The 70,633-nt window shown below is 28.3% G+C and overlaps 5 protein-coding genes across 8 annotated transcripts; 2 read left to right on the top strand and 3 right to left on the bottom strand.

Annotated features, from left to right (window-relative positions):
- Window positions 1-15,381: 15,381 nt before the first annotated feature.
- LOC107440063 (pre-mRNA-splicing factor CWC25 homolog) lies at window positions 15,382-42,779 on the top strand. 4 transcript variants are annotated; one of them, XM_043047391.2, is made up of 11 exons: window positions 15,382-15,492; window positions 19,111-19,213; window positions 20,901-20,968; window positions 21,981-22,153; window positions 27,801-27,943; window positions 30,489-30,591; window positions 31,398-31,467; window positions 33,408-33,881; window positions 35,835-36,154; window positions 38,517-38,672; window positions 42,512-42,779. In XM_043047391.2, exons 3-11 carry the CDS (start codon window positions 20,951-20,953, stop codon window positions 42,627-42,629), a joined length of 1,575 nt encoding a protein of 524 aa, XP_042903325.1. In that variant the 5' UTR covers window positions 15,382-15,492; window positions 19,111-19,213; window positions 20,901-20,950; the 3' UTR covers window positions 42,630-42,779. The 4 variants fall into 4 exon arrangements, with proteins under 4 accessions (XP_042903325.1, XP_042903324.1, XP_071033406.1 ...); XM_043047390.2 differs by lacking the exon at window positions 21,981-22,153 and adding an exon at window positions 24,229-24,401 and having other exon boundaries at window positions 15,386-15,492; XM_071177305.1 differs by lacking the exons at window positions 15,382-15,492; window positions 21,981-22,153 and adding exons at window positions 18,478-18,842; window positions 24,229-24,401.
- On the top strand, window positions 15,677-18,478 carry LOC107440065 (protein-cysteine N-palmitoyltransferase Rasp). The gene has a single exon (XM_016052844.4). The coding sequence runs from the start codon at window positions 15,677-15,679 to the stop codon at window positions 17,111-17,113; it is 1,437 nt and encodes a 478-aa protein (XP_015908330.2). The 3' UTR covers window positions 17,114-18,478.
- A 1,969-nt stretch (window positions 42,780-44,748) lies between the features above and the next one.
- On the bottom strand, window positions 44,749-46,759 carry LOC139424958 (TD and POZ domain-containing protein 3-like). The gene has a single exon (XM_071177304.1). It carries the CDS (start codon window positions 46,552-46,554, stop codon window positions 45,106-45,108), a length of 1,449 nt encoding a protein of 482 aa, XP_071033405.1. The 5' UTR covers window positions 46,555-46,759; the 3' UTR covers window positions 44,749-45,105.
- A 7,719-nt stretch (window positions 46,760-54,478) lies between these two features.
- Window positions 54,479-56,372, bottom strand: LOC139424957 (speckle-type POZ protein B-like). The gene has a single exon (XM_071177303.1). The coding sequence runs from the start codon at window positions 56,194-56,196 to the stop codon at window positions 54,742-54,744; it is 1,455 nt and encodes a 484-aa protein (XP_071033404.1). The 5' UTR covers window positions 56,197-56,372; the 3' UTR covers window positions 54,479-54,741.
- Window positions 56,373-57,162: 790 nt separating this feature from the next.
- LOC107440068 (speckle-type POZ protein-like B) lies at window positions 57,163-59,185 on the bottom strand. Its single transcript, XM_016052848.3, has one exon. It carries the CDS (start codon window positions 59,120-59,122, stop codon window positions 57,482-57,484), a length of 1,641 nt encoding a protein of 546 aa, XP_015908334.3. The 5' UTR covers window positions 59,123-59,185; the 3' UTR covers window positions 57,163-57,481.
- Between the last annotated feature and the right edge of the window lie 11,448 nt (window positions 59,186-70,633).

The following is a 70,633-nucleotide window of genomic DNA, read 5'->3' as shown; positions in this document are numbered from 1 at the left end:
ACATTGACATCACCTTTAAAAGTAAGACAACTGATCCCTTTAAAAGAAATTTCATGAGATGGGCAAAAAGCTGCCATCGCAAATGCAGAGTTGTACGATCGAACATTCTGTTTAAAGTTAATTGCATCAGAATGGCTGCCAAGTAAAAGATCTTTTAATACTTCTGGATATTCCAGATTGGCGAGCTCAACTTTGCCATGATGACAGCAATTAAATTTTGTTCTCCCATGCACTGCTGGAAACGAAAGAGCACCACAGATTATACATTGATCACTAAATATTCCAACGAAAAAAGGGGATATAATGTCTGATAAAGACTTACCAAGGTATTCGTTTTCATTTAAGCATCTTGACTCTCCAACGTTTCTTTGCCGCACATTCCGCCGTCACGTATTGATAGCACTACGATTATTTTCCATGTTATTTTGTGCTGCTAAATTATGTTCAGCTGTATGTCGCTGCTGATATCGCCTTAGATATTCACAGCGATCCATTTTCTATAAAAGATATAAGTATTTTAAAATAAATTCTGTTCAATATATTTTGATAATTTGGAATATAAATAGTTTTTTGAGATAGTGTTGATTCGTGCTTCCAATAACTCTACCAGATTTATCAGAGCTATTAAAATATATTGGAATTCTAAAATAAATAACTGAGTTCCATCAAAACATACATTTTATTATAAAACTTTAGAACAACTATGTTTTTACATTGCCACTCAAAATTATTAATAAAAACTGGATAATATTGCGTCATAAACAATCGTTTGCATAAAGTTTATTTCATAATAATCACATATAATCGTTTGCATAAATAATCGTTCAGTCTTTTTATAGCCTTACGTAACAAGTGTGAGAATTGTTTTTTTTTTGTTTTGTTTTTTGGAATGGCGATGTTATAATTTTGTTGTTGAGTTAATAAATCTTCCTTTTTATAAACGAGAAAACGTATTTTTAAAACGTAGAGTTTTCTTAATTATTTGATTCGAAGTCCTCCTCCATAAAAATTTAAAATTCGCTTTATTCCCAAATGCAACACGATCAAAATTGGAGAATCTTTGACGAAAATTTTAAAAACCACCTTTCATTAAGTTACATAATTAGTAATAAAAATCGCTCTAATTAAATCTAACACAATCCTGTAATTAAAAAAAAACTAAGGTAAGATATATTATTATTAAAAAAATTAAATAACGATACGAGTTTTTTATTAAGCTTTCAGGATTTCATAAATGAATTTCACCGAAAAAACAGAAAAAACGAAAACTTAAAAATTTTATAATTTCAAAACCATTTTGTCGTTTAATAAGTCCTAATGATTCTTAGACATATACGTGGTGGTTAAACTTCATAATATTATGGTAAAGAAATTTTCATAACAGGAAAGCCATAAAACAAGAAATAAAAAAGAGCTGAAAATTTTGGAAAATTAAATAGCAATAAAATTAATTAAAATATTTTTTAAGAGAATAAGCTACGTCATTCAGACTGGCTGAAAAAAAAAAAGTATATTTCTTCTCTTAATAGTTTTTACTAATCAGCCTTGACACTAATCGTGTCACAAATAAATAGAAAACTCTTATTTTGACAAAAATAAATCGAATTATTATTTTTTATTTTTAACAAGAATACCCGTTTTTCGCATGGGGTGGGGGGAAAAGGATCAATAAATCGGGGCTGAACTATACTACAAAATCATGCTGAAGGAAGCTGAAGACAAATAGCGACACAATTAATAAAGTTAAGATAATTACAGTGTTTTTTATTTATTTCATTTTTTCCACTTCCCGGTGAATTTACATTATTAGATTTTATTATATTTCATAACCGTCACTGAACATCCAACCCGATCATGCGTTTACGACTATCAATGAGCAACTCCGTATCCTTGTAATTTTGAACTCAATCCAGAAGACAAAGGAACTCCTGTATCAAGTATAGGGAGAAATTTGTATTCGTGTAGGCCTTTTGAGGTAACTAACCAGTATTTGTGTTACTTAGAGAGGAAAATCACGTGAACCTCCCCAGGGTTAGCCTGATGGTAAGGGGACTCTAACCCATGATCCGTCTACCACTGAGGATATTTTACGTCAGCACTGTGATTGGTGCAAACCGGATGGGATATTCGTATCGAACAGCAGTCACTGTGATTCGAACCCGGGTCACCTCACTGGAAGGTGAACGCTCTATGCCCTGAGCCATCACGACTCTCAAAATGATATTGTTACGTGATACGTTGCATTTAATTATTTACAAGTAATAAATCATCTACAAGTAGAAGCAATGAGAAAGTTATAAATCGACGTTAAAATTTTTTTAGAATTTATATTATTGCATATTATTTTTATTAATTTTATTTATTTTATTTATTTTTGAATTTTATAGGGGAATTTTGTATTGTGTGAATAAAATTTTGAATGACAACAAATGAATGAAAAATACTTTAAACAAAATCAATTCAATTCATACATTTTTCTACATGGAGTTTCAAAATTTGCATTAAAATCATGGCACATCTTCCCGATGGGACAGAGTAAAATTTAGATGAATCGATGATCTAATCTAAGATTAGATGAATCGATCTTCGATGGGAAAAATTTAGTTGCCCTGATTTTTTGTTGAAATTCCACATTTCCATGACCCTTTCTTCGAATAACAAACTAAAAGTTGAAGTGCTTAAGGCTGTAGTTTTAAACGAAACTTTATTCATGTAACTTCAGATTAAACCGTTCCTTAGTATAGTTTCCCAGTAGGTATTTAACAGGTTAACTAAATTTCTACTCGATAATAACATAATTCATAGAAATATATTAATGGAAATTGTGGTGATTTTCACTTAAAACTTAAAAAATGCTCTTCTGAAAAGTATGAAAAAGTGGCTTGTTATTATACTGACCCAGTTTTTTTCTTCAGTATTATTTTATGTCGTTTTATTCTTGTCTTTATTTCCAATTAATTTTTTTAGTTTTATCATTAGTTTTTTTAATACGAACCTTTGATCTGAATTGATTTTGTCACTGATGATTCCAATATTAAAAATATCTAAAACAATGAAAATGACGAAGTTATAAATTGTTGTTTATTCCAATACCTGATTTTTTTTCTTCATATTTCATCAAAATATTTTCAGAACTAATGAATAATATGAATGGAATGTTGTGTAATAGTAAGAGAGACGCAAATATTTAATTCGATAAATGCAGATATATTTCATTGGAATTCCTAAATAATGACCGATTGTAAGTTTCTTTTGAGGTTGAATTTTTTAATAGGTATGCAAATAGTGTCATTAGAACTGGAATTTAACATTTAAGAATATTTTGCGCATTTCGAATAACTTGCAAAAGATATTTTTTTAAATGTGTAAATTTTTTTGTTACTAAGTGCTATTCTAGATAAACTTGTTTAAAAATAATAATAATTCTCGATAATTAATTATCAGCTTAAACTATTTTACTCAATGTTTTAAGATGCTATGATTTCATTAATCATTCCATTCAATTTTTAACGTTTTATTTACATTGATTCAAGTTTTGAAACAAGATTCTTTACATTTTTATTTTCGATTGTTTTGCTTAAAACCTGATGTTACTATTTCCATTTTCGAAGGTCTCGAGAAGAAGGGGGGGTGGAAGCCACAGTTTGGTGCCTTTAATTTCAAGCATAGTTTTAGTTTTAGACTATAAGATCTTGTGGAAAAGAATTGATTGGGCTTTACGAAGGACTAATGTTTTGAATATTTAAATAAATGTTTACTTTTTTCAATCGAAAAGAAAAAAGAAAGAATATAGGCCACAGTTTTAAGAGCCTAACATTAGGGACACGCAGAGCCTGAAGAGGGACACGATGCAGCACTATATAGGCATCCAGCCAAAGGGGTCATCTGTTTGTTGATCGCATAAAACTCTTAAAATCTATTACAATTATTTCAATTATAAAATTTGAAAAATTATCACATGAACAAGTAGCTCCAGCAACCTGTCTTTGAAATTCAAAGAAGTTTACCTTGAGCAAAAATAACAGCGATCTTATTTATTCAGTAATTAGTTTGCAATAATTAAAAAAAATAGTTTTTAAAACATTTTAGTAAGAAATAAAAACCATTTTAGATGCATTATTGTTTTTAAATAGTATTAGGAATTGTTAATATATTTTATCAGATAGTTTGGCTGATAAATTAAAAAGAAAATCTTTTATATATCTAATCCGATATTTTCGATTTTTTTTTAAAAAAAAAATCATGAATTTCGCCTAATTAGTTTAGTTAACGATTACCAATGTTTAACTCCACAGCTTTTGAGTTTTGACCCCGATCCAGAAGACAAGGGAACTCATGGATAACTATCAGGAGAAATTTGCTCTCTTGGAGGACTTTTCGATTGAACTCAAACGCATTAATCCCGCGGTTAGCCTGACAGCAACCGTTGGCAAAATTACCAAAAATTCAGAAAGCTATCAAATATTTTACAAATCTACCAAATATTTTACAAAAACTGCAGTAATTTGCAGACCTGAATGGTTTTGCTCGCAATAAATTATTTTACATCATGACTATTAGGTCTTATATATTTGTTAAATTATATTGCAAATAAAATTTATTTAATTGAAAAGAAAATGTAAAATTCACAAAATTTACTACCACTTTTAACAGTCAAGAAAAAACTCAGTTGAGAAGTAAAGAAGTATGCAATTACCTCAATTTTCCTCCACTGCTTGCCACAGAGGGTGTCCATTTCATGATGCTTTATCTTACCTTAATATTAAACTGAAATATTTTTAAAATATTACTTAGCCGATTTCCAATTGAGGGAAGTTATGTAAACAGCAAACCAGCTTGTTGAATGAAGTTTTATAGTTAGAATTAAAAGTATGACGGTTAAAAAAGATTATTTTCTAAGACGAAAAATAAAAAAAATGGTACACTAGATTCCCGAAGATGGTAGCTAGTAATTTAACTAACACACTAATCACCATATGTTTCATAATTGTTGAATTCTGAACAACTTACACCAATTAAAATGTTTTTAATTGAATTTTTTGTGCTTTGTAATGTTGGCTTTAAATATATATATTTAGAATCCTTGTCAAATAATTAAAGTTTTGTATCAAATTAATATTTAATCGAGGAAGAATAAAAGAAGCCTAATCGAAATCTGCCGAATCCTAAAGGAAGACGAAGTGTAAAATATCAAAACCAGTTTGTTTGCCTGGAGAAACAAAGAGGTGTTTCTACCTATCATCTTCCATCTCTCTTCTATTTTTCAGAAAGAAGAAGAAAAAAAAACAGGTCTTGATATTTTTAGCCTCGCTTTCCTCAGTAGTGATTTGTTTTATTTCAATAACGTTTTTGCTTCTTTCTTGCTTAAATGTTAATCCGTCATCTTTAATTTTTACTGAGTGTGGTAATCACTGCCCTGAATATATGCATTTAAAATCTTTGGCTTGGATCAAACATTAGGGTTGAAGACCAACATTCAAGCTCGGAAAAAACAGAGAAAAAACATTACCGAAAATATGTCAAATTACTAGTACTTAAAATGGGGAAAGTATAAGTTTTAAAGATTCTAGGAAAAAAAGGTATCGGAGAAAAAGGTACGGAAAAAAAGGTCCTGGAAAAAAAAGTACCTGGAAAAAAAGGTCCCGGTAAAAAAGGTACCTGTGTAGGGAAAATATTTGAAATACCAATACTTTCACCTCCAATCACGAATAAACATCCAACACATAAATCCTCCCAATCCACATAAATCCTCACATTAGCAACTTCTTCACAAAATATAATTTAAAATAGAAAATAACACATTTTTCACTTAAAAAAATTACAAAAAAAAGTAAAACATTCTTGAAAAATTTAAATAGTATCTTCCCGCTTTAAAAAATAATCAAAGAAGAATAAATAAATGAAATAAAATTTTAAAAAAAAGCGTAATACAACCAGCTTATAAGTCCCCCCCCCCTTACCCTTCTCCTTACCTCAATGATCTAATCTGAATTATTACAGATAAAAAGAAAACAGCTAGAAGCATTCATGCTGCTCAGAAAGCGAGAGGGGAAATATCCCTACAGATTTTCCCTATGGAGGTACCTTTTTTACCGGGACCTTTTTTTCCGGGGACCCTTTTTTCCGTACCTTTTTTTCCGTACCTTTTTTTCCGGGACCTTTTTTTTCCGTCTACCAGTTTTAAAACCTGCTTGATAGCCGGGGGAAAAACGAGAGCAATTAAAAAGTTTTTAAAAGAGCCTATATACTTTCTCCAACAACTGAATGAGTTTTTACGTTTTTCATTTCCCCTTCCTTACTACCGATTTAAAAAATCTAGGAAGAGCTGGAATATTTATTTGCTTTGCCTATTAATTTACTATTACTTTGCTCCTATTTTTTCGGCTTCCTTTTTGATAATGATTTAAACGAATGTATAGCGGATGGCCATATTTATTTTTGTAATAAACAAATTTAATAATAATAATAAATACAAATGAAATTCAATGAATGAATATAGTGCAAGAATCAAAAGTCTCAAAGGAAAGCGTTGACCCATCATTTCAAATTTTATTTTTAACGAACTTAAAATAATGGATTTTTTGATAGAATTACCCTTCAATTAGATTCGAAAAGAGATTGAAAAATACTTTTACTGTGCCTCATAGAACATATAACTATATTATCAAAAAATATCTGAAAGCTTTTCGGATTGTACTTGGGAAGCTATGCTATTGAAACTAGTCTATGCGAGGGTGTTTTTATTTATTTTAAATTATAGTTCATGCTTTATTTCAAAAGAGTTATTAAAGTTATATTCTTGAAAGTTCTTTGAACTTTCTAATGAATACTTAAAACTTTCACAATTTTGAATTATGTGTAATTTTAAAAAGAAAAAATAATATCTGCATTATATATATTTTTCAAGCATTTAAAATATTTCATCAGTTTTCGGCTGATTACGCGGGAACGCTGGCAAAAATGCTCTAAATGTACTATATACTAAATACCAACCAAATAAATAAACAAATAAGAAACGCTTGTTCAAGCTGTACTTAAAAAAATATTTTTCGTTTAAATTTTTGTGTGTTTGTAAATGGTGCTTTTCAAGTTTATGGAGAAATATAGACAGGGATGAAACATCTCCGTTGTAAGCTGTTTCATTTTACACTTAAGCAAGAATTGCGCGTATAAGAGTACAGACATGGCTTGATAAATAAAAGTTTGAAAAAAAACGGACATCTGTCATTATGCATAAAAGAGAATGGGCATCTTGATATGCGAGTTTGAAAAAAAAAACGTTCATAATTCATAACGCATTTTAGAAAATAGACATAGTTAGATATGCGAGTTTGAAAAAAACGTTCATAGTTCATAATACATTTCAGAAAATAGACATTGTTTGATATGTTAGTTTGAAAAAAACAAACATTCATATCTCATAGAGCATTTCAGAAAATAGACATTGTTTGATATGCGATTTTTAAAAAAGAACATTCATAGTTCATATAGCATTTCAGAAAATAGACATTGTTTGATATGCGAGTTTGAAAAAAACATTAGTATTTTATAACGCATTTCAGAAAATAAACATAGCTTAACTTGTGCGTTTGAAACAAGGGACATTACTGGAAATGCTTCTTCAAGGAACTGGACATAGCTGTTAAAGAAAATGGATCTACTTCTTTGCTTAAACTATTGTTATGATTATTGTACCTAATAAAAAAAAATTAGTGCATAGTGCTTAAAAACATTGGTTAATTTTATCATCGATTGTGTACGCATATCTTTAAAAGAAACATAACTGCTAAAAATTTGGGATCATTCTCTAAAATAAAAATTTCAGCCTACGTATAATTAATCATACGTGCGTAATTATACGTACGCGTATAATTAAAACCCGCGAATAATTAATTATACGCGTGTAATTATTATATGTCCACTATCCACTTTTAACAAACACGCTTTCAATGTTCATTTTTCACCCGCGTCTTTTAAGCTATGTCCAAAGATCAGTAGTTGCAGACTGTTATGAATTTAAGCCCCAAAAAAATACTTAACAACACAAAAAAATACACGTCTATGTATAATTATAATGCAATATTTTGAAATGAATAATTACTTTTAAAGCTTAAAATACGGGAATCAGCGGAGAGATTATTACCATCGTAATGTTAGACAATTTCTTTTAATTTAAAACCTTTTTGAAAATAGGTAAATGAAATGAAAACTTAACAAGAGATATGAGTATGCATTTTAGCATGGAGATTATCAACAATAAAGTGTTCATATTTAGAGTAAAACGGGAATTTTTTAAGAAGATTTGCTAACAAATTGCTAATGAATGTTTCCATGCACTTTATTATTGAGAGACAAATATTTTACGTATTTCATAAGGAAAAAAAAAACATTATTCACTAAAAATATCCATTTCCCTTAAAATTAATTGCTAAATTCTTGATGTTTTTATATGAAATATTTGCTTAAAAATTACATATTTCACATGAAAAGATCTAGAGTGTAAACATTTCTTAAATCTTCCATGCACTAAAAAGAACTTCTTTTTTTACATATTTCATAAAAGAACAGCAAACGATAATAAATAAATCTCCTAAAACTCAATTTACTTAATTTGAGAAAGTTGGAAATCGGAAACATTTACGCGCTTAGCCAAAATTGACTTAAGGAATCTAATCTCGGTTTTTCTAATGAAAGGTTTTGTATTCAGCGAAGATTCTGAATGTAATTTCACTGGTCAACTAGGCTTAGGAGGGATGATTAAGGTAGGGGGGATAAAGAAAAATAAGGGGGCAGACAGGTAGAAGAAACGGCATGCATTCAAAATACGTTCTTGGGGCTTTTACCGCGGTCCTGGAAGGTCGTAGAACAGGTTCTTGGGCATCACCAGCGGGCAATCTGTCAGGAAAAGACAAATGCTCATTCTTGGATCAAAATAAAACAAAAAAATAAAAGAGCAACCTGTAGACTTGCAAGAGCAACAGGGTCAATCTCTAAGATGAGAGTACCGCGGGATTCCACGCGTCTACAACCTATCTTTCTTTTCTTTTTTTTCTTTCTTTTTCTTCTTATTTTCCTAGGACGCATAATTTATAAATATAGCCTCTGGAGCTTTATCCAAAGCTGTCTGTGGAATTTTTTTTCTTGTTGCAGTCTTCGTGCTCATTTTATTGGTGCAAACGATTTTAAAAGCCCTAACAATTTTTTTTCTTCTTTTTTATCGTTTTCAAAAAGTCGTGAAGATAACGACTGGGAATGGGTCGTAGTACTCGTCTAAAAGCAGTAAAAAACTGGTTGATATATTTCTCTCAATCATGAAGATAATGATAATAAAAATAAAAAGAATATATGTATACACATTTATCTTAACGTGACGTATTTAATAGGGCTTATTGAGCTAAATGTATGCATAGGTTACCACTTTTCGCTACGTTACCCTCCAAAATTTACGCCAACAAAGAATAGAATTTAGAGCAAATGTTTCTTATTTATTTATAATTGATATAACATATTAACTGCTCGTCTAACGGTTTATCTTACATAAAGATTTGTTAACTCTTAAATAGTGCCAGATTTTTCCTAAGATATTACCTAGTCTAAAATAAAATTTCGAATTTAGTAATGCTAAAATCTATATCTACGTTAATGTTATTTAACTACTGAATATTTTGATGATTCCTAAATCAATATCTTGCGTCGACCATGAAAAAAAGTAGACCATAATAATTTACAGTAAAATAGAAATTCGGACCAGTGAAATATTTTTTGCTACATTAATTTATACTTTAGTAGTGAATAGGTTAAAGATGTATCCAATTAAAGTTAAACTGGATCCCTGTACTCGGTAAAAATTTTATTAAAACATAGCCAGTTCCTTAAATTCTAAATAAAATTGAATTTATTTCAAACCCGTTGTTATGGGATTTATGCAAAATAATATAATAAACATATTAATATCTACCAAAAAAGTTTTTATAAGACAATTATTCCCTACCTTTTACCTCTTGCAGTTTCTCGTTGGATACTGATGTATTGTAATTTGACTTAGTAGGAATTATAACTAGTACTCTTTTTAAAAAGCAGTTTTAAACGTAAAGATCTCTCGAGAACCTTGGTTTGCATGAATTTATATTCATTACTATATGATATAAACATATTTCAATATTACTTGGAAAGTATGTTTGGAACAAATAATTCATACAAATATAAATTTGAGAATTTGGAGACACGACAGTCAGCGGGAACTTTCAACACGAATTAAAGAAAAATAGGTAGGAAAAGGAAAGAAAATATAAATAAAGTAACAAAGTAGGTAAAAAATAAAGGCAGTATAATAATTTAGTTTTAATTCAGGAACAGCGTTATTAAACATAAGTAGAAAGTCGATTTAACTTCCCTTGATTTTGTTCTGCCTTATCACTAACAAAATCCTCTCTTCGCATCTTGCGTAAATTATGCAACATCAACATCAATAAATCTAAAATATAGCTCTAAATTACTATGTAGCCAGCCTTGAGGATAATTTATAAGCATAATTCAAACAAAAATATTGTTAATTTCGTTTGTCATAATGAACAGTTAGCGTTTAGCTTTTCATTTCTGTTAAGCATATTTTCCTATTTTTTTCCCTCTAGTTTTTCATTTTATTACCATCATTATCATCATAGTTGGCTAGACAGCCCAATGTGAGCCAATGCCTTCCTCAGAAGATTTCTCCATGACAACTTCCGATTTATCTTTGATCTCCAATTCTTTTCATTAATTGCGAGAAAATCAGACTCCACTGAGTCAGCCCATCTTAACCGTGGCCTTCCTCGCTCTCTTTTTTCAGTGGGTCTAAAAAGCAGTATCTTTTTTATTGTGCTGTCATCACTCATTCGAATCAAGTGGGCGATCCAATTCATTCTATTTATTTTTATGCATTTTATTACCAATAAAAGAAATTACATCGTTTCCCTAACCACAGATATACTTATTAGCGCATACTTAATATACTATAGAGATGTTATCTAGCATGCAGTTCTATTCAACCAAAAACTTGAAGTTTATTACGTTCCTTAGCTATTATTGGTCTTTAATTCATTATGTCATGCAAGCACAAGTAAAATTATCGAGGACCGTGGGCATTTTGGGGCAACTTCACCAAATTAACGTTTCGTAAGCTACCAACAAACACGTTTATTTTGTTAACATTTACATTTGGGAAGCGTGTATATATATATTAAATGTAGCATAAGAAAATATTAGCCCAAACCATTAAAGAAAGACTCTTTATTTTACGAAGATGACAAAAATACTGTTATGTTTGGTTATTAGTATTTGAATTAAGTTGACATTTTGTTATGTTAGTTAGTTCTAAATTTTTTGTAGTTAGATAAATAAAACCATAATTTTTTATTACAATTTAAAATTGGAAGTTTTTCTATTGCAAATATATGTATATCAAAATGGAAAGCGTATTATTTTCCAAAATAAAGGCTAATAATGTAATAAGAAAAGAGCTGGTTTTTATCTTAAAAATATAAATAGATAAATAAAAAAAATTAAAAATCAGCTGAACGCAGTCAGGTGAATATCGATTCTTGGTTTATCAGCGATGAAAATCTGCCACAAAAAGCCCAAAAGTTGGCAACTGTATCACATCATCGTTGAAATTAAATTATTTTCGTAACCTCCATTTATGAAGAGGTCAAAGAGGAGGAATAACACAAGTAAAAGCAACAGCAGTTATTTGGGTTCATAACTTCTGAATATAAAGGGAGGGAGAGATGCCTCGGCCAAATGTGAGGTTTTTAGCCCACGTACGCCCCAGTACTTTCATTTTACGCCCTTTTACCAAAGCGTGGTTGAATGCACGCCTCTGTATCATTTAACTAGTGGAAAAAGAATACTTCCTTATAAGAAATTCAATGACTCAACTGTGGGAGAATAAAAAGATAATCGATTTTTTTTTCACACCTGATCACAAAAAGCACATTTTTTTGAATTACGAGTTGCTTAATTTAGACCAAGGGTGTTGTTACTCTAAAGTATGAAAGGAATATTTTTTTATGAAAATTCAGTAAAAGTTAAGCAAAAATCCTCTCTCTTTGTTTAGGAACATAAAAGTATAACAAGCTCAAACTGGTCATTTGGAGTATATAAGGAGTACATTTCCTTCTAGGGAAAGTAACCAGTGGGCTTTTTTTCTACTTAAAACCAATTTTGGAAGAAATCTAGCAACTGTATAATACAAAATTAAAATCCTTTTATAAAATACGGGTAAAGAATTTCTGAAAGAAAAAACATATAAATTTTTTTTAAATGTTCGTACCATTTGCATCTCAGCATTTTAAATAGTCAAACTTTCCAATTTTAAGTAAAATTTCACCCAAGCAGTTCACCTATACTTCTTTACGTTAAAAAGAAGAAGAAAATCCCTTAAAGTCCAGACAACGGGTATATACATATATATATATATATATATATATGTATATACCCGTTGTCTGGACTTTAANATATATATATCCAAGGTTTCAGGTTTACTTTTTGGTTATATCCGCTTTTGAAATCAATGAAAGGCCCTTTTCTTTTGGCGTGTTTGACGGTTGAGCTAGGACAAATCTTTGATTGTTCATAAAAGATTGGTTATTTTAATTATCCAAAGAAAGAAAAAAAATTGAAAATCAAAGGTTACTAAGCATCCGCTTTCATAACATCCAAAAATTTTAAGGAAAACAGTTTAAGCTATTCAGACTTTACTCTGCTGTCTCAGAAAGCTCAAAGCATGTTTTAATTTTGCCAATCATGCAACTATTCAAATTTTTGTATTCTGACTCCATGCAAAAAACAATGCATTTGTCTAATTAAATCAAATTGAATACGTGAAATGACTTTCTAATATAAATTGGATAAAAATTCGATCAATCGAACATAGAACATAATTTGAATGATGTTTTGATATATTTCTCTTGAAATTCTTTCTTCGCAGATGATACTTATTCATCAACTCCTATTATATCAAAACCCTTCCACTTCTTTAAAGAGTCAAACTCAAGTCTGCTCTTTTCCTATGACCACTTCTTACTATAGGATATAAATCAAAATCAGCAGCTGTTCTGTAAAGTGTTACTGTTGTCTGATACTGAGAAAATTACTTTCTCGCTTAGGTTAGCTCGTTCGCTTTCCTATTCTATTTTAGCACAACATTAAATTGAATAAATTAAGCCAGTAATTACCATCTTTTTACAAATAAGCTTTTCAATCAGTTCAATTCTGTTACCAGAACAAATTTGGTAAATTTAGTTAGGATATATTAATTTCTTTTTAACAAAACACTTAAGACATAACACTTAGGAAAATAACACTTAAAACGAAAAATATATTACCTTAATGCAAGACTTCATAAATTAAAATATACTATCGCTTTCATCCCACCACTCCCTATGTAGCAGAAAAGTTGGGGGTATTTAGTGCTTTAAAAAGTTCTTTCCGCTCACTTTAATCCTTGCACATAAATTATTTTTTTAAGAAATATCTACTTACATTTTAAGTGAAATTTTACAGCTTTAGTTTTTAGCTCTACTGCCTAAATCAAATTGGCAATTAAATTGATACAATTTTTAAACAAAACAACGCATCACCACCATCGCGAACTTTGTCTTTTGAAAATAATGCTTTACGAAACAGGGAATCTATTTGACGTAGATCAAATATATAGAAATAGCTAAAAGATTGTTGCTTAAATAAACATTTTATATTTATTTTTGTCAATTCCTCAAATGGTGGAGTTTTTTAAAGTTTTGAAAGATGTCCCTATCAGTTTCGCGGCACCCCTGTCCAGAAATGAGTTTTGTCTTGAAAAATCATATCAGTGCATTCAGAATAAAAAGTTGTAACTGGAATTTAAAGAAAATTCTTTTTGTTTTTCTCATATTTAGCTTATACTTTTTCTTTCATTAGACATATAGGATAAACATTTTTCCTAAATACGAGTTTTAGCAGTTTTTGTCATCACGGATACTTGACCTCTCGTAACAACAGGTAAATCATGAAGCCTAAAATTTTAGGAGAGTTCCAATTTGCGGATCAACGAATCGATAAATAAACGAATGAAGGTGTCAGCAAATCAAAGAATGAACTTATCAAATAATTAGTATCTATTATGAATGAGTGACTATAATAATCTGCAGGGCAATGCAATAGTGAAAAAAATAACCAGCATATGAATGAATAGACGAAGGCATGGAATGAATTAAAATAAAAAAAGGAATCAAGCAATGGATGGTTGACGAATATAAACAATAAAAAGTTTCATGAAACCGGAAGAAATTTAGAAAACTTCCGGTGTATCCTTCCGCTTAGGTTATTCGTACAAGGCGATGTACGAACAGGCTTAATTTTCTATCAAGTTTTATGATTCTGATTGGTGTTTAAATTTACTCATAACTTTACCTTTCATAAAAGTTTACTGTCATATATGAATTCTGACAGGTTGCGAGCCTGAAACAAATTTAAGAAAATAAATATCACAACATAAATAAAGTGCAAGATTTTCCATGTTTTGAATATTATCTTTTATTTGGCTATATTTGAGGAAAATATCTCTGTTTGCTAATTTTTGCAGCATCATAGTATTGCTTGCAGAGTCTTCCGAATTCATTTGTTGTTTGTTTCATTGAAATTTAAATTAAAAAAAGGCGATAGATTGTAAACATTACAAGTATAATAATATTGGATAGTGCGCTTTTTAAAGCTTAGAAGTAAAAATTAATCAGAAGTGTTAACCCGGAAGTTTTACGATGAATTTTAACTCCTGCCGCCATCTGTAAAGCTAAACACGTGTTTAGCTTTACGCGGTCAACCATCCAAAGAATGTAACCAACGAATCAATAAGCGGATTAGAAATTTTTCCACATGCTAATGAATAAGTAATTATTCGACTATTCATTAAGTTATTGTTTTATTGATTCGATCACTCATTAATTTATTGTCTCATTGATTCACCCACTCATTAATTTATTGCCTTCTCAAAGGATTCATTAATTCGCTCTTTAGTTTTTCGTTAATTTATCAATTCATTCATCATCATAGATAGCTAGTTTATTCTTCATTTATCATTGGTATTTTGATTCGCTCATCTATTGATATTCTGATTTTACTAATTATTTACTGATTCACCTCTGCTTCACAACATGAGTAGCTTTTGAATTTATTTATCAGAAGAACTTTTGCTGTTATCTTAAATTAATATTCTTCATTTCTATAGAAGGAAAAAAAAGTTCGTAAATTGTTCTTAATGGTATCGTAGGCACGTGCCTTTGTTTCATGCTTTCCCCATGGCCTCTTCTGAATAGTTCAACTAGAGATTGGAAATTGCTTATCTCTCGGCTAACTCAGAGGACAAAATAAAATGTCAAGTGACGAGAAATCGGGAAGAACTGAAAAGATTTCACGAAGATCTTTCATTTCCGGTCCAGAGGTTTGTAAACAAGGCAAGTCAAAAGTTCGTCAACGGTAGCGTCAATTTGACTGTTTTTATGTTATATTCGCGTTGTATTTTCGTTTTATTATTAAATTGTTCTCTAAATCACCATTTTAAATTGCACATTTTTTCATGTTCATAACCTACAATGAATTTAATTTCTTTGTGAAAGATTGCTTTTAATTTTCATTATTCATTTCTCTTATTTGTTTAATAATGAATCTAGAACAATTTTTTTACTGGAAAGTGTGGGTGCTTTCTATATTTTACGCACTTGTACAATTTAATCAGGCTTGCAAAGAGAATTTATACAGTATAAGCCCCGATGATTTCGCTACGGGTTGGCCAATCTTACAGCGTATGAAGGATAATTCTGACTTAGAATGGAACGTTTTGACGCTAGCACTAAAAAAATATTGGCTCATTCTAGCAGTTCAAGTTTTTCTCTCTCAAGCAGTATCCAAAATAAATATACGAGCTTTACCAATTTTTTATACTATCTATTCAATGATATGTTTACCTGCTATGATTGGATTACCTGGTACAGTTTTGTACATATTATATACTTTTCTTATGTATCTAGCGCATAAAACCGGGAAAAAAAGCATCTGCTATATATTGACATTATGCACTTTACCGCTGTTACATAATACCCATTTTTTGAAGTTAAAAGAATCATTTATTAAAGAAGAAACTCAATCATTCTTATTTGATGTGGGACTAGCTTGGCTTCTTGCCAAATGTTTAAGCTTTTCTATTGATAGCATTAATTCTGGAGCATATTTAAAATCAAGTTTTAAAGAAATGCCTAATGTGATATCCTACTGTTTATACTTCCCTACGATATTTACTGGCCCAATTTTATCATTTGAGTTATTTTACAGTGAAATGTACATAAGAGCATCCTCTAAAAACTTCGGCTATAGCTTACGCCGACTGTTATATATTACTTTCTGGTACTTTGTCTATGAATTTTTAATGCACTTTTTTTATTCATCCGCAATTCAATTTTATCCTGATGTCGTTTCGAGTTTCAACGGTTGGGCCTTTTGCGGATTTGGATACGCCCTGCCAATGATGTTTTATTTAAAATATTATGTTATTTATGGTTTTGCTGGAAGTGTTGCCAGTTTAGAAGGATTTAATTTTCCACCTCCTCCTAAATGCATCAGCGCTATTCACACATCATCTTTTTTGTGGAGGTATTTTGACCGTGGACTTTACCTATGGATTTTGAAATACTTGTATTATCCTCTATTGCAGGGGAGGTATACCACCATAAGAAAATTGCTGGCTCTTTGTGTTTGTTTTTTCTTTGTATGTCTTTGGCATGGCATGGATAAGGCTGTCAGTACGTGGTGTGTTATGAATTTCTTTCTCGTATCAACCGAACGCATTCTTAACCGCCTATTCGAGCGAAGTTTTATCAGAGGGTCAAAGTTTTGTATGCAAATTAAAGCATTGCTGTCTACGCCTCATTTTGTCTTGATGTGCTTGTCTTGTACATTTTTTCTTTCAAATTGGGACATAGGTATCTTATTTATGAGAAGAATATTATTTGGTGGATTGCTACCTCTTTTACCATTAGCTTGCATAATGTACTGTGGATGTCATGTATCCATGATATCTAAACGTTGGCAAACAAGGATATAGATTTGGAAAATAATGACTCATTTGTAATAACAAAAAAAACTTTTACAGATTTTAACTGCAATCAAGAAGTGTGAAATTAATTGTGTGCATAAAAGTTAATGTGATATTTTTGTAAATTTTTATGATGAGAAACAATTTATGCATGCAAATATTAGTGTAGATTAATATGTAAACATCATTAATTTACTGTTAATTTCCAGAAATACCTAAAGAGTCATGACAAAAAATCAGTGATAAAAATCATGATAAAAAATCATGACATTGTATCATATATATATGAAAAAATCAATAATAAAAATAAAAGAAAAAAGTATCAATTATTGTGATATAGAATATTTATAGTTGAAAAATTGTATAGAAAATTTTCATATTTCATTCAAAAATTCTAGTGTAAACATTGTCACTGTTGAACAATATTTCCATGTAAAAATACAGTGCAATGACTGCTTATAATTAGTTTTTTGGATGTATTGAAGAATCATGAATAAATGACTATATTATAATGGGACCAACAGCGATTGAAATTAACTATGTATCTTTATGGTGATATTGATACTCTATTAAATATTTCTAAAAGTTGAAAAATTCTTATTTCTCAGAGCTGTACTACTATAATCAGTGTTGCTAATTTTTTTTGGAAAATAGTCATGAGTGATTAGCTACATTATCATTTAGAAAAATATCAACAATGAAAAATAATGGGAATAGTATCAGTGATGGTGATATGGATAATTTACCACAAATATTCCATAAAGTTGGAAAATTTTTATTAAAAAAAATTCTCTTATTTCATGAAAAAGTATTATCATCAGTGTTATCACTGGAAAATATTGTCACATATAAATACAGTAAAATGATTGCTCATAATTAATTTTTCGAATGAGCTGAGGAGCCTTGAATGAATTACTACATGTGACAAAAAAATGTCCCATGATAAAAATGACTTAAAGAAAAGTTTTAATGATGGTGATATGGATAATTTACCAAATATTCCATGAAGTTGAAAAATTTATATAAAAGAAAAGCTTTTATTTCATAAGGAAGTATCATCAGTGTCATCACTGGAAAATATTGTCACATAAAAATACAATAAAATGATTGCTTATAATTAATTTTTTGAATGAGCTAAAGAGCCTTGAATGAATTACTACACGTGACAAAAAAGTGTCCATGATAAAAATTACTTAATGAAAAGTTTCATAATTCACCAAATATCTCAAAAAATTGATTCTTCATTTTTTTTAAAAAAGAAAGCGTTCTTAATAATTGGCAACACTGGAAAGTATTGTTATGTTTACTATAATCTAGTGTTCATACCAATTTTTGTATTTTGAACAAATCATTTTCATCAAAAAAGAAAAGAAATCGAAAATAACACTGAAAATGAACACTTCCATAAAATTTCGACAAAGCATAAAAGTTAAAAACCATAAAAAAGGAGGCGAACATATCAAATCAATTATAATTATATTCCCCTTTGTATACAAGGAATGTAGAATTTATGAAATTATAATTTTTGAAAACTTAAAATTTTACCAAAAATTAAGCACACTGCTTTAATTAAAAGTTTAAATAATTTTTCTGAGCCAAATGGAAGGGTTTTCTTCCAAAACTTTTGTATATGTAGTTGTATCCAGTTCTTTTTTATTCATTTTTTTTATCAAATTTACTTTTGAAGAAACTATAAAATTTGAAACTGTGGAAGCAACTTTTGACCTAAGAGTGACAGGTAACTGATAGAGTTATCTCAAAGTAAAGTTGCATGTATAATAATTATCATGAAATAAATGTATTTCTGTAAATATTATTTTTCAGGAAGTAATATAATTCAATCTTTTTTAAATATGTACAACAATTAATTTTTAATTTTTCTTACTAATGATTGTTAATATCCATTCTTTCTAATTTTAAATGCATCTGTAAATTTTAAGTGCTTTTTTTTACTGTATTATTTTATTAAAGTTTAATTAATTCTTTTTTTTTCTTTTTTCTTGCAGAGTTATATTTATGATTGGTCTCGTCTAATTAAGTCTAGACACTGGCCTGAAGAAGTTTTTATTTTAGAACATTTAAGAAGGTCAGCAACTAAAGTGTCAAAGGGTAAAAATAATTTTTTAAAAAAATATTTTGGTGTTTATTTACTCTGCACACTATTTATGTGAGACTTTTTAATATTGCTTTTTTTTGTTCTATAAGTCTTAGGCTCATTAAAATATCCAAATCTTTGCGAATGTCTCTGGCATTTTTTTTCGCAATGAGCCTAGCTGATTTGAAAGATCTTCAGCATTTTGCACAAGATCTTTTAGGGTCATCATTATCAATATTTAGACTTATTAGAAAATGGGCAAAGAATTATTTAATCAAACTCATTTTTCCTAAGCATATAGCAATAAACCTTTTATAAAGCTAATGAAAATCACCAATCACTATTCTGAGCTTCTTGAAAATTGCCTAAAATAAACAGTTATTTTTTATATTTTGAGTGATGTGAGGAGTGCTATGTTTGATAAGTAGCCTAAACCCTCACTTCGATAAGCCTAAAGAGTGAAGCTAATTTAAACCTTCTGGGAATTATCTCAACATATTGTGAAATTATGCTGGCTGTTAGCAAAGAACATCAAAAATAAATATATTGTAAAATGAATATATTAATTTATAAATTTAATTATAATCAATATGATGTTCATAACTGACCATCATATTGTAAAATGAATATTATGTACTCCCATGATGTAGTATAGATGAATGAAGAGATAAAAATATTTTACAATAAATTAAAAAATAACTGTTAATTTTTTAATTATTGTAAAATATATTTATCAATATTTTAATGAGATTTACCAGTATATTTTTATTACTGTTACTTCATGACTTAAATTATATTTTCTGATAACGATGGATTTACTTTACTGACATCTTCATAATAAAATATTTACTAATAAATAGGGTATTATTATTAGTCTATTATTAAACATGTTGCTAAAATAGTTGGACAGGAGAATTTTCAACAGTTTAATTTTTGAATGCTAGACTAGACTTCTGAAATAAATAGGTATTAATTGATAATTTATTATATGTGCTATATAATACGTATTTAAAATAAACTTGAAGTGACAATTTCACTCTTTTGTTCACTATTTTAAATGTCCTTTTATAAGTTACATTATTAACATTTAAAAGTTGAAGTTATTTGAAAATATATGTATAATAAACTTTGACTATTATTATTCTGATAACATTTGAAAAGTTTTAAATAGTTCAACTAATAAAAATTTTAATTATTTTGGTAAAATAAATTTTAGGAGTTGTGAAGAATTCGATTGGATAAATGTAACATTTTCTAGGGATTAATTTTGTGATAGGGATAATAGTTGAATGAAATTAGAGGGTTGAGAAGTTTCCAGATGAGTTCTAGATGTTTTATTAAAACAATAATGCTTATTATTTTGCATCCTAAAAATTTTCATCATTTTAATAAGTTGAAAGTTTTTTTTTTAGCAACTTATACTTAAATTGATATATACTAAAACATATTACTAAAATTAATTTTCTGAATGAAATGTTTATAACTTTTTTTTGTTGTTACTTAGTATTAAATGGTTTATTTTTTGGTTTGTGGTAAGCTCTTGGTCTCTTCTAAAAGTGCACATTCTCGCACATGTCATCAACTATGCTTTGAATTAAAGCCTTATTTTGATGAAAAAAGTTTAATTTTTCATATTTACTTTCATACAATTTTACTTTCATTTATCCTGTTAATAAAAATAGTCATTACTTTTTTTTATAGAGCAGAGTGGTTCATTGATGTTATCATCCGGTTAATTATTACAAACAACAATGGGAGGTGGAGATTTGGTATGTTTTTTTACTGTTTTTTTTGTTTTGTTTTTTGAAATATAATATATTTTGTGCAATTTTTTTTATGCCTTGTCTTTTTTTATGTACATTTAATTCTTTGAACAGTTCCATTTTGTGTGTTAACTAGCCATTTTATAACCATTTTATATGTAATTTATTTGTTAACTAGCAGATCAGGATCTATTCTTTATAATTAATAGTAAAATAGATAAAATTAGCTTTGGTATTGCTTTATTTAAAGAAAAAAAAATTCCTTTGCATTGATAAATTAACAAAACTTCCAAATAGAATTTTGAGATGTTTTATTTATGTGTGTATGTGTATAAATAAATATGTAAGCAGCATCTATATATAAAAGGTGCTTTTAAATATTTACTACTTAATATTCTTCTCAACTTTTTTTTGTTTTGTTGTGAAAGAGAATATTCAATCAGCTGTTTAAGAATAAATTTGGTAAGAAATGAACTTTTGATATTCCAATACATGCCTGAAATTCTCATATAATTTTAGAGTTTATATATAATGATTTGAAGCATTGCTTGTAAACTGGAGGCTCTGTAGTTATTTATTTTTAGAATAGGAAGTTTCCATTATTATTTAACCGTAATTTTAGCTAGCTTAGGAAACTACTGTAACAATTGGCACTTAATGAATTGGAATGTTTTACAAAATTAATTTTAGTTTTTATCTTGAAGTCTAGCACTATGATTTAAAAAAAGGAGAATGTGTCATAAGATTAGAATATGTACATTAAATATTGTTTAAAGTTTAAAAATCAATTGCTTCCAAATTTTTTAATACTATACAATGGTTTTATTTGTTATAGAAAATTAATTGAAAGATTTGAAATTATTTTAAGATATTTTTTGATTAATTATAATTAATTAAATTTCTATCCTAATATATCTTTTTATTATAATGTCTGAGAAAAAAGATATAATTATCAGATTTTAAGAACAATTTCAGTTTTGGATTGCGAAATCTTATTTTAAATGTTTATTTGTTCTAGAATTTGAAAAAGTCCTGGCATCCTTCTACTTTGAGAAACATTGAACGTGTCTGGAAAGCTGAACAGAAACATGAAGCTGAAAAACAAAAAATTGAACAACTTCAAAAAGAGTTGGCAGCAGAAAGAGCTCGGGAAGAGATTCAGCTATATGCTGAGGATCAAGGTGTTGTCAAGTATGTGAAAATATTATTAATTAATAATAATTTATTTTTATTTTTTAGCTTGATTTAATTGTCTTCCGTTTTCAGAATCTTATGTTTTAACATTTTAAATTTAAAGAGCTGTATAATTACTTTTAAAATTTCAAAACTGTGTGTTTTTTTACTTGTCTTCGAATTGTTATCAATATAAGTGTATGCATTTTTAATCCAATTACTTAACAAATTTCATTCATGTCTTTAAAATGTGTTAGGAACAAAAACTATTTATATTTTATGCCTGTTTTACTTTCCTTATTAAAACAAGGCATAACTTGGTGTTGTATAGATCAATATATGTATAATAATTTGCAACAATATGTTCTCAACTTGATTTACATGTGCTTCCTGAGAAAAATATTTTAGTATTTTGTCATGGGGTTAGTCAAAAGTTATTAATTTTAGGCTATTTGTGTCTACAAAATTTCATAAAAATACATTTACTTCTTCAAAATTATGGTACTTAAAAATTTTTTATGATAAGTTTGTTTCAGATCTGTCACATATTCTCAATAATAAAAAATATTTTGACCTTAAACCTTTTGAACTTTTTCCATTACCTTATTTTTTTTTTTCAATTGTAAATTTATTTATTATTCTATTCATATTTTAAGGATGAGAACCCTCTGCTTTTCCACTTTTCTATAATTTTTTATCTTACTTTCAATTTTTGTTTGTTTATTTTTTCCTGATTTCCACTGTTATATGATCAAGAAATGTGGATATCACAGAAACTAAATTCGGATTCTTGCATTACAGCATGAAAATAATATCATATTTTTTTCTCTTGTCTCACATGAAAAGATTACTGCCGCCGAAAAAATGATGGACTCAGTTTCAGAATGTGCAAAACTCTTGCATTTTAAAAAAAAAAATCACAAATTTGGGATAAAAGCATTACGATTAGAGTGTATCTTAAAACAATTCTTCAAAACTTTGATTTGATATTCATGAATCATAGTAGTATTAGATCAAAAGCGAAAAATCTAAATTTTAAATCTATGTGAAAATCTGTAGCAATAGCTGTTGTAAATTGCTATTGAAGTATCTGAAGCAATAGCGGTTGATAAACAAAACCAGAGGGTCAATAAAATTGTTGCAAATCAAATGTATCAAAAAGTGATTCTTTAGATGAGCCATTTAAAATTTTTTGTACTAAATAATTTATCATTAAAAAATCAAGATTTTAAAAACAATGCAAAAATCCAGGAAAATAACTAACNTATTCTTTATAATTAATAGTAAAATAGATAAAATTAGCTTTGGTATTGCTTTATTTAAAGAAAAAAAAATTCCTTTGCATTGATAAATTAACAAAACTTCCAAATAGAATTTTGAGATGTTTTATTTATGTGTGTATGTGTATAAATAAATATGTAAGCAGCATCTATATATAAAAGGTGCTTTTAAATATTTACTACTTAATATTCTTCTCAACTTTTTTTTGTTTTGTTGTGAAAGAGAATATTCAATCAGCTGTTTAAGAATAAATTTGGTAAGAAATGAACTTTTGATATTCCAATACATGCCTGAAATTCTCATATAATTTTAGAGTTTATATATAATGATTTGAAGCATTGCTTGTAAACTGGAGGCTCTGTAGTTATTTATTTTTAGAATAGGAAGTTTCCATTATTATTTAACCGTAATTTTAGCTAGCTTAGGAAACTACTGTAACAATTGGCACTTAATGAATTGGAATGTTTTACAAAATTAATTTTAGTTTTTATCTTGAAGTCTAGCACTATGATTTAAAAAAAGGAGAATGTGTCATAAGATTAGAATATGTACATTAAATATTGTTTAAAGTTTAAAAATCAATTGCTTCCAAATTTTTTAATACTATACAATGGTTTTATTTGTTATAGAAAATTAATTGAAAGATTTGAAATTATTTTAAGATATTTTTTGATTAATTATAATTAATTAAATTTCTATCCTAATATATCTTTTTATTATAATGTCTGAGAAAAAAGATATAATTATCAGATTTTAAGAACAATTTCAGTTTTGGATTGCGAAATCTTATTTTAAATGTTTATTTGTTCTAGAATTTGAAAAAGTCCTGGCATCCTTCTACTTTGAGAAACATTGAACGTGTCTGGAAAGCAGAACAGAAACATGAAGCTGAAAAACAAAAAATTGAACAACTTCAAAAAGAGTTGGCAGCAGAAAGAGCTCGAGAAGAGATTCAGCTATATGCTGAGGATCAAGGTGTTGTTAAGTATGTAAAAATGTTTTTAATTAGTAATGATTTATTTTTATTTTATAGCTTGGTTTAATTGTCTTCCGTTTATCAAATCATATGTTTTAACATTTGAAATTTGAAGAGCTGTATAATTACTTTTAAAAATGCAAAACTGTGTATTTTTTTACTTGTCTTCGAATTGTCATTAATGCATTTTTAAATCTAATTATTTAACAAATTTCATTCATGTCTTTAAAATGTGTTAGGAACAAAAACTATTTTTACTTTATGCCTGTTTTACTTTATTTAAACAAGGCATAACTTGGTGTTGTATAGATCAATATATGTATAATAATTCACAACAATATATTCTCAACTTGATTTACTTGAGCTCCCTGGGGAAAATATTTCAGTATTTTGTTATGGGGTGGAAAAGTTAGTAATTTTGGACTATGTTCAAAATTTTGTAAAATTACATTTACTTCTTCAAAATTATGGTACTGAAATTTTTTTTTATAAGTTTGTTTCAGATCTGTCACATGTTCTCAATAATAAGAAATATTTTAAGTTTAAACCTATTTAAGCGTATAAATCATGCAAATACCAATCGGCGGATGAGCACCCTTTCGTGGGCAAGAAGTCGAGTGATGATGGTCTAGATTCTTGATATTTTAAGTTTATTGTATATTGCATTGTTTGTACTTGCCCTGATATTTCTGATACAAAATATTCTGTTCCTATTTGTCCTGATTTTTAGTGCTTTGTCCATATGTTTAGTTTATTTCTTAATTCAGAACCCATTATTTTAACAAACATGTAATAAACAAAATCCTTTGTGTTTTTTTTTTTAAAATTCCTTTAACTAGAAAAGAAAAACTAAACCTATTAGTGTCAAAACTAGTAAGTTTTTATTTAAAAAGTGAAATTTGAACTTGTTTTACATGAAAATAAAGTTTGCTTGAAAACTAAACTTTATCTTCCCCTTCTCCAAGCCGGAATTGGAACAAAATTCTTCATGATCAATTGCATCTTTATTACAGAATCTTTTTGTCCTTGAAAATTAGAACTTTACCTTCCCTTTTTCCAAGTCGGAATTGGAACAAAATTCTTCTTAATCAATCGTATCCTTATTACAGAATCGTATAGTCATTTCAGACCTCTTTTTATTGGTAACAAATACTTGACCCCACATTAAGCACGGCAACTGTTTGACAAAATAGGTTACTGAAGAAGAGCAATTTTTTTAAAGATATCAAACCCTTCTTCCACAAAACAACTTCATATTTTGCTAGTAAAAAAATCTAAGTATGCACCTGCTGAATTCAAAAATATGCCTGATGTGCAAATGTGTATTGGTTCTCACTGACCAAGTTACCTTATTCTTTAAAAAGGAAAATTCTTCTGCTATTTTCAGGAAGAAAAAAGAAGAAGAAAAAAAAAACATGCTTCAAAAGAATGTGTTATTTGTTGACCACATAGCTTCCATGCCTCCCTATTTCTTTTCTTAATATTTTATTGTTGAATTCGATGTTCAGTGTTTAAAACTTGTTATTTAATAACCTACTATATAAAGCTATCGAAACCTTTTATTGCTATTTAAGCATTAAAATCATGTATTTGGTAAAAGCAAAGTGGTGACTATAATGATAATTCTGACTTTTGGTGTTGTATTGTAACAAACTTTTTCTGTAGGATTACAATATACTACAATTAAATCTTTCTCTTTTAAATTGAGTAAAAAAGTGTCTCCATAAGCAACAACATTAAAAATATTGGTTGAATAAAATTTTGGTATACTTGTTTTAGAGTGGTGAAGGAATGTAAGACTTCATTTTTTATTTTATATAAATGATGACACTGAATTAAAATTTTTTATAACTTTATTTAACAGCCATGGCTAAAAAAATGGAACTTAATTTAATTAGGACTGTGTAATTTTATCTATGCAGAGAATTTTTTTCTCTCTCTAAACTTAGATAAGCTATATCAAGCTACAATTGTTTCATTACTTGTGCAGTTATGGAAATTCAAATTTGCAAAATGCGCAAAAATTAAACTTTTTCCATTACCTTATTTTTTTTTCAATTGTAAATTTATTTATTATTCTATTCATATTTTAAAGATGAGAATCCTCTGCTTTTCCGCTTTTCTATAATTTTTTTTATCTTACTTTCGATTTTTGTTTGTTTATTTTTTCCTGATTTCCACTATTATATGATCGAGAAATTTGGATATCACAGAAACTAAATTCGGATTCTTGCATTACAGTATGAAAATAATATATTATTTTTTTCTCCTGTCTCACATGTAAAGATTACTGCCGCCAAGAAAATGGTGGACTCAGTTTCAGAACGTGCAATACTCTAGCATTTTGAAAAAAAATCACAAATTTGGGATAAAAGCATTACGATTAGAGTGTATCTTAAAACGATTCTTCAAAAGTTTGATTTGATATTCATGAATCATAGTAGTATTAGATCAAAAGCAAAAAATCTAAATTTTAAATCTATTTGAAAATCTGTAGCAATAGCTGTTGTAAATCGCTATTGAAGTATTTGTAGCAGTTGATAGACAAAACCAGAGGGTCAATAAGATTATTGCAAATTAAATGTATCAAAAAGTGATTCTTTAAATGGGCCATTCGAAATTTTTTATACTAAATAATTTATCATTAAAAAATCAAGATTTTAAAAACAATGCAAAAATCCGTGATAATAACTAACCAAAATTTTATTTGTAAAACCACATGATTTTAAGGATAAATCATTAATAATCGAGTGTGTAACAAAATCATTTTCTAGTGCATGGTTAAAATTTTTCCTTACAAAATAATGTTGCGTTAAAGAAATTACGATTTCAAAAACCAGAAAAATCTATGGTAATAACTGACAAAATTTGGAACCTGTGGCAATAGCTGCCAAAAAAANAAAAAAAAAAAAAAAAAAAAAAAAAAAAAAAAAAAAAAAAAAAAAAAAAACAATTGGCAAACTGTGTGGGTTTGTGATGGAATCTTTGCTAATCAAATGTGTCAAAATAAAACACTGTTACTAAAATACATCATTCTAAATTTGCGATAAGCTATCAAGTCATATTAAATAATTTAGATTTTAAAAACTATGAAAATATGTAGCAATTACTGCCAAAGACTCTATTGTCATTAAAAAAAATGGATAAAATGTAGAATTAATCAGAAAATTGATTTTGCTCAACTTCTTCCATTTAATTAAGTATTATCAGTATATTTTATCTAAAATTTCACAAAATAAAAAATAAAGTTTATTTCAGAACAGTACAAATTTCTTAATAAATGTTTTTCTTGCATCTTAGATTTTCAAAGAGATGTATAACATAAAAATCATGAATTTCTAGTTCCACATTTTTTTTAAAAACTTTATTTTTTGAATTGTGTGTTCTCATGCTTCATATTTCCATTAGAAAAAAAGAGGAAAAACTTGATTGGATGTATCAGGGTCCTGCTGCCATGGTTAATCGAGAAGAGTATTTGTTAGGCCGAAAGATCGACAAGACATTTGAAACTCTACAACAAATCGAAAGTGGGAAAGCACCCGAAGAGGCTGGTATGAAATTTTTCCATGTTTGATTTGATATTTTCGAATTAGCATACAAATTTGCACACTAGTGAATGTTATTTTCATATTAAGATAAATTAAACTTGGTTGCATTATTAGCGAGCAATTCCAAGTTACAAAAAATAATTCACACACTGAACATTCAGCACTTTGTAAATTAAAAGAAAGCTATAAAGTGCTGCATGGCAATCACAAGTTGGCTTTCAGTGAGGACGAGGGGTGGCCACATAGTAGCATCTCAATGATTCTGAGATGGGATAAATATTTCATTTTAAACTATCTAAATACTTATAAATTTATTACACAATTCATTATTTTGTACAGCACACAAAATAAAAAGTTAAATGCAGGAAAAACTTTTGATCTAGAGTTAAGATTTTTTCTCTCTCATAAAAGTACAAATGTTATAGTTCTAGGGATGTTTTTAAATAAGCTTATTAATTTGTACAGATTTATTTTGAGTTACAAAATCTAACACTTCACTGAATTAAACTACCTCTTTTTCAATGAATTTACGTACTTAATCCACAAAATAATATAGGATGTAATCTAAAAGACTGTCACAACTATTTCAACAAAAAAGTAGCTCAACAAAAAGTTTTGAGTACCTTAATTTTAATTGTTTCTTTTTGTTAGTTATTATTATTTCTTTTTTTAGTTATTAAATTTATTATTTAGTCAAATATATTTTGTGCACAAGTATAAACCTGTTATTTCTAAATGTGACTCTATGCAGAAATTGTTTTTAGAAAATATTTTTCTATTCTTTTGACTCATAATAATAAAAAAAATCAGGAAATTATAGATCAGGACTAAAAATGAATTTTATTTTTGTAAAAATAGTCAGACATATTTTCTATATATTTATCAAAAATAAAATTATGAATTTAGATTTTATTAAAAATACAATGAAATTAATTTAATAAGCAAATGTAGAAATTAAATAAAACACGTTAATAAATTTATTGCTAATATTTATGAAGAAAAGTCCCTATTTAGCAGTAAGATTTTAATTTACTTTATTGAGTCAGTTTAATTTTCTAATTTTTATTCAGTATCTTATTGCAAATTCTTTGATAAACAGTTTTCCCAATAAGGGTGTTGAGGTTAAACCATTAGGGCCACTTTTCATTAAGCAATTACTTTAGTATTATTAGCAATTATTACATTATTATTACATAAGCAATTAATTACATTATGAAAGCGACATATTTTTGGTGTATCCCTCTTCAAGAATAGAGACTTTGAAAGGAAATTGGTTGCAAGATGTTTTTTTTTACATAATTGAATATCATTTAAAAGGGAATATTTAAGGGTCTTGATATTGTTCAAAAAGACGATGCCATAGAACTTGAAAGGATTTTCTTAATGACTATTTATTTCCTGGAATGTTTGGAGAAGAATGATTTTCTTTGTTAAAAAATTAATAAGAGGCATTCATTTTAAGCTATGAATTAATATAAAAAGACCTGTTTGAAGCATTTTATATTACACATACACATATCTATATATAAAAAACAATATGCATATTTTAATTCTGTACAAGATGTGTGGAAAAGATGACTTAATAAAAGCCTGTTATGTGAATAGTTTGCTTTGCTAAGTTAAATGCAAAATTTGTGTGAAATACTAAAGTTTAATGTATTTCCTTAAATAATATATTAAACTAGAATTGTTAACCTCTTCAATTTCACTACAACATTCTAATTTCTTAAAATAAATTTAGTGAAGGGTAATTTTGATTTTTCCCCTTCGTTGTTATTATTGTTACAATTATTGTATTGCACAATACAATTATTATGATACAATTTATACAAATTTATGCAGTAATACAAATATACAAATTATAATACAATTACAATTATTGTGTTACAATTTTTGTAACAATACATAGTTACAATTATCTGTTTTAATATTTTTTCCTTTCTATTTTTGCATGCAATATAATCTTTATATTTTTGTCTTCATGCAGTCAAAACCAAAATTAAAATGATAAATGTCAGCAATTTGAAAGTAATTTTTATTCAGTAGCTTTAGTGTAGGTTACAAGGAAGCACACACAGACAAAATACAATTATTGAAACATATTTTTTTTTTAAAATTCCATTATTCATATTGCATTTTTGAGTGGCAGATTAATGAAATATGTTCATATAAATCTATATTAAAATAAAATACTCTATGTTTAATGAAAATGATTTGTAATGTTTCATGATTCAAGTATGAGTTTCATTGTTCCCTGGTATATATGTCATTGTTTCCCCCACTCAGGATTCAGAGAAGCATTGTTGGACCTTTATTTTGTTATTCTTAAAGCTTATTATAATTTTGTTTTGAAGCTATTAAAAATGTAATTAGGGGGGGGGGGGGGAATATGAGACTAAAAGCATAGAAAATTGTGTATAAATGGACAAAAAATAATTTGTGAATTTTATTTCATTGTATTACATATGCTCCTTTTAATAGTGTTTTAGATATTTTTTATATATTTGTTGTTTTTTTAAATTTTTTTAAGAGTTATTATTTTTTTCAGATAATGATGTTGGCTCTTCCATGTTCAGCTCTCAAAATCTTTCAGGGACAGCTACGGTTGATTTGGCTACTAAAATCAGAGAAGATCCTTTGTTCAATATAATGTGAGGCTAATGACATTTTTATTTCAATACTTTTGCTAATTAAGTATTAACTATTAATAAGCTTCTTTAATGTTTTGAAATTTCTTTTAGTGTTTTATGTCAATAAAACTGCATTACGGTGTTCTCACTTCCTTAAATTTAATATGATTAAATCTAATATGATTAAAATGAAGAGGACTTATTTTTCATTCAAGGCCTTTAAAAGGTATAATTTTGATCCTAAACACTTAAATTGCATTTAATTGTGTTCTACTTATTATTATAAGTGCAATTAAATTTCGTAATAATTAAAAAATTCATATGCATTCAATCATAAACTAAGCAATTAACAGGGTTGCCACTCCACAGGGAAAACCTGGAAAATATAAGGAACTTAAAAATCAACTAAATTAAAAGGGAAAATGCAGGGAATTTTGACTTTTTCTTTACAAACTGGAAAAATACAGGGAATTTTGTTTCTTATTTTTGTCTTTTAAAAAATGGTGACCACTCAAAGCGTAATCTATGGGATATTTAACCATGATATTTTAGCTATACTAAACTATTTCATTACTATAGCATTATTTAAGTATGTTCGGTTGTTTTTCCTGCAATTAAAACTAATAAATATAATTAGCCCTATATAGCTCACATGAGAGCACCTGTAATTGTTGTTTCCTCTTAATATATTGGGTATAATATGTACAGGGAAAACACACTGAATTTTTTTTCTAGATTTGAGTGGCAACTCTGATTAAGGAGCTTAGTTAAAAAAATTTTTTTATCATGTAGCCAATCAAATTTTGTAATATTGTGTTTCTTTACAGGAAAAAAGAAAAAGAGCAAAAGAAAAATCTATTAAGCAATCCGGTGAAAATGAAACAATTGCAACAGCTGGTAAATCTTTTTTTATTTCAAGTTTTACCTTAAAAAATTATATGATTTTTTAAAAGTAATTCAACTTAATCTACTCAAATTTTTATTTTAATCTTGTATGCTTGTTAAAGCAGAAAGTGACCGATTTTAAAAGTTTTTCCGATGAATTTAATTACTGCAAATTAGTATAATTATCAGGTATAAAATTCTTCCTAAAATCTGCTATTTTTAAATTTTTTCTAAAATATTTTAAATTACTTCTGAATTTTTGATATATTGTTGAGGATTTTGAAAAATAACCACTTTGTCAAAAATTTTGAATCATGTACTCTTCAAAATCTATATAACTTATCAAAATTAACTTAAAATTCATAGATTGATGAAGATTGATGTCAAATTAGGATAATTTTTTCCCCACTGTTGCTGATTAGATCATAAATTATTAAATCATTTCCACCCAACCGCATCAGCTCATCTTGATACCTTGGAATCTTGGTTTATTCATTTGAATGCTGATTCCCTTGTTAACCACCTGAATTCCTTTCCACCTCCCCATTTCCCCCTGATTTGCCTCTCAACCACTGCTTTTTTCTTCCTTGTTCTATTTTTCACCCTTCTTCTCTCTTGGCTTTTCTAGTTTTTTTCCTTCCACTTTTTGTTGGTAACTTTACGTTTATTTCAAATCATCTTTCTTTTGTTACATTCATGCCTGTCAAATCTTGAAAAATGAGTGCCTATTTTTGATGTGCTTGAAACATGTCGACTGTTGTTTCATTTTTGTATATTATTGAAGCGTATGACGTTTTCAATCAAGCAACATTCACTGATTAGTTTTTACAAAGTTATGAGTTGTTTCCAATTAAACTGATACTTCTATGACCAATTTTGCTGTCTCCTTCCCTCATATTTACATTCATTAATAGTTTTAGCAATTATTTAATACTTGTTCAAGTCTTGTTGCTAGTATTCTATTGTTCAATAATAATTTAAACATCTTTTCAAGTACTTTATTTTATGACCTGTTCATCTGTCATAGTTAAAGAGATCCTCATTGTTTAAAATTTAAAAAGCTTGCTAAAATTTGGTATTTTTCATTCCCAGGAAGCACAATATTTAAACAAAAATATCTATATTTAAATAATTTTATTATGCGCAAAATGTTCTTAATTTTTGTTCAAATACATTTTTCACTTTTTTTCATTATTTCATGATTTTTATCTTATTTTCTTTCTTTTTTTTCAATGTTCAACTTCACTTGTTCAATATTGTTTTAAAATTTCAGCCATAGTGCTTGACATGTATCATTCGCTGAATTGAAATACTCAGCAAGAACACTTATAAAAAAACATATAACAAGTTGGAATATATGCCAACTTTTATTATTAATTAAATACAAAAGAAAACAAAAGCCTGTAAATTTGTAAGGACTAATTTTTCTATTGTAATCTGTCGTAATTATCACAAAAAACAGCCGGACATGCTCCAAGAGGCTCAGCATCCGCGACACAATCACTATGGCATAAAATATTCTGTATATAATATTATATCTGCATGCATAATAATATTCTTCTTGTTGAATGTATCGACAAAAGTTGATAACATTAAACTTTTTAAATTGATCAATTGTGATTTATTTGTCAGCAGCACTTAAAGATCAAAGGGAAAAATAATCAAAATTTCTATGAAACTTGATATTTATTCATCACTTTTAGATAAAATAGTATGTTTATACTGTTGTAAAATTCAGTTTAATTATAAACTATTTTAATTGCCTCCCCATTAACTCTTCCTACAAATTACCTTATTTTCTTTCTATGAATAAATTTCTGTTTATGTTTACGAATTCTTGCATTTTTATTTTTCAATTTTATTATGTTACATTATGGTTTTTTTTAATTAAATTTATAATAATGTTTATCCTATGCAATTTCATGGGACTGATTCTGTAATGTTTTGTTTAGTTACAAGCATCTCTTAAAACAAAAAGCAAGAAAAGCAAAAAGAGTAAAAAGAAGAAGCACCAGGATGATGGCTCTGATGATGAGGTTGTTCAAAAGAGAAAGAAGCATCAATATAATGACTCTGATGATGAGGCTGTGCAAAAAAGAAAGAAGCATCAATATAATGACTCTGATGATGAGGTTGTTCAAAAAAGAAAGAAACATCAGTATATTGATTCTGAGCATGAGGTTGTTCAAAAAAGAAGAAAGCATCAGTATAATGACTCTGATGAGGAGGTTGTTCAAAAAAGAGGGAAACATCAGTATAATGACTCTGAAGAGGAGGTTGTTCAAAAAAGAAGGAAACATCAGTATAATGACTCTGAAGAAGAGGTTGTTCTAAAAAGAAGGAAACATCAGTATAATGACTCTGAAGAGGAGGTTGTTCAAAAAAGAAACAAAAATAAAGATCCAAAAAAGTTTTCTGATTATAAGGTGAGTTTTTTCTTAACTAAATTGATGCAAAACTAAACATCGTTGTTGTTAGAAACAAATATTTACTTTTTTAAAAAAGTAAATGTGTCAATTTTTTGAATGCCTTCCTTTCACTTAGAATTCAAATTGTTTTGGGTTTCCTATTTATTTATTTATTTAATATATGGTATTTTTGTGGGTGCAAATATATTGTTAGTTTATTTTAATAAGATATATAACTTATATTTTCCATTTTTTTTCTTATTACAGTAGAGCGCCGATTATCCGAACCCTTATTATCCGAACGTCCAATTATCCGAACGTCCAATTATCCGAACGTCCAATTATCCGAACTATGTCCGAATTCGCTTTTTTTTTCTTTCAAGTTTAGAATACTTTTTATCTTATCAACAATTTTTCTAAATTTGGAAGAGTAAATAATGTCCACTAGATTTGGTGACCATATTTAATTTGCAACCTTCTTTAGCAGTTTTATTATGGTAGCAATACATACATGTATTGTTATACAGTTAAACCCATCCTACCCCTTTAGCCCTCTTCAACAGAAAATTATCTTCCAAGAATGCAAACTTCATTTTGACAGCCTAGAACGTCAAAATGATGTTGATCCAGTTCGGTTGATTTATTTAAAAAGAATAAGGGATATGGCTGCTAAAAAACGAGTATCTTCTTTGAAACAAAAGTATTTGCTGGATTTCTTTTGTAATGGAAAATTAAGAAAAATGTGATAAAATCAGTAATTGACAAAAAAAAAAATTATAAAAAGCTGAAATATGATTAAAAAAATTCAAAATGAATAAAAGTAAATAGATAAATAAAAAATATTTAAAAATTGAAAAAAAAAAATACTTTTAATCCCGCCAGAGCTGTTTTAGATAGTACTGCCAGCTCTAAGCCTGGAAAAAGTGAGAAGGGTAGTTGGTGCATAGATAATAATAATTTAAACTAGATTTTGAAAAACTTTCCAATTATCCGAAATTTTCATTATCCGAACTACGTTCGGTCCCGAGCAGTTCGGATAATCGGCGCTCTACTGTATAATGTTCATTAACCCACTGGCAGTTTAGCAAATGGGCAAATTTGGGAGAATGTTTCTCCCCTATACACTATTTCCCTATCTAGTAACATGGGAAAACCGGTTTCGCGATGCGGAGAAGACTGCAGGTTAAATTACGATTTTCTACGTGCAGGACCGTCAGTGGGTTAAATGCTTGTAATATTCTTTATTTTTTATTTCTTTTAAGAAATTGTCTTTCAAATGATTTTTAAGTTTAATATTTGTAGTTTACTTCATTGCTTTTTTAAGTTGTAACTAATTTATTTTAAAATCACTATTTTTATAATCTTAAATTGTGGTATCATATAAACCGAGATTTTAAAAAAAAGTGTCATATTAAGTCTATGTAAGTAGTTTTTTTAATAAAGAAAATTGTTTATTTTAATAAAATGTATTTATTTTTTGAATCAATGTTTTCTAAAGTGAGATACGTAGCATTTGCACAAAGGATTCAAATGTATGTAAGATGTCATTAATCTATTTTTAGATATTGAATTATGGAATAGTTTCAGATTCTTAGAAAATTTCAGATTTATCAATGCATATATACTATTTCTGAATTAGGTTCTAATTATGGTGTTCCAATTATATAACATGCCAATTTTTATAATTATATAGGCTTCTGTGGTTTGGAAATTTAATAATGATATTTGTAGTTTAATAATTTGTACAAAATGTCTTACTCTCCAAAAGAAGTTGAATTTAATTTATTATGGTTTACATAGACCTAAATTTAAAAATAAATATAGTTATTAAATTTACCTAAACAATAGGAGTGTAAAACTGTATTTAACCTTACTTTTGTTTGTTAGAATTTTTAGTTTAAAATTTTAACAGAGTTTTCTGAAATTATTTAATCTTATTATAGAAAGCTATTTATTTATATATTTTTTCAGCATCATGGCAGATCTCCTGATTACAAAGCATCTAAGTATGATGATGAGGAAGGCGATAATAGACAATATTCATCTTCTTCATATAATAGGAGAGAACTCAGCCATAGAACACACAATACTTCAAATGATAAGCAAGCTTACCCTGTAAGCAATTACAGAGATGATAACAAAAGAAGTAAAAGTCGTAGTGAATATTCTAGTTCTCAAGAGTATCATCATCACAGAGACTCTGATCGCTATCAGCGAGATGATTCTCAGAAGAGTAGAGATTATCATAACAAATCTAATCAGCTGGAATCTTCAGGTTCAGCTCCCAAAAAGTAATTAGTTTTAAAGATGAATTTCTATCTTTACTAAAATTAAAATTTTCAATATTGATTTTCTTTGTTGATTATATTGCAGTCATTTACCATCTTTAAAATTATGTTTTTTTGATTTAATGCAGCTTTTCAACTTTATAAAAATAAGTTATAGATTTAAGGCATTTTTTTAAAAAAAATAAAGCTTTATTTATATATTGGAATGTTTGTTTCTTAAAAAGGGCTTTGTTGCAAGGAGAATTTTTTATTAGAATGTTTTGAACTACAAAATATTAAATTTTCAACCATTTGACGAAGAATCAATTTCCATAACATTTATGAGGGAATTCCATAACATTTATTTGAAGCAATGAATGTTGCACTGTACAATGATTCTGTAAATTCTTTTTTCCAGTTTTTACATATTTATTTCACCATTAAATTATCTTCAACTTTAATTTATTTTTGTCTTACCAGTCTAGATTATTTTTTCTTAACCTAACAAGCCTTATTCATTAGTGGGAAATATTTAGATGAAACCTGCATTTATCACAAAATAAATTTGTACAAATTAATACAATCACTCAAACAACTCCAACAGAAATCTTTCCGATCTGTTTTTCTTTGAGCAAAGTGATTCTGCACTTTCCATTGTGGATTGTAATAAATATGTCTACTTGTGGAGTTTATGTGCAGTTTCTTTTTTACTTGTTTTCTCCTCAGCAGTTTTCTTGTGCATGATCTTAACTGCACTTTTCTGAATTCTTCCTAGGCTATAGCAATTTTTAGGATTTTCTATAAAGGATTGACCAATCCTTTAAGCTGACACAAAAGCATACATGAGCATAGTATTGAGCATATTTTCCGAATATTCACAGGCACAACAAATGGCTAATGCTCATAATTCTGTTATTTATTGTTTCCTCCTTGTTGTTTATGATTGAAAAACATATGACTGCTTCGAGTTATTCAAATTTTAAGATTAAGAGGATTTTTTGATATTGTTTTGAGTTCTTTAAAACTTTTATATCTTTCTGGATATCTGAAGAAATGTAATTTTCTAGCAAATTCTATAGAATTTTAGTCTGCAATTAGTACTTTTGAATGTTTACCCTCACTGACGTTTTGTTCAATGATTTTGAACATTGAGATACGCTTGAAATGATTCGATAAACTAAGTGAAGCTTTCTAAAGTTCCATTAAATTTCTCAAAACACGCAGAAACTTTTTCATTTTTTTTTTTTTAAAGTTTCTGTTTTTTTATTTGATGTCTTAATGTTTTGTTCAATGATTTTAAGCATTTAGATACGCTTGAAATCATTCTATAAACAAATTGAAGCTTTCTAAAGTTCCATTAAATTTCTCAAAACACGCAGAAACTTTTTCATTTATTTTTTATTTATTTTTAAGTTTCTGTTTTTTCATTTGATGTCTTAATGTTTTGTTCAATGATTTTGAACATTGAGATACGCTTGAAACCTTCTATAAACAAATTGAAGCTTTCTAAAATTCCATCAAATTTCTCAAAACATGCAGAAACTTTTAATTTTTTTTTTTTTTTTTTTTTAGTATTGGTTTTTTCATTGGATGTCTTAATAAGGGTTTCATTTTTTCTGCTAAATTTTTTATTCGAAAATCACACAGAAAATTTAACTGTTACCTTAGCTATCTTCGTCAAATTTCCTAATCTGATAGAAGCTCCTCTAATTTTATTTTATATTTCTAGATGCTGTGATCTTCATTACTTGATGCTAGTGTTATACTCTCTTCATTGCTTGGAGTAGTGGGGGGGGATTGTATTTCAGATATTTAATGTGTGCCATTAATTAGCTATTTAAACAAAATCTTTCTTCCCATATAAACACATAATACAATTTGTTGAGAATGACTGGTTGGTCAGCTGTTTTAATTCAATCCCATACAATCTCTGCCGTTACTTACATCACATCATATCCAATGTGATTAAACCTAACTGGCCATCTATTGCTATAAAATGCTATTACTTACTTTTTCATAGATGACAGAAACACTCTTCAATTTTTATCAATATGTAGATAAGTGATAAAATGTTAATATGCAATGTTCGAAGATATTGAAGGTTTATATCGAAGTCAGAAGATATTGAAGGCTTAAATCAAAGTCAGAAGATATTGAAGGCTTATATCAAAAGTCTGGATCTATTTCAGAAATGTTTGGTGTCTTTGGTTAAAATATTTTTTTATATCTCAAAATTTGTTAATTTAAAATAATGTATGGTTTTCTAATATTTAACAAAAATTTTTCCAAGGCATTTTATTTTTCATTGTCTTTTTCATATGATACTATTAGTACCATATAGTAGAAATATTTTATAAGTAGATTTATTTATTACTTTTTTCTTTAGAAAACTTGATGAGAAAGAAAGAGAGCGTTTACTCAGAGAAATGCAAGAAAATGCAAAATGGAGAGAAGATCAAAGAAAGAAGAATGCAACTCGATACAAAGAAGAAGAGGAAAGAGAAAATAAAATGAAGAAAGTAGACTCATCTGATTTCATGAAGTAAGTTTGTTTATTTATTTTTATTTTGTTCTATATTTCTTTGTAATGACTTTTTAAAGTAGAGAAAATGAGAAGTTATACTCATGGTTAAACATTATCAATTTTTTGACAGCATCTTAAATCATATTTTAGTGATTTTACCAAATGGCAGTCTTTTTTGCTAAATTTGGCAATTACTTTTATATTTAAAACCATTTTATGTTGAATTTTATGAAAATTCATTTTATGTATTTTTAATTATATTTTAAACTCTTTAAATAAATGCAAAATATAAATCAATATTCACTACTTACATTTATTCTGATATATCAAAAGAATCATTTGTAGTGATTTTTTTTTTCTATAGTTTCTCCATAATATTATCAAATTCCTTCAATTTTTTTCTTCTTTGATTGCATGCCTGTTTTTAACTGTATCGCGATTTATGACTCCCATTGTTGTATTAAAAGATGATGTGTTCTTCATTAATCAATAAAGTTTGATAAATTTCATTTTGATAAATTTCAGGGTTGCCACAGGCGACTAAAATGCAACTATTTGCAACTATGGCTACTTTTTTTTGCCTGAAACGGCTGAAAAAGCAACTATTTTCAGGAAATGTAGACTATTGGGAAACTTTACTTTACTTCCTTTGTTGTCATAGCGTTGTTTTTTTTAGCATGACTTGGGTTGAAAATCTGCAGCCTGCAATAGTTTCTGAACACTTAGAGCTTTTTTTTTCTTAAAAAAAAATAATAAATTTGAAAATTTTGAATTGCAAATTTGAGTCTTCACTTTTAAATTCGTTCAAACTGCACAGATTCCATTGTAAGCCTATTTCGTTTCTCGATCGCCTTTTCGATGATTCTATTTCAGTGGCTACGAAATTCCGCATGATTAAAAAAATTTTTTAAGCGATATTATGATGCATGAATTTTCAATTGACTAATCACTTTTCAATGTATATTTATATATATATTTCCTAGATCAATTATTGATAAAAAGGAAAATAGTGCTAGAACAATAACGTTTATATAAAAATTAAAATTATCATATTTGCCACCAACTTGACTAAATGGATCATGGTATTAAGTCATTAATCAATTAAGTCATTAACAAAATTTTAGTCATATTTTTGATGAATTTTTGTTCTTATGTAGGCAACTATTTTCATAGTTTTCAGTTACTATTTTCATGCTTTAGGCTACTAAAAGCAACTATTTTGTTCATTTTTTTTCTGTGGCAACCCTGAAATTTAAATGCAAGAATGGAAAGTTTCATTCTAAGAACATGTATTCAATAACTTAAATTACACACCATTATATTCAAAACATGTAACAATAATAATGAATTACTTAATTTTTTCCATTTGGACCTTCCTTTTACAATTTTAATAATCATTCATATAAAGTTTAATCAAATTATAGTATTAAATACAAACATCCTAATTGTTAAACCTATTGTATTTTTAAATTCATTCAAACATAAAACCCTTAAATATCTCACGATAGAAAGAATAGACATATTCTACTTTAAAAAATAATGGCACATATCGGCTCTATCTTTAATTAATATAAATATTAAAATACATTATGAGCTTAAAAATTTAAGAAAAATTATTAAATAGGTCATATTGGCATGTATAACTTTTGGATATTTTATATAAGTTTCACACTGGTTTTTCTTTTTACTAGCGGCAATTTTTTTATAACAGTACGTTATAACTGATTTTTTTACCTTCATAATCGAAACTTGAAAGTGAGAGTAAAAATACTGAAATATTAAGTTTGCAATGTTAAAAATTTACATAGAAAAAAAATGTGCTAATAAAAATATGCAGCTTTATTTTTATGATGGAATTAAATACAAAAAAAAAGTTTTAAAATTAAGTAAATATTATTGTGAAAAAAGTTTTTAAAAAGAAAACACTAAACTGTATGTACAGTTAAAAAAAAGGTATTTTCTCTGGAACTATTTAATTAATTTTGCCTAAATTTTGTATTTTTCTTAATAATAAATTACTTTGTTTAAATTGATGTAAAAATTTTTATATGTTACAATTGTATATATTTTTGACTATTATTAAATATAATATATAATTAATATTTACTTGAAATTATTTTTTGTATAGAATTATCTTTGGANACTTAGTATTTACTAAAAGGATGTAATTTTTTTTTAAAAAAAAGTTTTTATATAGATTTGAATGATTGTTTTGAATTCTTAGAATTTTGTGCATTTGCAGCATAGCTAAATTAGTAGCAAGCGAAGCGAGCTTGGTTTGCTAAACAAACCATATAAGATTGCTTAGCAATTTTTGGGGGTTGGCGAGCGTTAGCGAGCAGGGGGAGCAGCCCACTAGTTTTTAATAAGGAATTTGTGTGAATTAATTTTTAATCATTTTACTTAAATATTTTTGTACATTATTTTTTTTCCAAAAAGGTCTATATAATATATCTGTATTGAATTGAAAAATTAATTAAGACTTCAGTCAAAATTAAAATGTACAGAAAAAAAATTTGACTTTTAAGGAATTCAGCAAAAATGCATGGAAATAATAACCTGAAGCTGTTTATGAGACTTCTTATCCCATTGAATATTGTTTTATTAAAAAACTCAGAATTTTTTTTTAATATTTATAACTCATTATAACATTAAAATTTCATAACAGAAATATTAAATAAAATCATACTAATCAAAAAATTTTTTTATTTAAAATTATTTTGAATTAATAGTTTGTGAGTATGTAATGCTTAATATAATTCTTGTGCATTCTAGTTTGTCGTGTATGTTAAAAAATATTCTATAAAATTTACTTAAGTTATTTTAATTAATAGTACATAATTTTTAATTTTATAATTTTCAAAATTCTTTGTAACTAAATTTTGCTGCAAAGCTGATTTATTTTTATTTATGATAATTATTTTAAACATTAAAGATGCTGTTTATTTGTACAATTAATAAAAATTCTTTAAAAGTGCTTATATTTTTAGAGAGAATTTTTATTTTTCTTAGGATTTAAGGTTTTAATTTTTTTTAATTGACATTAGAGAATAGTTCTGAAAATAACCATTCACCATGTCATAAGTAAATTAAATAAACTTAAATTAAATAAACAACCCAATCACTTTTTCCCATTATCTTTTTTGATATTCCCTTAACAATAAAAGTATATCAATGCACAAAGAAATCAGAATCTGGAAAGCAGAATTTTCATTAAAATGGCTAATGTCACCATTTTAGTTTTTGATCTATTAAAATCCATCTATTTGTGATAAAAAAAAATTCATGAGGAATGAGAGTTCTTTAATGATTCACACATTTTAAAGGTGTAATGTATGCATTAAATGTATTTTGAATCTCCAAATCTTTTTAAATTGAGTTCTTTAAAGTTAGTATGTTTAAATAAATTTTGTCACATATTTGTATTATTTTTATTGTTGAATTTACAATTTATTGCCAAAGATTATTTCTAAAATAATTTTTTTTTTAAAATTTTATCCAAGAAAAGAAAAGTTTACAAAAAGTGTTTAATTATTAATATAAGAATAATAATGAAAAAAATTAAATTATTAAAAATAAATGAAAAGGACATATTGATGAATAAAATGAAAATTTATATTGACCTATTAATTATACTGACTTATTAATTGATATTGATCTATTAATTATATTGACTTATTAATTGATATTAACGTATGACAAAGGCCTATTGATATTAGTCACCGACTTATTAGGTTTGAGGAGAAAGTTGCTACTAATTAGCCACTGGCTTCTAACTGAAAATTTAGATTTTCAGATCTAATATGTAAACTAGTTTTTGTTTGTTTGTTATGTAATGTTATAATTTGTATTTTCAGGCCTATGTTAGCAAAAGTTGCTGGTAAAGGCAGTGTTGAAAGCAGGGTGAAACAAAAGATCTTTACAATACAACGAAGCAGTGCTGCCATGGACAGAAATTTTGCCAGAAGAGACTGATTGTAACTTGTCACATATAGTTTGATTTATTCTTTTAATTGAACACACAACATTTTATTCACAAAAAAATTTGATACTGTTATCAACTGTTAGTTGATGATCATCAACTTTCATTTTCTGTAAATAAATAATTTGTTTGACTTTGTTTAATCATTGAGTGATATATTCTTCAAGTCTTGCTTCTTTTTTATGCCTTTTTGAATTTATGCTTTTAGTCATGTAAATATATTTCTTTTCAGACAAGATACAGTACAGTCCTGATTATCCGAGTTTCCGCTTTAACCAAGCTATCAAATATTTCAAGAATTTTTTTTGTTCTACTTTCTTTTTTTATTTTTAAAACTACCACCAAAAAAAATCTCAATTTTATTTTCTAAACACTCTGGAAAACGAAATCCGTCAACTTGATCCGATAAAATGATTGTTAATATCATCAATATTGAAAATGAATCTAGCAAAGATTGTGAGGATGAAAATCAATATATAAAAATTTCTCATACAGATGGACTAAAAGATATCGAAAGTGCTATTAAATATATATAGAACAATTAGAAGAGGCGACAATAGCTTTATTCATGTTATCCCAAAAAAAAAAATGGCGAAACATTGCTGCAGAAAAGTGCCAAAGTAAAGTAAAATAAAAAACGATTAAGGACTTTTTTAAGAAAAACCTCTTTATTTCTAGTAAAGTGTGCTCTTTAAGTGTTTTTGAGTAAACTTTTTAATTATACTATGAATTGTATGTGGTGTACTTGTATTAATTTTGTATTTGTTAAATATATTACATTTATACCTACTCTTTTTCTTTCCTTTTCTACACTCTTCTCTTTGACCGAATTTTTCAGCTATCCGAGTTAGTTGTGATCCACATTAACTCGGATAATTGAGACTTGACTATATTCAGAAATATCTTGCATTTTATGCTGAATCGTTAAAGGTATTACAGCATTTATTAATTCTTTATATCCAAAGAATTATCCTCATTTCTTTTTTCTGAATAACTATAATTTTTTTTTCTTTTTTTTTATATACATGTAATTTTTAAAAATTTTATTTGCAGAATTTAAAAAATTTGTCTCTTGGTTTTTCACAATAACCATGAACAACTATTTTGAAACTGCATATGAATAAACAAGAAAAATTAAATTAGTAAATTATAAGAACTGTTGTAAAGATCTTGCTAGTTAACTGTAACCCTAACTCCAATATCAGAAAATAATTTTAAAACTAATTTTGTATAGCAACCTGGGCAGAATTAGGAGAATGTTTTTTCCCAATAGAATATTTCCCAATCTAATAACATGGAAAAACCGGTTTTGCTATGGGGGGTAGACTGCAAGTTAAAATACAACTTTTTATGCGCAGAGCCATCAGTTTGTTAAACTCTCCTTCCCCCCTCCCCCAAAAAACCTTTTTTTTTATTAAGGTAATGGTAATATAAAGGTGTTAGTGACACCATATGTTCTTTTCTAATCTTGAAACAATTTTATATCACAACTAATCATATTGAGATGCAATTTTTTCATATTCAACTGTTATTAAATTTGAAAATTCTTAAAACTCCCACATTAATAGACATCTATAGCAATTAATATAATTTCCTCTTTTTTTTTATGGAAATTAATATATATATATATATATCATGTTAATTTGTTTCTGAGGTAGAAAGTGCCCATGATGTTTCATTTTAAAAAGATATTTTATTGCAATTTTAAAAGTGATTAAACAAAGACATCTCGCTATTGAATTTCTGAGAAACATAGTTTAAAATTATTATTACTGTCCAAATTAAAGTCCCAGTTTTATGATGTATACATATTTTTTCAAAATTTGCATTTATATGAATATTTAAATGACAAAAATCTAATTTTGTTTATTGTTGGTTAAAAAAGACGTAGCATCTGCACCTATCTAATTCATTACCACAGATGTGAGGTTGGCTGCATTATCCACTGTTGAATATTTCAAATATTTGTGATAAGTGTGCTAAAAACTATAAGTCTGGTAAATCCTGCGTTTTACCTGCAAATCCTAGAATCTACCCGACTTTAACAGTATACTCATATTTATAGCAGAAACCATTTATGACATATTTCCTTAAAATAAATTTGATACAAAATAAGTGTGAAGCATAATTTAATATTTGTTGGCTGAAATCAGTAATTTGAATTATTTCAAGTAATACTATGGTAATTAGTGCACAATTCATATTTAATACATATGCCTTACGAATTTTGTTACATCGATGTTCATGCATAGTATAATAGTAATAAATTACAAATATAAAAAAGTAATTAGTTGCATTTATGAAATAATAAACAAAAGCTCATAAGTAAAATAGTAATCAATTGCACTTATAAAATAATAAACAAATTACCAATATTAGTAAAATAGTAATTGACTCAACTTATAATTAAAATAATAGTCAGTTACAAGACCAGTAGAAAAAATTACTTTTGTATTACTTATTCAAAATTTACTTTCTACCAATTCTTTTTGGAACAATACTAAAATTTGCAAAAATGTCAGAAATTATTTCCGCTGACAATTTTGGGTTCTTTTCCATCCACCTTTTACAATCTGTAGAACCCATTACTTCAGCTGCGTGATTGGTTAGATATTCCATAGCTGAAGTTTTCAACGATTCGTTATTAGTCATATCTGCTACACACATAACTTCGCATACATTTTCTACAGTTAACTCTGACACCAAAAATATTGAGCACAAATCGCACAGGCTAGAGACTTGATACTTGTCTGCTACTATAAGTAATTTTAAGGCATTATCATAGTCGAATTCTTCAATTGTTCCTGTATATAAGAATTCTAAAAATTTATTCAATATCTCTAAGTCCACATCTGGCATATCAATAATACCTGTTTTAGTTTCGATCATTTCTTGATCGAACATTGCATAGAAGACGGGAGATCGGGCTCTAAGAAGAGACCGGTGCGCTGAAATAACATGGTTATTTGTTCTAAGCTTTACATCTGCATGTTTTTCATCCAAAAGCAATGCACGCATGTCCTTCTGTAAACTAGGGAATGACAGCGATGAGGAAGGATTGCTTTTACATTTAACAATTTCATTGAAGCCTACACTTGAAGAAGTAAAAAATGTGCAAGCTAATTCGAGTTCTTTGCGTCTATTCATTATATTTTTGGTTTCGTTAAGTTGTTCTTTTGTCAGAAATGGAAATTGCCATTCCTCGCTGATATATTTTCCTTGAAGCAAATGAACGTCTCGTTTTTGAAATTTTGCTGAACCATTCGTATCCAATAAAATAATATCAGAAATTAGAAGATAAGGGTCAGGGTTTCGAGCCTGAACTCTTAATAAAACACCGGAATCGTTACAAATTGCTGTGATTTCAAATTGCCTCCGGCCAACATTAAAAGAATTACTAGAAGTATACCCACTATTTGTTGTCACATTCCAAGCAAACGAACAAGATAAAGTAGGAATGCTTGACCTAGCTACATATTCAGTTGCTATCGGCTTATATGAAATCAGCGAACAACGGATTGTTAAAATATCTTCATGCGAGTTTTTAATCTTATCTTCGACTTGAACTAGCTTTAAGCAACCAGAACTATCTCCTTTTTTAAATATCTTATTTTTTTCTTCAAAAGATCCTAAAATCTCGCCATTTCCACCAATAACATTGAATGTGAAGTCAACAGCGATCTCTTCAGAAAATTCGGGAAACAAATCGTCATCATTTCTTTTAAGGAAACAAGAAATAAATTTGCCATTCTCTTGATTGAATCCCTTCGGATATATTTCGACGCACCATTTGCTTCCTCCGGTGTTCTCAGCTACAAATTCAGGACTGATAAATTTTTGTCCATTCTCAAGATAAGAATGAGAAAAATTTTCAATGCTCCAAATAAAAGAAAACTTTTTGCCATCTTCATTTGACATCTTTTTATTTAACAGTATTTTTTTAAAAAAAAAAGAGACAATGAAAAATATATTAATTCACCAGAAGCTTGTGAAATCAACACTGTTCTTCAATGTGCCGTCTCAACTTTATCTTGAGTACAAAAACTTCAAAAGGGAATTTTTCAGCACAGATCATGATAAAAGAGCTTATCTGAATTTTATGACATAGCTTCTATCAATTTTTCTTGACTTACACTATCTAGCCATTAATGACCGGACACTGTGAAGTTCGGCAGTGGAGGAATTATGGTGTGGTCCTGTTTCTCATGGTTTGGCCTTGGACCCTTGGTGTTAGTGCGTGGAATCCTGAATGCAGAAGGGTGTGGAGACATCCTGGACAATTCGGCACTTCCCACCCAGTGGCAACAGTTCGGTAATGGCCAGTTTGTGTTTCAACACGATAACGCTGCCATTCATAAAGCACATGCCATCACGCACTGGTCTGATGAAATGAGGGTGCAAGAGCTTGACTGGCCATCCCAAAGTCCCGATATCAATCCAATTGAGCATCTCTGGGATGAGTTGGAGAGCCGGTTGAGGGCCAGACCACAGCGCCCCCAAACCACCACTCAACTCTTCGCCATGTTACAGGAGGAATGGCGGGCAATAACTGCCGCCGTGTACCAACACCTAGTGGATAGCCTTCCTAGAAGGGTTAAAGCTGTGATTCGGGCGCGTGGCAGCCCTACGCCCTACTGACTTGATACTAGCACCTCATGTATCCGAAATGAGGGGTGTCCGGTCATTAATGGCCAGATAGTGTATCTCTCAAGGCTAAGCATTTGCATGCAAAATTGTTGAAGATAGAATTATTTACTTCTGCTAATATCTCTCACTTTATTTATATATATATATGTATGTTTGTTATGTAAAACAATACCAAACATAATATTAAACCAATTAAAGATTTTGTTTTTTCTTCTCTTAAGGATAATAATATATATGTGATCTTCAAGATCTTATTAACTTTTCTTTTATTAATCTGCATTTTAAAATTCTTTGTTTCGATCTTGTTGAAACTAAAATGAGTAAAATTTTACGGAATAAAAAGAAAACTTTAGATAATTTATATTTTTAGATTATAGATAATTTAAAGAGAAATATTTTGAATTTTTTGATAAACATATTATTACTAGTGATTTAAATATTATGGAAAACATAGGAATTTAATGATAAAATTTACAAAATTTAGACCCATTTACTAAACTGAAATTCTAAAATACTTTCTTAATGATTTTAATAGTTTTTGTTTAAAGATATCAGATTCTCTTTACCTTTAGGTATGTTAACCGAATGGAAATAAGCTGTTTATTATTGCTTTAAAAACTTCGTTTTCGATAATGAAGATAATTTAAATAATGGTAACAATTCAGAAAATTTTTAGCTATGTACAATTTCCTTACTTAATTATCAGTCGAAAATTTCGTAAAATTCCTATTAATTTTAGAAAAATCACGTGGGTCTAATACATACCTAACTAAACTTGTCCCATTTTCTCTAACTACTTAAATTAAATTATTAACAATATTATTACAGGAGGTTTTTCCTAGATTATCACTAATAATCAACCGATTTCAGAATTTATCAAACAGAACAAATTAATTTGCTGGATCTCTTTAATAGCATTCCCCTTTCTACACTAAAAGATGTTTTTTAAAGTTATAACTATGATTTTATAAATGTCCTTTACTGCGATTTTGATTATTGGAAAATTCTAATTAATATTTATCTTTTTAATAATTATCTTTACATTATAATGTACTTTCCTACATTCAGCGAACGTCCTATATGCTTATAATGAAAATTGCGCAGTTTTGTTAAAATAAAAAACGCTCTGCTATGCAGTTTTTCTATAAATTAATAACATGCTAACATATTCATAACAATAAATTATTAACATGCTAAAGATAATATTTCCTACTTATATAGACCTAAATTAATACAAAATAATGAATAAATATAGGTTGGGGCTATTCAACTTCACTTCTCATGCGGCAACGTGGTTTATAAGTGGGTTTTCACTCCACTGTAGCATGTCGAGCTTAGCGCGTTCTACGAGTATTTCCAGAGTAGAATCTGAATCAAAAGAGGCATAGAATTTTTAATTTTCTCCTTCAACTGTTATCAAAATCGTTCCATGAAGATTAATCATTTCTATTTTTAAATCAATACATATTTCACCATTTTTGTTATATCTTCTTAAACAACATTGTGTGATCTCAGTTTTTTCGATGACATCTTTAGGTACCAGACGTAGTTTCTCTTGCTTCCTCCAAAACAATCAATTTGGGAAAAAAAAGGACTCTCGATTACTTCTACATTCTCATGACTACAAAAAGAATAATTCTCGATTAGCCAGGTGACAATAAATTCTTTCCCGTAAGCACACGACATAATTTTGAATTTTGTGCAAAAATCTGATGCAAGACGAATGAAATAAATTTGTATCCCATCGAATAAATTGAAAAAACAAAAAGAAAGATATTTAAATCTAACTGAAATCATTTAACTGTAACATAAGTTGAGTCATCTCATTTTTCACAATCTTATCAAAGTTTCGTTTTCAGAAAACATTATTTTGTTCCATTTGTAATATTTAGGTAGTCATGAAAGACTCTGTCTCTTTTTTTGTTTTGATTTTATTTATCAGCAGACAAAGTTCAAAAAGCATATATTGCATCAAGAAAAGAGATAACACAGGAGTTTGAGGGAAATTTCCCTTATATATGCCCCTCTACTTATTTTTTAAATTACTAATTCATTAATTAGCAAACCAAAAAATAAATACCCCATTTGCGAAAGAGCAAGGGAAATTGATAAGTAAGTGCAAATGTCATTAAATCGATGTAAAAGTGCAACTGTTTTTATTTACTAGATTTTGACCACTCGACAATTTCGTATAATGCACGCGCAACCTTAAAATTGATATTAAACTGAATGAGATATTAAATCGAAGTGAAAATGCATCAGTTTTCTGTTAATTGATTTTCAAAACAATTTATTTTCTAAATATCACCATTAAATTTTAAAATATTAAAGTATGTTGAGAAAACTAAATTCATCACTTTCATTTTAGTTTATTTCATTAGCTGATAGTTTTTTGGGGTCTAAGAAGCTTGATTACTACGGAATTTGTAATTGAGATATAATTAAAATGCAAATAAAGCAAGTCAACGTAAATAAAGCACAAATAAAAGTACAATAAAGCACTTAGTTATTGAACTTTTATTTTTGCTTCATTCACATTGCTTACACCTCTTATATCCTCTTTGGAAAAAAGGATATAAGAGGTTTAAAATAAGTTTTGAAATAAGTTGTGGTTTATACAAGTAAAAAAAATCCAAAGAGAAACAAAATTTGAGTGAGTGTCTTTTTTATGAGTTGTTCATACAAGCACCCTTAATTTTATTTTATTTTATAACCTTCGTTGAACAGTCGACCCAATGTTTTGGGATTTACGACTACTAATCTTCAACTCCGTAGCCTTCTAATTTTGAACTAAATCCAGAAGACAAGGGAACTTCTGGATCAAGTATCGGGAGAAATTTGCCTTCGTGGAAGACTTTTTGATAGAACTCATCCGCATTTGCGTGACATGGAGAAGAAAGCCCGGAAAACCTATCAAGGTTAACCTGAAGGGAAGAGGACTCTAACTCATGATCCGTCTATCACTGAGGATATTTTACGTCAGCACTGTGATTGGTGCGAGCCGGGTGTGGAATTCGAATCAACCAGCCATTGCCGGAATTTACACACGGTTCACCTCATTTATTGATTTTCATAGTCTTGAAACTTGTCTTAGCTTTATTGCTCTTTTAATAAGTTTTAATTAGCGAAATTCAATACGTACTTAGTGCGCCATTTCTGATATGAAGTTTCAAAACAATTTTTTAGAATGCTAACTAAGAATAAAGTAAAAATTGAATGCAGTTTTTTTTTCCTTATAGTTATATGTATTTAAAAAGCAGATATTCAAAAGGCATTTTTTCCCGCAAAAACATGGTTGCCATGACTATACATTTCGCGCTGCAGCCTCAATTTCCTGCAGGAAGAGACTAACTGAAACGGTGGCAAATTTTAGAGATCTTTGACTGGCCATGACTATCTTCGGGCCCGTTCGCCTCGTTTTAACATGGTTGACTCGCCTCGGTGTAAATAATACGATGCTGGACAAAACATGACTGCTGCTCATCTCGACGAATGCCGTTCGTCGTATACGTATCTTATATATTCGTCACATTCATATCAAGTCCCACAAAGGGACTTGATACGTGAAAAAGTATAGGAGAGCCGGTAGTCAAATGGCATGATAGCTAATAGACTGGGTGTTTGCAAAATAAATCTTCTACATGGCTTCGTACCTGTCTTTGCGCTAAGTAAAAAATATATAGGAAAGAATTGAAATCTTTTTGATAGAATATTTGTGGAAGAATGTAGAATGAGTTCCTTAAGCGAATTGATACTTGATGGGCTAGGCTTACTCGAAGTGGATTGACAGAATAGTCGCTAATGCAAACAAATGCTACGTTTCAGTAACCAATCAGAATAGAGATACCCACATTACGTCACTTGCAAATATCCCATTCCGTAATCCCATTCAACATTTTTCGTATCCCATTCAGCATTTTTTGTAAAGATACTTGACGATTGCAGTTTTTGAATTTTATTAAATATATTTATTTCTGTGTGTTTATGTTAAAATGAATTTTTCAGCACCATCCGAATAAATTTTTTTATCACTTTGAAACAATAATAAAAGTAAATTTTAACAATCTAATCGCAGGCAACTCATTGTATAATTTTACTAATTTATATTTTTGAGAAAAAATCCCTTGTAGCTCTAAACGGTTATGAACCACTATTTTTTCTCACCTAATAAATCAACTTCTTTAATTTCGTCTTCTTTTAAAGACCGAAATATAAATAAAGCTAAATGATACGTTATTATTATTATTTTTTTTTGCATCCCAAAAGTTGGCATGTTGATCCTCTTTGTGTTAATTTTTACAAGGTTTTTTTTTTAAAGCATCTAAAATTGCATATTAAGGGTGCTTGAGCTGGGATGGCTCACGGGATAGAGCATTCGCTTTCCAATAAGGGGAGCCGGGTTCGCATCCGAGCAATGGCTGGGCGATACGAATAAACGGTACATTAAAGGTCAGATAGAGAAATGACCGTGACGTAGAGTGCTTATTAAGTTTTATCTGTTTTAAAAATGTCGGTTATAGTTAGTTACCACTGATTCTGCGACATATAAACACAAATCTAGCAAAGTATGAAACAATAAGTTACAAATATATTGACGCAGATGACGATTAATTAGTTTCGGTAATATTTACTGCTGCTATTAAGGTAATTGATGTAGTTATGAATTTTCTGCAGTTTCAGAAAATATTTTTTAAGTTGTAGAAAAGATAAAGTATTAATAGTTTAATGTCTTAAAATGAGAAGAACTTTTTTTCAACTACTTCTAATAAATATTTTAAACAGTATATTAAATGTCAGACAGAAAAATGACCGTGCAGTTAAGTGCTTATTAAGTTCTGATAAGAATTCTGTTTGTTTTTAAAAATGTCGGCTCTACCACTGATTCTTCCATATATTTCGCTCAAAATTCAAATCTTGCAGGTAACAGCTATACACAGTTAATTTGCGTACCAAATAAGGTACCAAATACACTAGTTAAAATATGCTGCCTAATATTAATACCGGTAAAAATATACTAGTGGCAAACATACTCGTACCAGATATGTTGATTAAGTATACTGGTCAAATATAGCCGTACCAAATATACTAATTAATTTACCGTACTGTATGATATTTAAATTCATAGTAAAAGAAAAACAATAAATCAAGCAATAAAACCAAAATATCATGAATTGGCAGTTAGCACTATCTTCATGCCAAATGATACTAAATACAGTAAATCCATTCAATGGGATGAATTACAGAAAACATAATTCGCTTAATCTTATACCATAAAGTCAGCGGTAAAGACAACGAATAATAAATAAACAATTGGAATTACTTATGCTTTATAAATTGTGTCGCTATATGCCTTTCGGTTTTGTTCATAATTTCGCAGTGCTGTTCTTCAGTACTGATTCATTGATTATTATTATCTTTTATTTTTATTTTCTCCGAGTACGAATATTCGACTGGTATACAATATTTCTTCTAAAAAATTAGTTTCTGGGTTGAACATGCACAGCACACAGAGAATATTAATATGAATTCCAATTCCATTTAGGCTTAACAAAGCCAAAGCGGATAAAAATGAAATATTTTTAAATTCCAGCATATAATTGACAGATTTATGTAAATTTTATGAGAACATTTTTTTCTTTAGTATATAAATATTAAAAACATGATGTTTGCAAGAGTTTATAACTGCTTCTGTGGAATGTTCAGGGCCATGCGAGGCGAAAACAAACTTTTACCGTTTTGAATTGTAAACAAGATCCAAACGTACACCAAAATTGACGAAAATAATTCATAAATGAAGTGATATTGGAGTTTATATTTAACTACATCTTTAACGCGAAGAACACTAGATTCCGTTTTAGCTGGAAATAATCTTCAATTTTTTAGAGAGTTTCTGAACACCATATTCTGGTAGAAATCACCCCACGTTTTTTGCAGTGTATATGCAATATTTTAAATTAATAAATCGCTACTAACAAAGATCAATAACATAATTTAATATAATAGTATCAATAAACCAATTGCATTGTCAATTAATAAATTGATATGATTACTTAAACTAATAATTTAATATAATTAATAAAATAAATTAATTACATAATTTAATATATTATTAATTATTTAATTCTATTAATAATTTAACATAATTTAATAAATCGCGATTGAATTTTGGCGTCAGCTTAGCATGAAAAAAATTTTGGTTAGGGAATCATATATCAGAAACTTGTTAAATATATAAATATTTTTCTTTTTTTGCATCGAAAATATAATTTTTAATAAATGCATGATAAGAGGAAATAGAAAAGATATTAATATCTCAAAGCATTCTGCATTTTTTGTACCTCATGAGTAAAAACAAAGCAGAAACAGTGTTTAAGTTAATTTTTTAAGAATAAAATTTTAAGTTAGTCTCCAAGACATTACATTCTTTGTTAAATTTAATCGTCACTCACATTATGCAACAGATATTGAAATTTCAACATAATTTGCGATAGTTTTTCCCTGTAAAAATTTTTTGTAACTCTCCATGTAATACAAATTTGCTACGAGACATGTTGAATTAGCTTCACTTTAAATTTATGAAAAGTTCATTCAATATTGTTTATTTATTTAATTAAATTTAAATTAGCAACTATTTCAATTTATTTTAATTTTACATACAATTTCTTTAAATGTAAGATAATAATCGAAAAATAAACAATCTAAAGCTTTTTAAATTATTATGTAGCAAAGTGATATTATCTTGGAAATTGCTAAATTTAAGATAATATATATATAATTTAAAAAATTTCAATTCTAACAGTGTTTAAATATTTTTTTCTACAGTTTTTTTTTAAAATTTGCATTTATATGAATATTTAAATGCTAAAAATCTTTGTGTATTGTTGGTTAAAAAAGATGTAGCATCTGCACCTATCTAATTCATTACCACAGATGTGTGGTTGGCTGCATTATCCACAGCTGAATATTTCAACTTTTTGTGATAAGTATGCTAAAAACCATAAGCCTGGTAAATCCTATGTTTTACCTGTAAATCCTAAGGTCTACCCGACTTTAACAGTATACTCATATTTATAGCAGAAATCATTTATGACATATTTCCTTAAAATAAATTTGATACAAAATAAGTGTAAAGCATAATTTAATATTTGCTGGCTGAAATCAGTAATTTGAATTATTTCAAGTAATACTATGGTAATTAGTGCACAATTCATATTTAATACATATGCCTTACGAATTTTGTTACATCGATATTTATGCATAGTAAAATAGTAATAAATTATAAATATAAAAAGTAATCAGTTGAATTTATGAAATAATAAGCAAAAGCTCATTAGTAAAATAGTAATCAATTGCACTTATAAAATAGTAATCACTGACTCAACCTATAGTTAAAATTATAGTAAGCTACGTGACCTGTAAAAAAATTTTTTATTTGTGATTGTAATACGCATTCAAAATTTACTTTCTACCAATGTTTTTTGGAACAATACTAAAATTTGTAACAATGTCAGAAATTATTTCCGCTGATAATTTTTGATTCTTCTCCATCCACCCCTTCCATTTAGAAGAACCCATTACTTCAGCTGCGTGATTGGTTAGATATTCCATAGCTGAAGTTTTCAACGATTCGTTATTAATCATATCTGCTAAACGCATAACTTCACATACATTTTCCACAGTTAACTGTGACACCAAAAATAATGAGCATAAATCGCACAGGCTAGAGACTTGATACTTGTCTGCTACAATAAGTAATTTTAAGACTTTATCATACTCGAATTCTTCAATTGTTCCTGTATATAAGAATTCTAAAAATATCTTCAATATTTCTGGGTCCACATCAGGCATATCAATAATGTCTTTTTTTTCTTCGATCATTTCTTGATCGAACATTGCAGAGAAGACGGGAGATCGGGCTATAAGAAGAGTCCGGTGCGCTGAAATAACATGGTTATTTGTTCTAAGCTTTACATCTGCATGTTTTTCATCCAAAAGCAATGCACGCATGTCCTTCTGTAAGTTAGGGAATGACAGTGATGAGGCAGGATTGCTTTTGCATTTAACAATTTCATTGAAGCCTACACGTGAAATAAAAAATGTGCAAACTAATGCGAGTTCTTTACATCTGTTTTTGGTTTCGTTAAATTGTTCTTTTGTTAGAAATAGGAATTCCCATTCGTCTTTGGTATCATTTCTTCGTGAAACTAAATGAACGTCTCGTCTTTGAAATTTTGCTGAACTATTCGAATCCAATAATGTAATATCAGAAATAAGAAGATAAGGATCAGAGTTTGGAGCGTGTTCCTGAATTCCTAATAAAACACCGGAATCGTTACAAATCGCTTTGATTTCAATTTTCAACTGGCCAAGATTAAAAGAATTAGTTGAAGCATGCCTACTATTTGGTGACACTTTCCATGCAAATGAACTAGAATAAATAGGAATGGTTAACCTAGCTGCATATTCACTTGCGATCTGTTTATAAGAAATCAGCGAACAACGGATTGTCAAAGTATCTTCCTGCCAGCTTTTAATCTTATCTTCTACATCTTCGATTTTGACAAGCTTAAAGCAACCAAAACTATCTCCTTTTTTAAATATCTTATTTTTTTCTTCAAAAGATCCTAAAATCTCGCCATTTTCACCAACAACAAGGAATGTGAAATCAACAGCGATCTCTTCCGAAAATTCAGGAAACAAATCGTCACCACTTCTTTTAAGGAAACACGAAATAAATTCGCCATTCTCTTGATCGAATCCCTTCGGATATATTTCGACGCACCACTTGCTTCCTCCTGCACTTTCAGCTACAAATTCAGGACTGATAAATTTTTGTCCATTCTCAAGATACGAGTGAGAAAAATTTTCGAGGCTCCAAATAAACGAAAATTTCCTGCCGTCCTCACTTGACATGATTTTATTTAATAGTATTTTTAAAAAAAATGGGGACAATGAAAAATATACTAAAGCACTAGAAACTCGTGAATTTGACACTGTTCTCTAATCTACCGTCTTTCAACTTTATCCGGATAGCAAAAATATCAAAAGGGAACTCCCCATCACAGATCTTGACAAAGGAATTTATCTGCATTTTATAATATTTTATCTCCTATAAATTGTTCTTGCCTTATCTCTTTGCTTTAAGTATTTGCATCAGCCGATTTTAGAATTTATATAAAAAAAATTTAAAGAAAATAATTTTAAAAAAATTGGGAAAAATGAGTTATGGTATCAATATACAATGATAAAAAGCTATTTACACCTTCAGAACAAATGAAGTATTTCTCTACAGAATTTTCTTACATTTGTTTGATAATATTTGTTTATAATTGAAAGTTTTAAAGTACTTACTATTTTCGTAAAGTACATTAATACTATTTTAGAAAAGTTTGTCTATTAGCTTTTTAGATAAATATATATGACTGACAATTTTCATAATTCTATTAATTTAATTAAAAATAGTATTAATGCAAATATGTTTGAAAATATTACAGTTTCATGGAATCAGTTCATTTATATTAAATATCATTCCTTGCATCGTATAAGTCAACAATGTGGATGTTTCTGTAAGTGGATATTTCCTACATTTTTTCAAAACTTAANTTTAAAAATTTGCATTTATATGTTAAGAATCTAATTTTGTGTATTGTTGGTTATAAAAGATATAGCATCTGCACCAAATTCATTACCACAGATGTGTGGTTGGCTTCATTATCCACAGCTGAATATTTAAACTTTCTGTGAGAATTGTGCTAAAAACAATAAGTCTGGTAAATCCTAGGATCTACCCGACTTTAACAGTATAGTCATATTTATAGCAGAAACCATTTATGACATATTTCTTTAAAATAAATTTGATACAAAATAAGTCAAACGTAATTTAATATTTGTTGGCTGAATTTAATAATTTGAATTATTTCAAGTAATACTATGGTAATTAGTTGCACAATTCATATTTAATACATATTCCTTAGGAATTTTGTTACATTGATGTTCATGCATTGTAAAATAGTAACTTACAAAAATAAAAAAGTAATCAGTTGCATTTATGAAATAATAAACAAAAGCTCATTAGTAAAATAGTAATCAATTGCACTTATAAAATAGTAATCACTGACTCAACCCATAGTTAAAATTACAGTCAGTTACGTGACCTGTAGGAAAAATTAATTTTGTGATTGCATTACGTATTCAAAATTTACTTTCTACCGATGTTTTTTGGAACAATGCTACAATTTGCAGCAATGCTGGAAATTATTTCCACTGACAATTTTTGGTTCTTTTCCATCAACCCTTTCCAATCTGTTGAACCCATTACTTCAGCTGCATGATTGGTTAGATATTCCATAGCTGAAGTTTTCAACGATTCGTTATTAGTCATATCTGCTAAGCACAGAACTTCGCATACATTTTCCACAGTTAACTCTGACACCAAAAATATTGAGCACAAATCGCACAGACTAGAGACTTGATACTTGTCTGCTACAATAAGTAATTTTAAGGCATCATCATAGTCGAATTCTTCAATTGTTCCTGTATATAAGAATTCTAAGAATATCTTCAATATCTTTGGGTCCACATCTGGCATATCAATAATGCCTGTTTTAGTTTCGATCATTTCTTGATCGAACATTGCATAGAAGACCGGAGATCGAGCTATAAGAAGAGACCGGTGCGCTGAAATAACATGGTTATTTGTTCTAAGTTTTACATCTGCATGTTTTTCATCCAAAAGCAATGAAAGCATGTCCTTCCGTAAACTAGGAAATGACAGCGATGAGAAAGGATTGCTTTTACATTTAACAATTTCATTGAAGTCTACACGAGAAATAAAAAATATGCAAGCTAATGTGAGTTCGTTACATACATTCATTATATTTTTGGTTTCGCGAAGTTGTTCGTTTGTCAAAAATCGGAATTCCCAGTCGTGTCTGGCATTTCTTGTTGGTCTAACCAAGTGGACATCTCGTTTTTGAAATTTTGCTGCACCATTCGTATCTAGCAAAGTAATATCAGAAGTGAAAACATAATGGCTAAGGTATCGAGCCTGTTCTTCAACTTTCAATAAAACTCCGAATTCGTTACATATTGCTGTGATTAGAAAATTCTTCTGGTCAACATTAAAAAAATTACTGCTAGCACGCGGACTATTTCCTGACACTTTCCAAGCAAACGAACAAGAATAATTTGGAATGGTTGACCTAGCTGCATATTCAGTTGCAATAGTCTTATAGGAAATCAGCGAACAACGGATTGTCAAAATATCTTCATGCCAGCTTTTAATCTTTTCTTCTAAATCTTCGATTTTGACAAGCTTTAAGCAACCAAAACTATCTCCTTTTTTAAAGATCTTATTTTTTTCTTCAAAAGATCCTAAAATCTCGCCATGTCCACCAATAACATTGAATGTGAAATCAACAGCGATTTCTTCAGAAAATTCGTGAAACAAATCGTCACCATTTCTTTTAAGGAAACACGAAATAAATTCACCATTCTCTTGATTGAATCCCTTCGGATATATTTCGACGCACCATTTGCTTCCTCCTGCACTTTCAGCTACAAATCCAGGACTGATTAATTTCTGTCCATTCTCAAGAAAAGAATGAGAAAAATTTTCGATGCTCCAAATAAACGAAAACTTTTTGCCGTCTTCATTCGACATGATTTTATTTAATAGAATTAAAAAAAATATAGAGGCAATGAAAAATATACTAAAGCACCAGAAACTCGTGAATTCGGCACTGTTTTCCAATCTGCCTTCTCTCAACTTTATCCGGATTGCAAAAATATCAGAAGGGAACTCCCCATCACAGATCTTGACAAAAGAACTTATCTGCATTTTATCACATTTTATCTCCTATAAATTGTTCTTGCCTTATCTCTTTGCGTTAAGCATTTGCATCAACCGATTTTAGAATTTATATTAAAAAAATAAAAATAAAAATAATTAAAAAAAATTGCTGGATCTCTTCAATAGCATTCCCCCTTTCTACACTAAAATATGTTCTTTTGAGTTATTACTATGATTTTAAAAATATCCTTTATTGCGATTTTGGATTGTTGGAAAATTCAAATTAATATTTAACTTTTTAAAACTTATCTTTGCACTGGAAAACATGTTTTTTTTTTCAAATTTATTGGAATACCACAAAGATCTAATTTTTCATTCAACCGATTTCAAAATTTATTAAAATAAATAAATAAAATTGCTGGATTTCTTTAATAGCATTCCCTCTTTCTATACTAAAATATGTTTTTTTTGAGTTATTACTATGATTTTAAAAATATCCTTTATTGCAATTTTGATTGTTGGGAAATTCAAACTCATATTTGACTTTTTAATAATTATCTTTTCACTGGAAAACATGTTTTTTTTCTCAAATCGATGGAATACCAATAATAGGATCTAATTTTTCATCTCTCTTAGCTAACTTATTTTTACAATATTATTTAAAAATACTATCATAAGTTGTTTTTAGATTTATTGATGATTTAAATTTCAAGATAATATAATTTTGTTAAATCTTGAACTCTAGGAATTAATCTTGCTTCGTAATCATGATGATAATTTTAATTTTTTGGATTAAGGTATTAAAAAAAAGTAAATATCTGCATTGCTGATTTATACGATAAAAGTAATTATATAATTTTAATATAAATAAACTAATTGTTTGGAATTCTAATGTTTCTAAAAACATTTATTTAAATACCATTTTTAATCAAATGAATAGAATTAAAAGAATATGTAGTAATGTTCATTTATCCAAAAGAACAAATCGACAAACTCTTTCAAAACTTAAAAAAACAATGGATACTCAACTAATGTAATTCAGTTCTATATAAAATTATTAGGTTAAATGTTTGTTATTATTATTAAAAAATTTCCTGAAAACTTCTTTGTTAAATAAATTTATATATTTACCATGTGCAAATCCAATTCGGGTAAATCCGTGACCAAAAATTATTCAAAGGTGTGCACTTGCAATTCCGGATATGTGCCTATGTATATGTGTATATACATCGTATGTGTATATCGTGATTTATGCATGGTATATCGTGATATAATTTTTAATTATTTATTAGGTGTTTAGAATGATAATTTTTAATTAATACTTCACATATTATTTAATTATTGCTACATATTATTACTTAAATTATATTATTAATACTTATTATTGCTATTATTATATTACTAAACACATACTATCAAATTATTATTTACTTACATATTAGTACATTAGAGATGTGCTTATTTCATTGCGAAGACGATAATTTAAATTTCTTATCCAGACATGAAAACCTAATAATTTTCAAAAGTGAAAATTCTTTCTAATTCATATGAAAAATTGGGAGTTATAATTTATTCTGATGTCTAAAAATTAAACAATAACAATTATAATAATCTAAACAATTTTAAATATGTAGAGTGTGATTGTGGTCCAATGTCCTATTCCTGTGACCTTACGTTCGACAAGTATGCTGGGTGCAAATGTCTTCCCGGTTATGTTGCTGAGAGAAGTCGATGAAAGATGGAAGAAAAATGCAAAAGTAAATAAATTAAAATTCCAGTATCTCGATACATACTTATGTCTTATCTTATAGAATTTTTTACAACCTTTACTTATACGTACTTTTACTTATACGTACACGTTTACTTATCCGTACTTTTACTTATACTTAAGAAACATTCCTTTCAAATTTCAGACTTTCTAATTTAAATTTTCATAGTTTAAAATGATACAAAAATGCTTCTATCTTATAATTCATAAAACGACCATTATATAATTAAATAATAAACGATAATAAGTAATTTTAACAATTTTTTTTTACAATTATTTTTTATATTTCAAAGTTCTAAAAAAGTGTAAATTTTCTTTCGATTTTCTTAAACACTTAATTTTGGAAAATAGACGAAAAATGCAAAAATGAGGAAAATGCTTTGTATTGATAGATAAAGAATAAATATATCCCAATAAAGAAAAAAATATTTATCAATTGTTACAAAATGTAACAAAATACTTTATAATAAAAGTTCAAGTACAAGTGCATGTTCAATAAACACAAAATATTTCACAACATAAATATTCTCTTAAGATTAAGCCAAAATAGATTTAATATATCGTTCAAAATTTGAAGTCAATATTTAAAGTATAATAATTATAGTAAAATAAAAATTAAGGAAAACCTTCATAAAGCCATTAGAGATAAGTCGTAAAGCCATTAGAGATAAGTTTCATTGCTGATTTGTTGGAAGTTAGTAGACAACTTCGACAAAATACATGAGGCTAGTTTAATATTTTCCTCTATCAATTCTGTCCAAGCTGCAGTTTTTAAAATATCTGCAGCATTTAGCTCAATAAAGCTTAGAGCTAAAGATTTCAAATTCTCGCAATCAATCATATCAGCGATTGCAACAATTTCACACACATTTTCAATTGATATAATGGGTATCAAAAATGAAGCACACTTATCCACAAGCGACGGCACTTGATATTTATCGGCAGTTAATATTAGATGCTTAGCAATATCGTAATCCATTTTATCCACAGTTTCTGTGTAAGAAAATTCGAGAAAGGCTTTCACTATTTTTCCATCTATGTCAGCCATATCCACGACACCTATTTTGTTTTCCAGCATGTCTTGATCGAACATTGCAGCAAATACTGGTGATCGAACTTTCAAAATAAACTTATGAGCAGGAATTTCATCATTGCTGCATCGAATTGTAACGTCAGAATAAGTTTTGCTTGCAAAAATGTTTCGAAATTCATTTTGCGCAGAAGAGGGTGGATTATCCCTCGGTAAAGACTCCCAGCTGAAAGGAGACTCGAAATGTAGTTTTTCAATAAAACTAGAAGAAAAAGTATTCTTGGAAACGCAAACTTCACATTTCAGCGTAAATTCATATCGAGATGAACTGATTTCACAGTTTTTCAACACGCCCTTCGTTATGAAATCAAGAAAATTCCATGGTTCAGTTTTTTCATGCACATGCACAACACGCTTGGAAGCTAGCATGCATCCAATTTTATGAAAAATAGAAATTGTAAATGTCAAACATTGATACATGTCGGATTTCTTTTGTTTGAAGTGAACCAAAACATCCAAAACTTCTGACTTGGAATTCAAAGTAATTTCTACATTGTACAAATCTGAAATCGGGAAAACAATCTTTTCAGAGTACTCACACAAAGAAGGTATTTTAACATTCCAGTCAACAAAGAATCGGTCTACTTCGATGGTAGTACAAGCAACAGACCCAGATAGCTTTTGCCTGAGTTGATTATCACTCTTCATTCGACACCGAAGTGTTAATTCATCTTTGACCCAATTGCTCATTTCTTCGTTCAATTCATTGATATCAAAGAATTTATTCGCGCCCCAGTATGAATTCTGACGATTAAATTCTTGCTCTTCCGACACAATACTCTTTAAAACACAATCTTTTTCATCCACAATCTCAATCTTGTAAGAAACTGTGACTGATTTAATTGCGTCATATAGCGCTGTCCACTCTAAAAAACAGGAAGCGTAGTTTTCATCGATTTTCAAGCTGGAACAACCTTTAGGAAAAAGCGACAAATTCCACTGACTACCAGGAATATTTTCCATCGTAAAAAATGGGCTCTCAATTGCTTCAAATTTAACTAGGTAACAGGAAGAATAGTTTTTAATCCTCCAAGTAAAGACATTCTCTTCAAACTCTTCACCCATTATTTCAAATACGCTAGTAAAATGTAAACAAATAAAAACTAATGGAAACTAATGCCAAATGAAAACAACCTCCTGTCATTCACGTTCCTTCCCTATTAATGAATTTTAAAAAAAGGTAAATTTCCCTCTCGTTATTATCTCACGGGATACAACTTAATAACATTTTCATTAATGCAACGTCAGGAATCACGCGAATTAGACGTAAAGAGATCAAGGTCTAGCAGTATTTTGAAAGGAGATAATAGTTTTTAGTTAGACTTACTCAATTGATATGATTTACTTTGAAGTAACAAGTTAAAAAAGATAGAATCATAATAGCTATCTTGTTATCTAATTTTAAAAACAAGTAAAATTTTAAAAAAAATTAAACTTAATTCGTACTTAGGTCAACAACGAAATTTTTTATTTTAGTTACTTCTTATTAAATAATTACAAATTTTTCTCCTATATAAAACTAAAATTAATTAATAATATTTAATTAATGAATAAGTATTGGAAAAAACTGTATTAACATCAAGTGTCATTCACTTAATAAAAAGTTCTTTATTTACCATTCGCTATCGCAATGCTTGTTTTAACTCATATTTTCAGGCTCTTATTTATTAAGTTTTTATTTAGTTCTGTCACAATCATTGGCAGAGTCGGACGCCATTGTTTTAGCAGCAAATAAGAAGAAAAATTACTCAGTGCAAAACGTCTGATTAATCGTACTAAATAAAAGCACTCTTTTTCTCTAAGAACGAGCAAACAAATTATTAAGAAATTACAAATTTCAAACATTAATTTTTGACGTTTAGACTTATATATTACACCGTTAATGTTAAGATAGTTGCTCATTTAAAAAAAAAAATTGAAAAAATTTACTTTTGTTAAAATTACTTTAACAGCAGATAAGAAGCAAAATTTCCCTAAGGAAAAGGCTTAAGAGCTTGAGAAAACTACCCTGGACATTGGTAAATCTTTCTGAAACAGAATACATCAAACATTTGAGGAACAATTTCTCAATAATTTTTACCTTTCTATTATTAACAAGCTTGCAACCGATTTCTTCCGATTTCATGATCGCATACTATTACAGATGTGTGTATTTTTTTATTTTTAGTCTTCAATTCATTACAAATTAAAGTGAAGTCAACATTGTTTAGTTAATTCCAATGAATAAAAAAACGTGCATGAACTGTAATAGCTGTAGAATATTCCTCTTCTTTATAGAATAGTATATATTTCTGAATCTATTAATAAATTTCTATCATTTTCTTGGTAAGTATTTTTTCAATTTTCAATGATAAATTTCGACTAGAATTCAGCTATTATGTTTTTAAGTTACGTATAGAAATTCATATCGAGATCTTGCAATCATAAAATTTTATTGTGTGGTATGTCATCTTAAAGAAATGAACGGATAATCTATGTATATATTATTTGAGAATAAAGTTTTCAAGCGATCATATCCTTTTGGAAATCTCCTGATTCATAAAGCAGGTAAGTGTTATGATTTTTAGAATAAAAAATTTTAAGTAATTTCTTTTTTGATTATAATTTTCTATAGAATACTTTTCTACGTACAAAAAGGAATAGTAAAAAAACCTGAAATTTTTTTATTTTAATGTGAGGAATTTTTAGAATCGTTATTTTGTTTCGTAGGCATTCTTTATTTTGTGTTTTTTAGTTTCTAAAGAGTGATTTTTATTGAAACGTAAATTTTTTTTGATAAAAATTGTTGTCAAAAAACTTTTTTTGCAAAATTAAATTGTATAAAATTGTGAGCTTATGTATACTTTTTGCATATTTTAATGTTTGAAGTGATATGATTCTTAAAACTGTGGAATGTAAAGTTTAAATAGGCCTTTCATGTTATATGATTAAATTTAGTAAAACGATTTCGCAGGCATTAGGTTTTAATCTAATAATTGAAGATACATATTTTTTTTCTGTTTATTTACAAATATATTTCCGATGTGTTTTGGATGTTCCTTCTCTAAAAAAAAGTACCATTTTGTTTTCGCTTGCATAAAAAAGAATATCAAAATTTTTTCTTTTTTAAATTTAATAAGCCACAATAAAAAAGGAACGTTACACTGAAGACATTTCCAGAGCAACTGAATGCCTGTTCTTTTGCAAATCGTAGAAATTAGTCTCATACAACAACGCCCCCTATAGTTCGTTGCTAACGCGAATAGTTCATCATTAAGTAAGACTCATTTTGTATTTTTGTAGAAATAAAAACTTAGTTACGAAGAAATTATTTAGCTTTGTTTCTGATCCTTTAGAAAATGGCTATAAAAATTTCAGATTTTATAGGATGCTATGGTGCCACATACTGTCATGCCAATTGTTGGTGACGGATTTTGCCATTTTCGAGCAATAGCATATTTATACATTATATTGTACTTATGTTACGGCTCGGGAGAATCTGGGTATTGTGGCAACAGTCTTCAGGGATATTGCATGCTTTCCAACTGCTTCACTGTGAAAATAAACAAAGTAAAAATTAACTTAAAAACTATTAAGAAATAAAAATATTTTATGCACTTTTAATAGAGTAGCAAATTTGATTACAAATGAGACAAATATTTATTTTTCAAAGATAAACAATATTTTTCTCAGCTTAATTCTTAAAGAATTGTTTGTCCTTCTAGTCCACTCCCTAAAAAAGAAAAGAAAAGAATGAAAACTATTTATTTTCTTCTCTTTTTAGTATGAGAAGTTGTAACTATTCTTGTTTACATTAGAATATCTAATTTATTAATTACTATGTTTCCCCTTCAGGTTATATATTTTTTAAAACATAAATCTACAGTTTAATTCCAATATTTAAATTTGCCCAGTTGATAAATTGAAGGAAAAACAAATTCACTGTTGATGTCAAAGCATTCACATTTTTTATATTCAACAAGATGTGAGAAAAAAAGATTTGTTTCTCTGATTAGTAATATCAAATGTTACTATTCATAGCAAAAATATGCTTTCAGTTTGCTTTACTAATACAGTACAGAACCAGTTATCCGGAAACCAGAAAACTGGAAAACCAAAAAACCGGAACGAAATTCGATAAATTTTCCCGCCATTTTCTTTCTTTTTTTTTTTTTAATTTTCTCCTCATAAGATTTTAGGATTTTTCTTTCTTTTTTGAAGGATGTTTACCATACCATCATTTTAGAAATAATCATTACTGTATTACTTCATCGTTTTCTTCTTCTTTTTAAGATTAGTTCCAAGTATTTTTTTTTTTTTAGTTGGGTTTAACAATAAAAAAAACGGCTTTTTATAGCGATTCAGAAAACCGGAAAAATCAGTTATCCGGAATAGCGATGGTCCCTATTGTTCCGGATAATCAGTTCCCTACTGTACAACAGCTAGATATTATTAGTAGCTTCATGGGCTGTATACGCATGCAGTTTTCAACTGCAGTCTAATCATCCAAGCTTAAAAATCTGGAAAAGGATTCAGCATGATAATGAACCCTAGCTTTGAAGCTGCAACAGCATTACTATACCATGCTATAGGGCTGCAGGTCTGTTGCGGCGCGAATTTCTGCAAAATTGTCATTTTCTTTCCTCTAAAATCCGCGAATTTCATAATATGTTTTGATTAGCATGAAAATTGCTTAAAATTTGAATTTCTTTTTCATTTTTAATTTATTATTTTTATTTAACAAAATTTTTTACTTTCCTGTAGCCTAAAACTGAACATGTAAAATTGATTAGATGTTTAGGGGAGTGAATCAATAGCAAAATGACAAGAAAATAGTTCAGAGATAATCACAATCTTGTCAAGTAAGATGGTCCTCTACAGGAGGGTATAAGGGATTACCTTCCGGAAGTCTGTAAGAGTACAAAGAAATTGGAATCACAAAAGAAGGAAAATGTTATAAATCAAATCTTTGGCATATTAATTGTTTCACAGGCTATTGCACTGGACAATGAAATTTCTATTGCCTTTCTACATATCAAGACAATTTTTCCTGGGAGGCTTGTTGTCAAATAAGGATCAGTTTCTTAGATGGGAGAGAGAGAGAGAGATAAGGCTTTTGTAACTAGTTTGAATGTAGAATGTTTGAGTTTTCACAGCAATTATTTCTTACAAAGCAACGGTCAAGGAATTGCGTGTTGAGGAAAGAAAATTGATCGAGTTTTCAAAATCAAAGACCGAATGCTATCTAAAAGTGACAATTCTATGTTTGTCGCTGCATACCGACAGCGTGGAAGCAGAAAGATCGTTTTCTAAGTATAAAAATGTATTAAGTGATGAAAGCATAAATGAGAGTAATCTGACAATGTACAAGACTTTGTACCAAAATTCTGTTCATTTAAATAAAAATATTAATATTGCACAATTTCTATTATTTGCGCAGTTTCTGTCTTTTGCATCATTTATATAGTAAATTTTTTTATGTTTAGAGTCTGCGTAATTTTCAAAATTTTCCACGAATTTCGGGTCTTTTTTCCCGTGACAAACTTTCAGCCCATGGTTGTGCATGATGCACTTATAACATATGTTATTAGTGCATCATGCACAACCATGCATGTTGCACAACCTTGCGCAACATGCATGTTGTGTTGCACAATGTGCATGAAGCACAACCATGTTATTAGTTGTAAATATCAGTCATAATTTTGAACACAACATACACTTTCAAGTTAATAATAAGAAATTTATCTTAAAATGTATGTAGTCTTAAACAAAAAATTTTTTTTGTTGATATTTTTGTAAATTTTTTCTAAAATAACGAAATTTATTTCCGTATCATCAAATTAATAGGAAGTTGTTGAATTTTATTTGCCTTAAATAAAATTCCTGAATATTATATATTGTTGTGTCACAACAACCAGAAATAAGACGGGAGTTGTACTACAGGTTTAGACCCGATCACGAAGTCTAANACAACAACCAGAAATAAGACGTGAGTTGTACCAAACAATTTATTTAAACATTCACACGAACAATCACAAAATATTACCCAAAGAAATATCTCTTTTCAGAAAAAAACTCTCTTTCTCAACTACTCAAAAAAAGAGCATCACTTCTCGTGTGTGTCTCTCAAGCAACATCATTTTAGCATTACCTCTCGAGGAATTGATGCTTTTAACTCAGTTGTCACACACTGTTACGTTACACGGCGAAGTGATTGTTGGAACAAAGTGAGCAATCGATAAAGTATTGTGTCTGGGAAAGGATAGTTACTATCAAGAATTTCAACACGGCTTTTTTAAATATTTAAAAACAGATGGTGATTGAAAAATTATCAATTGCATCAAGTTGATAAGTTATCTCAGTTTGAATACATCCGAACTCTTTACGCAGAGCCGCGATGGCTCAGGGGATAGAGCGTTCGCCTGCCAGTGAGGTGAACTGGGTTAGAATCCCGGCGATGGCTGGTCGATACGAATCCGCATCCGGCTGGCACCGACCACAGTGCTGACGTGAAATACCCTCAGTGGTAGGCGGATCATGGGTTAGAATCCCTTTGTCGTCAGGCTAACCGTGGGAGGTTCTAGTGGTTTTCCTTTCCAAGTAGCGCAAATGCGGATTAGTTCCATCAAAAAGTTCTCCACGAAGGCAAATTTCTCCCAATACTTGATCCAGGAGTTCCCTTGTCTTCTGGATTCTGCTCAAAATTACGAGGATACGGAGTTGAACATTGGAACACGTAAACCCAAAAATTTAGTCGGCTGTTCAACAACGGTTATAACATATAAAACTCTTTACGCAATGTTTATCAACGAAACACTTTCTAACCTGTAGCTTAATTCGAACGATTTTGGTGCCGGAACTCGCGTAATATATACTTAAACAAATCCATATATAATAGTTCAAATCTGAAATAATACATAATTTTGAATTATGTATTTGTAAATTTCAAACAGAAATAGAATTAAGTGTGTGTTTGTTTATGCATACTTTTGAAAAATTATGTCCTCTGATTAATATCAAGAAAATGAATTTACACGTATAATATTAACAACAAAATAAAAGTATTATTAAAGAATTTTGATATTTAATTTGTTTATTATTATTATTGATTCTCTCAAAATCCGAATTTTAATTGAAAATATACATTGCTTTATCAGGTTTCTTACAATCTATTGTTACAACACAAACACAAATCTATGCTTAATTTGAAAAAAAAAAATTTATCATAAAAATTAAAGTTAAGCATTACCTGGTTTTATTGTATTTTTTACCAGAGTTTTATCTAGCAGCTATAATTCAGTCATTTACCAGTGATCAACCATTTTGAGCTCTAGTTCTTAGAGTTAAATTCTTTGAACAATTTTTTAAAATTAAAACAGACGGATTACATACATACTTTTTGTATCAAGCTTCATACATTTAGGTTGGTTAATAAATTATTTGTCCCCAAAGCTGTGTATTTACCGCAGAGAGTTTCGTATAGAGAAAATAAAGAGATTTTGAAGGAATCGAGAAACGATTCCCATAGGTTAGTGCACGGCAGGGGATGATCTATTATAATAAAAAAAAATTACTTACGATTTGTAGAAAAAGTGAAATCAATTTTTAAAATATCCTATCGTCAACTTTACTGAATGATAGTATTCTTATACATTTTAAAAAAGGAATAAAGACAATTGCTTTCTCTTTTAGAGGAGTATCATATATTTTAATATAAAGATATCGTTAAAAAATGATAAATTCATTATCACAAAAAACCACACCAACAAAATTGCTTCGAGTTATGCTAAGATTATCTTACTATTTTATTAATTATTTTATTCGACAATTTACTTTTCACAATAGCTGATGTTTACCCTGTACGCGTTATATCGAATGAAAGTGCGATTTTCACTGCTGGTTTTTTGCGCTAGCGAAGAGTTTTGCCTGTAACAATTTGTGCTTGAAACAAAATCTGCAGAAGACGAAATTGCTAGACTACGAATTTCATGGAGCNCGTATAGAGAAAATAAAGAGATTTTGAAGGAATCGAGAAACGATTCCCATAAGTCAGTGTACGGCAGGGGATGATCTATTATAATAAAAACAAAATTACTTACGATTTGTAGAAAAAGTGAAATCAATTTTTAAAATATCCTATCGTCAACTTTACTGAATGATAGTATTCTTATACATTTTAAAAAAGGAATAAAGACAATTGCTTTCTCTTTTAGAGGAGTATCATATATTTTAATATAAAGATGTCGTTAAAAAATGATAAATTCATTATCACAAAAAACCACACGAACAAAACTGCTTCGAGTTATGCTAAGATTATCTTACTATTTTATCAATTATTTTATTCGACAATTTACTTTTCACAATTTACCCTTTTCTTATGTTTATATCACAAATTACCGTAAAAAAAATTCCATTAAAAAGATAAAGAAGCAATTCCTTAAGTTTTAATTTATTTATCGAATTTTAAAGTGTTTCAAAGACAAAAGAGTCTGACATTAAAAAAGAAACTGGTCTGATAAGAAACTTTACTATTAAAAATAGAGAAATATTGTTAATAATAATTATTTTATAAATTCTCCATTGTGATATTCAGGTTAATAATTTTAAAAATCATAATTATGTTTTTATTAATAACTATTTATTTTGTTAGTGTTTAGAAGGTCTTTAAAATTATTTGAAATATATCAGAATAATAAAAGAAAAGCGAAGTTATCTTAAAAAA

The sequence above is a fragment of the Parasteatoda tepidariorum genome, chromosome 2 (genome assembly GCF_043381705.1).
Source record: "Parasteatoda tepidariorum isolate YZ-2023 chromosome 2, CAS_Ptep_4.0, whole genome shotgun sequence".
Lineage (NCBI taxonomy): Eukaryota > Metazoa > Arthropoda > Arachnida > Araneae > Theridiidae > Parasteatoda > Parasteatoda tepidariorum.
This window is presented reverse-complemented; position numbering and strand designations above follow the sequence as displayed.

What these genes read in the sequence shown, in the direction of transcription:
- LOC107440065 (XM_016052844.4), top strand. Translation starts at nt 15,677, where the DNA reads ATGAATCTAGAACAATTTTTTTACTGGAAAGTGTGGGTGCTTTCTATA.
- LOC107440063 (XM_043047391.2), top strand. An exon ending in GAGGATCAAGGTGTTGTCAA is followed by an intron (nt 22,154 to 27,800) that starts GTATGTGAAAAT and finishes TATTTCCATTAG; the next exon opens with AAAAAAAGAGGAAAAACTTG. An exon ending in GATCCTTTGTTCAATATAAT is followed by an intron (nt 30,592 to 31,397) that starts GTGAGGCTAATG and finishes GTTTCTTTACAG; the next exon opens with GAAAAAAGAAAAAGAGCAAA.
- LOC139424958 (XM_071177304.1), bottom strand. Translation starts at nt 46,554, where the DNA reads ATGTCAAATGAAGATGGCAAAAAGTTTTCTTTTATTTGGAGCATTGAA.
- LOC139424957 (XM_071177303.1), bottom strand. Translation starts at nt 56,196, where the DNA reads ATGTCAAGTGAGGACGGCAGGAAATTTTCGTTTATTTGGAGCCTCGAA.
- LOC107440068 (XM_016052848.3), bottom strand. Translation starts at nt 59,122, where the DNA reads ATGCAGATAAGTTCTTTTGTCAAGATCTGTGATGGGGAGTTCCCTTCT.